The 51646-nt window shown below is 36.4% G+C and overlaps 6 protein-coding genes across 23 annotated transcripts; all 6 read left to right on the top strand.

The window, feature by feature from the left end:
* The first annotated feature begins 1991 nt into the window (after positions 1-1991).
* On the top strand, positions 1992-7244 carry LOC306865405 (arrestin-C-like). The gene is made up of 16 exons (XM_079409984.1): positions 1992-2061; positions 2927-2952; positions 3998-4028; positions 4155-4215; positions 4313-4357; positions 4518-4711; positions 4882-4941; positions 5028-5104; positions 5204-5339; positions 5424-5508; positions 5855-5927; positions 6025-6162; positions 6246-6329; positions 6459-6482; positions 6570-6619; positions 6730-7244. Exons 2-16 carry the CDS (start codon positions 2942-2944, stop codon positions 6732-6734), a joined length of 1074 nt encoding a protein of 357 aa, XP_079266110.1. The 5' UTR covers positions 1992-2061; positions 2927-2941; the 3' UTR covers positions 6735-7244.
* A 1549-nt stretch (positions 7245-8793) lies between these two features.
* On the top strand, positions 8794-13090 carry LOC306865840 (solute carrier family 35 member F4-like; the record flags this gene model as incomplete). The annotated part of the gene is made up of 7 exons (XM_079410669.1): positions 8794-8866; positions 8977-9289; positions 10564-10780; positions 10859-10984; positions 11270-11462; positions 11679-11768; positions 12843-13090. The coding sequence occupies 7 exons, from the start codon at positions 8794-8796 to the stop codon at positions 13088-13090; spliced, it is 1260 nt and encodes a 419-aa protein (XP_079266795.1).
* A 722-nt stretch (positions 13091-13812) lies between these two features.
* LOC306866227 (protein ZNRD2-like) lies at positions 13813-16591 on the top strand. 2 transcript variants are annotated; one of them, XM_079411330.1, is made up of 4 exons: positions 13813-13902; positions 14245-14396; positions 15376-15460; positions 15543-16591. In XM_079411330.1, the coding sequence occupies exons 1-4, from the start codon at positions 13887-13889 to the stop codon at positions 15992-15994; spliced, it is 705 nt and encodes a 234-aa protein (XP_079267456.1). In that variant the 5' UTR covers positions 13813-13886; the 3' UTR covers positions 15995-16591. The 2 variants fall into 2 exon arrangements, with proteins under 2 accessions (XP_079267456.1, XP_079267457.1); XM_079411331.1 differs by having other exon boundaries at positions 13847-14043; positions 15543-16548.
* Positions 16592-17010: 419 nt separating this feature from the next.
* On the top strand, positions 17011-19408 carry LOC306865690 (leucine repeat adapter protein 25-like). The gene is made up of 2 exons (XM_079410438.1): positions 17011-17781; positions 18600-19408. The coding sequence occupies exons 1-2, from the start codon at positions 17527-17529 to the stop codon at positions 18867-18869; spliced, it is 525 nt and encodes a 174-aa protein (XP_079266564.1). The 5' UTR covers positions 17011-17526; the 3' UTR covers positions 18870-19408.
* A 3266-nt stretch (positions 19409-22674) lies between these two features.
* Positions 22675-47319, top strand: LOC306865813 (EH domain-binding protein 1-like protein 1). Of its 16 annotated transcripts, none has more exons than XM_079410624.1 (23): positions 22732-23234; positions 27170-27227; positions 27581-27676; positions 27822-27875; positions 27984-28165; positions 28868-29007; positions 29428-29502; positions 33171-33494; positions 33896-33955; positions 34076-34199; positions 34690-35376; positions 35776-36180; positions 41996-42236; positions 42351-42523; positions 43087-43135; positions 43227-43784; positions 43871-43940; positions 44047-44096; positions 45050-45170; positions 45269-45368; positions 45447-45520; positions 45947-46061; positions 46159-47319. In XM_079410624.1, exons 1-23 carry the CDS (start codon positions 23131-23133, stop codon positions 46244-46246), a joined length of 3948 nt encoding a protein of 1315 aa, XP_079266750.1. In that variant the 5' UTR covers positions 22732-23130; the 3' UTR covers positions 46247-47319. The 16 variants fall into 16 exon arrangements, with proteins under 16 accessions (XP_079266760.1, XP_079266755.1, XP_079266754.1 ...); XM_079410631.1 differs by lacking the exon at positions 35776-36180 and adding an exon at positions 39977-41230 and having other exon boundaries at positions 22737-23234; positions 45059-45170; XM_079410623.1 differs by lacking the exon at positions 35776-36180 and adding an exon at positions 39977-41230 and having other exon boundaries at positions 22737-23234.
* A 331-nt stretch (positions 47320-47650) lies between these two features.
* Positions 47651-51215, top strand: LOC306865565 (ras-related protein Rab-1A-like). Of its 2 annotated transcripts, XR_013783879.1 has the most exons (8): positions 47651-47936; positions 48256-48328; positions 48418-48513; positions 48598-48693; positions 48819-48950; positions 49126-49200; positions 49342-49443; positions 49556-50250. XR_013783879.1 is itself a non-coding variant. In XM_079410254.1 (6 exons), the coding sequence occupies exons 1-6, from the start codon at positions 47923-47925 to the stop codon at positions 49748-49750; spliced, it is 606 nt and encodes a 201-aa protein (XP_079266380.1). In that variant the 5' UTR covers positions 47651-47922; the 3' UTR covers positions 49751-51215. The 2 variants fall into 2 exon arrangements, 1 of the variants encoding a protein (XP_079266380.1); XM_079410254.1 differs by lacking the exons at positions 49126-49200; positions 49342-49443 and having other exon boundaries at positions 49556-51215.
* The last annotated feature ends 431 nt before the right edge of the window (positions 51216-51646 follow it).

The raw sequence follows: 51646 nt of genomic DNA, 5'->3' as shown, positions 1-51646 counted from the left end.
ACTGAGGTCTTACCGACTTATTTTTTTTAAAACCTACTTATAATTATCAACCTCCACAATGTATCTAATGTAATTATTGATCTTAAATGTGTAATTTTGTGTTGTTTTTTCTTCAGTTGCATCAATAAAATATCCCCATATAAGAGAGGTTTGTGTGACAGTTTTAAGCTTTATTAAATCAGTTAACGTCTCGTCGAATGCATTGATAATTCGTCTGCATTTATTATCTCCTAAAAATAAAGACATATATTCTTATCTTAATGTTTTGACTCGACTGTAGCTATTTAAGTGAATTCTTAGCAATAAGTGGATTACGCTCAAGAAATGTTCTTAGGGTGCCAATTGTTGCACCAGTGAGACACGTGCCACCTGATTGCTTGAGCTTCTGGGATTGGTGGAGAGCCTTTAGATAAACATGATACCGTTGGACTGCCAGTACCTGATAGGAGGGAACAGATGGAAGTAAAGGCCATCTCAGTGAACACTGACTGACGCTAAGAGATTTACCTGTGTTGGGCAAAGGGGGATTTCAAGCTTACATACACCTTTTGTGCATGGAAGCACCTTTAATATGTAGGGATATAATTACATTTGTAATTAACTATTCGCTACACATTTTGCCACAGGTATGTTAAAAATAAATAAATTAATAAATAATTGGCACACAAATAAAATTTAGAAGTTAACAGCTCAAATTGATTAAACAAAAGTAAATCATTTGAAAAGATTTTTGTATCTTTTTGTTACATATTTGTCTTTAGGGGTATATGTTAAATAAAAATAAAATAATCATATCATTTAAAAAAAAGACTATAAGTGTATAATTAAAAGAAATTAAGAGTATATCATTTAAATAATAAAGAAAACTATTTAATGACCACCACTCAGCACAAAAACCTTTCATATAAGTCAAAGGTCAGGGGTCACTGGGATTCCTCGTCTGTTGCCCATCTGGTGCAGCAAGACTCCTTCTTTATCCCTCTTTTGGGATTTCCTTAATTAAGTGTACTTTAAGCAACAAGCTTTTTTGTTAGAAAAAGGACTTCTTATTAATAATGGAAATCCTACAATGTATACACACTGTTTTGTAACTAAAATTGTGTACAAACAATATGTACAGTGTTTTAATAAGGTACTGTACAGGGTTAATGGTCTATGTTTAGCCATGACATCACTGACGGTTGTTTTGAAGTTGAAGTATCCTGCTCACATTCCACCTGCAGACCAACCATTTCCATTTGTGTAGGGATACTTTATTTAAATGTATTTACATTTTATAAGGCCATGTTAAATAAAAAGATCTGCATTTTGAGTGGCTCAGTTAAAATTTTATAGGATTAACCTCATTTAATACAGTTTTTTATTTAACTGATTAACACAGAGACATCGATTTAGCTGACATAAGGCTTTTATTGTTCTGATCTTTATTCCACACAAAATACCACGTCTTAGACTATGAAGACTATTTGCACTATGTACCAAAATGTATTTAGATGCTTCATTACTTCTTGCACTTTGTATTTTATTGGCTCTCTCCTATTATAATGTTAAGTTGGTGGTTTGGTGAAGACTATTAGAGTAACATACAAATTACTCTTTCAAAGAACACGTCAATGTATCACACTGTACCTTCTTTAAATTCTGAAATGAGCTTATTGTTTTACTGTAATTAGGGGTATGACTAATAATTTTGATTTTTGATTCAATTGTAAATCAGACTATACTGAGATAAATAATCTTGTCCCAAGACATTACTCTGTCATAATTTTCCTTTACATGTTTTCATTTCCAAGAATAAAAACGTCATACATTTTATACTAAACCATTTCCCTGTAGTTCTTTGGTTTAATTCCCCATTTTTATTTATAAACATGTTGTAGCCCTGAATGGCAGGTTAAGTGTTTAATTGGATTGACAGAAAGACAGCAGCTTCTACAACAGAGCAGAGGTCTGAGTATAAAACCCTGTGCATCTGACTGTCATCTGCACTCTCTGACTTCAACAGACAGGCTGTGGATTACCAGAGGGAGCAGATCACCCTATCGCCCTACCAGTGAAAAGGTAAGAGCTCAGTGACTTTACATTATAGAACAGCACTGGTTCAGTTGGTTTTTGAGAAACAAAACAAATGGGGAGGGGGGAAATTTTTAAACCTTTTGACAGGTTTCCACATGGTTCTTTTCCTTTTTAATGCATTTATAAAAGCCTGTGTTTAAGATGCACTTAGTAATTGACAACCTCTTAATGTCTGTTTTTTACTTCATTTTGATCAGTTCTTCACTTTTTTGAAATGTAAATTGCACACACAACCTTTCTGATTTCTCCTCATGTTAGTTCTAGTCATAATATATTCCATCCATGTGATTTGCATGCAAAAATAACCTCAAAGCCTAGTTAACTTTGCATATTTAGAGAGGTTTACAGCAAAGTTCACTAGATGAGCAATGCCATACAGCTTTATCTTAAATTTGGTTGAGAGAGAAATAAAGTTGGACTGTAATCTCATTCTCAGAGATTATCTCTACATTCACACACATACAAACACATCATGGCTTCTTATACACACATAGTGATGTAGAGACAATAAAGAGTAGGGATAGATGCACACAATGTTATTTTAGTATCACTGAGGTGCTATTATCTTTTTAATTGTAGTTATTTTTTACAAATATGTCCATATAGTTTTTATTTTTATTCTAGTTTTAGTTATTTTAGTACAGCAAGTTACTCTAAATGAAAATGAGAAATATTGCCTTGGCAACTAGCTATATAATTTGTTATATATTTAATTTCAGTTGAATTTATTTAATATCAAATAACAGAATTTTGTATGCTTTCAGTTCACGCACTCACAGTCTTGTCACCTTGACAACAGGCCTGTTGTTTTTATCACTGTTCATAATATTCTCTTTTTCATTTATTTCAGGAAAATCCTTCTACGATGGTAGACAAGTAAGTTTTGTTTCCTTTTTGCTCTCACCTTTGAAAATTGACATTGTTCTCATACAGAAAACAGCCACCAAATAGTTTTTTCTAGTCATTTCACTTGTTGTACTTTTCAATGACCAAAACAATTTATTATACCTTTATAGAAAGTAAGGTCTAGGCAGCAGCGACCCTCTGGTGAACTACAATATTTTTCACCATAATATTTATCAAGTTCTTAGTTCTCAGTCCTTCTAATTTTTTAGATTTTAAAATTATATTTTTAATTTTGTATTCAATGCTTTTTTGTCACTTACTTAATTTTTGTTTTCTGAAAAATTCACGTTACAGTAGGCAATGAGAAAGGGTCAATCCAAAGTGCAAACTGCAAACATTGTTAATGTTTTGAATGATTTGAGAGATCAGAAATTAATGAACCACTTAATATAGCATATCTAAGTAGGATAGGATAGGATAGGATAGGATAGGATAGGATAGGATAGGATAGGATAGGATAGGATATCTGGTACGTTTATTAATCCCCAGAGGAAAATTCAACAGTAGAAGCAGCACATATTGAAAAACCCTTACATGTGTCAGTGAGGATGTTCTTGTTTAGAATAGAATAGAATAGAATAGAATAGAATAGAATAGAATAGATCTTATCAGTTGGGAACATTCACTGGAGTCCAACAAGAACGTGTCATAAGCTGGCAGTCGCAATCAATTACCAGGCATCTCCTTTGGAGTAAACACAAGCTGCCTCCTGGATTAGCAAAGGGTAGTAGTCCGGGACTTGGCTTTGAAGTGTCTTAAAATACTAAGCTTTAACAGCTTGATAAATGCTCAGGACGAGAAGGTCAAACCTGCAAACGCAAATACAGTGCTTAGGTAGAGGTGGCTGAAGAGGTTAATACCTGAGGTATAGGCTAATAGGACAGGTGACCCCATCTCACGTCTCTTTGCATCCCACCCTTTTACTAACTAAACTCTTTATCTTATTATATCAGTGTTTACTACACCACAAACCATATTTCTTACTGTTTCTTTCTTTTTTTGCATGTTCAAAAAGAGTTTTCAAAAAGACCAGTGGAAATGGCCAGGTATGACTGAACTCAGCTGACGAATTGCCACAGATGCATCTTGAATTTTCATATTACATTATATGTATAATATATTCATATTACATTTTGTCAATACATATATGTAATGCACTGTTTGTGTTTCAGCTCACTCTCTACTTGGGGAAGAGAGACTATGTTGACCACATTGACTCAGTTGATGCTGTTGGTGAGAAACTGTCTTCGTTTATTATTGAAACACAGAAAACTGGTAATATTGTAATATTCCAATAACTAAATTGGAATTGTTTCTTATTATTTAACAGAGGGTGTACTGAAAATCGATCCTGCAGACCTCGGAGACAGAAAAGGTATTGTCAGTATCAATCTGCCTCAATACAATAGAACAATATTTAATAGTAAATAATAGTTTGGTCAAAATGAGAGGTCAGAATGACTTTAGGATAATAGAAGAAAAATGAATGGATTAATGTAAAAAACAATGTTTGACCAGTTTCTTGCTTCATGCAGTTTGGATTCAGCTGGCCTGCGCTTTCCGCTATGGTCGCGATGACCTGGACGTGATCGGGCTTTCCTTTAGAAAAGACATCTGGATTCAGCACATACAGCTATATCCTGATGCAGGCCACAAACCCACCCTGACAGAGATGCACGACACTCTCCTGAAGAAAGCTGGAGAGCAGGGTCATCCCTTCACTTTTAATGTAAGGCATCTGCCAGATATTTAAATATATATTTTCTTTTGTTCTTTTGCCACTTTTTTATTATTTGTTACTTTTTATTATACTATTCATTTATCTATTTATTTATTATTTATTACCAAATAATTTACATAGAATTGAAAGAACTTAAATTAAAATGATCTGTCTTTCAGATTCCTACCAACCTTCCCTGCTCTGTTACACTTCAACCAGCCGCAGATGACAAAGGAAAGGTGAGATGAAAATAGGAATGAATGATATATATTATCTTCAAATAGAAATGCGCTGAATGGACTTGCTCATGGCTCTGTTCTTGCAGGCTTGTGGTGTTGACTTTGAGGTCAAGGCCTACTTGGCCCAATCAGCTGATGACCCCGATGAGAAGATCGACAAGAAGTAAGTGTTATTGGTTATTTTGTACATTCAATCAATGTTAAAACACTGATAATTCACTGAACTTTACTAATAATTTTTTTCTGTCCTCTCCCTCCACAGGGACACCTGCCGTCTTGTCATTCGTAAAATCCAGTTTGCTCCTGATAACACAGGATCTGGACAGAAAGCTGAGCTCTGCAAGAGCTTTATGATGTCCGATAAGCCAGTTTACCTGGAAGCCTCTCTGGACAAGGAAGTATGTAACCTCTGATGCACTTCAGGCTTTGATATTTACCAAATCAACAAGAAACTCATGTGTCTTTTTTTGTTCTGATAACAGATCTACTACCACGGCGATCCCATCCCAGTCTCTATTAAGATCAAGAATGAGACCAATAAAGTTGTGAAAAAAATCAAGGTTACAGGTGAGATTAAAAGAAATTTCAAATAAATCACAAGTTGTATATAACAAATAATGTAGCTTATCGTTAAGTGTTTGACTGTTTATTATCCAACTAATTACTTGACTACTTCCAAATAAGTTAATTATTGTTTAATATGCAAAAAGAATGAGACCATGGAGTGGTACAAGAAAAATAAAATGAGCAGATCTAGGAAATCGGGTGCCAGGGATAACAGTTAATTATATATTTTAGTAGTCATTATAATTTATTTAAAAAAAAAAAATAGCCACAGAATGCGGTCAGTGACCAATCAGAAATTAGTATTACACAATAAATATAACTGATTTTGCATCCATTATTCTCATAGTTGACCAAACCACAGACGTCGTTCTCTATTCAGCCGACAAATACACCAAGAATGTGCTGTGTGAAGAGTTTGGGTGAGTCTTTTTTTTTCCGACAGCCACAGTGAAGATCTCTTCACTGATTAGTCTTAAGTTCTCTAAATCGTCTATATGATTCAAATGCTCTCTGCAGGGAAACTGTAGAAGGAAATGCAAATTTTGAAAAAACCCTCGCAATCACTCCTCTGCTGGCGAGCAACAAGGAGAAACTTGGCCTGGCGCTGGATGGCAGGCTTAAAGATGAAGACACCAATTTGGCCTCAACCACTATGTGAGTGCAAAAATGAAGTAAACGTGCTCATAATCAAGTTTTTACAATACATTCACTTCATTGTTTTTTCCTATTTTCTTCAGAATAAGGGGAGGTGTGGACAAGGAGATGCTGGGAATCCTTGTGTCCTACAAGATTAAGGTTAACCTCATGGTATCAGGAGGAGGGTAAGGTTTTCTTTCTTTGACATATTTGTCCAGTTTGTGCTAAACTGACTGTTTATAAATAAACGACAATTATACATTTATTATTATTACTGTTTTTATTTATATATTTATTTCTCTATTTTTTTTCAGTCTGCTGGGAGGCTTGACAGCAAGGTAAATGAAAAATGAAATGCTGCTGAAATAGCATTATGAGAAATCAGGAACGCCCATTTATCTAACCTTTTGTTTTTCTCCATGCAGTGATGTGACAGTAGAGCTGCCTCTGACCCTGATGCACCCGAAACCCAAAGGTATACAAACTTAGCCATTGCCCATGGCAAGTTTTAAACGATGTCCAAACATTGTTCACCATAAATAATCTCACTCCCTTTCTTTGTGTTTCCCTCCCTGATTATAACAGACTGAATGCCCGCATCAGATTCCACATGACAGATGTTATCCTCGAGTACATTCCCTCAGCACTTTCACTGCAAGACAGAAGAAGCAAAGCCACATGGCTCCCTAATAAGCAAACACAATGTCAGGAGTACCTCACAACACAGAAAACACATCACTATCACTTAGAGCAAAGCCGTTAGGTCATACTGGTGGTGATAAAACGACACTTCAAAGCATAAATCCAATTTGGGGTGAATGGTTGCCTTGAGGTTCTCAGTCCAGGAATAACATTACTCTTCTTTGTGAAAGTGCTCCCTAATGGTCGTCATCTTAACTATAAATGAACCCATAGAATACAAAGTGTGTCTGAGCGATGCATTTCAATGTATGGAGTTTGATCACCTCATTATGTCTGCTTGTGTCTTGTGTAGAGTCTAGAGTTATTTAAACCAGCAACATTTGAATCACAGCAGCTCATGTGATTTTGTTTTGTCATGTGTGGAATTAAACCAAATAAAATACCTATAAAACGGTCATAGTCATTTGTTTTTATTGATTTCTATATATCAGAAAATATGAACAGAGTTTAAACTTTCGAGAAATTATAAACTGACTGACGCAATTTCAACAATTTGCTGTTGTTCAGTGATTTTCAGACACACTATTTGTTGGTCAGAACTCAGCTACTGGCACATGTTGTCACAAAAGATCATTGTAAGTTAAACAAGCTTTTTTTCTGGACAATAATTGTGTATAAATTGTATGCAATGACAGAAATCTTTATCTTCTCTTAATGACTTGACACTTTTTCAAACAGAAAAATAACATTCTAGCTAGAATAAATTAGGTTTGGGCGTCTAGTTACTAGTTTAGAGACTGAAGATTGAGATTAACTCTTGCTTTAATTAAATTCTAATTATAACCATCTCATCAGAATGTTTGATGCTCCAGTGTTGATGATCTGCCAAATCTGGATTACAAAATATCTCAGCTAATTAATTTAATTATGGGTTGAGCTATTCATTCCATCATATTTACAAACTGTAAAAAGTGCAATTGTTACCTTAAAGAGCTATTTCTGCCTATTTGACTGTTTGTTGGCATAAATATTATTGTTTGAAAAAAAAAACAATTACTTTAGACATTTTCAGGTTATCATTTGTTAAGTTCAGTATTAATAAATGTATATTATTATGCTAAACAATCAATGCAAACCTCATTTTACTTACATTTTGATTTAACCCTATTGTTCATTTGGGAGTCACATTTGTGTTGTTCACAGTCTAAACTGACCGGAGACCATAATCATGTAATAATTTTAATTTTGTGAAATAAATATACTATTTCATTTCAACAATATTTTTTATTTAATATTTTGCATTTTGAGTGTATTTCATGTTACTAATTAATATTCATATCTAAATGATGGACTATTTATGGTATAACATGTAACCAAAAACTATTTAAAAAAATTATTTTATATAATTGTTCAATTAATGCAGTATGTAAGTAAAAACAAATTGAGCAAAAGTATTAAAATCCATTAAATTGAGGCAGATTTGTTCCACCTTGTGGGAAAAAAAAATCAAGAAAGTCACTTGTAATACCATGGTGATGCCTGTATAGCCTATATTCAGTGCTGTGCATTCCTTAGTTACTGAGCAGTGTTTACAGGCTAAATTCTGTCACCGCTTCATTGCTGTGCACGTTTTTCTGCATTGTGGCTGATTTATAGATTGTACACACAAAAAATATCACATAGCGACTGCCATAAAAGTCTCCAAGTTCTGTACCATTCCAATGAAGTAGCGATTTTTAAACTTTCCAAACATTTTTTTTTTTCATTTATATCCACAACATGAGAGCAACCAACATCAGCACTAACTGTGATTTAGCATCATTTAGCAAGTGAGACTTTAAGCTGTTAAACCTGAGATTTTTAATCACAGGTAGAGCTGTAGTAATCTGCACTTAACATGTGTGTGTTTACTTAAAGCATATTGCTGGTATGAGAGTCCGAGCTCATAGAGAGGGGCTCAAACCCCTGACCCGAGGGTTAGGGTTGTTTAAGAGAGCACAGCGAGCAATGAACAAACTCTCAGCCAAGATCTCTCCGTCCTCTGGACCCCAACCTGTCACACTTCACCTGTCCAAACCAGGTAATGTTTTTTAGCTCTTTATATAGTGTATTGGTGCTTTCTTTTTGGTATGGAAATCTGTTATTTTAGTGGCATTTGTAATTCATTAAATGTCTTGTCTTTGTTCTTAGCTAGTGAGAAGGATCCTCAGGAGCAGACTTTAGTTCAGGATGAATCTGCTGCAGAAAGACCGTCTAAACGCTGCTGCACTCGATGTCCATTCCGAACTGTATGGAGGGTGACATGTGGGCTTATTTTAGGGGCTTGTGTGGCTGTTTCCTGGGCCTGGGGTACTAATAGTGCTAAGGAGACTCTGATAAGACATCCCGCTCCGTTCTTCATCATTTGGTTTTGTAGTATCTGGAACATTCTCTTTTTCCCACTCTACTATCTATGTCATCTTCTCACGGAGAAACAGAAGCAATTGCCAAACACTGAGTTCAGGTTAGAAGAATTTTTTTTTTAAATGAATGTTGTTTTATATACACTCATTAAAACAACGGTTCTTTATTGGATAGTTCCATGAAGAATCTTTAATATACATTGCATCCATTACATATATATTTTTTACTTTTATTTTTAAGGGTACATATGACTTGCTCATGTTAGGATGCATGTTTTGCAGTCCAAACTCCCTGCTGTACATCTTTCATGCAATATTAATTTGCTAGAGTGCAGAAGCAATTAAAGCAAGTTAAATCTAAATAATCATTAATGTATATAAATCTTATTTTAATTTAAGCTGTTTAGTGCAAGCTGCTTTCAGTCTCTAATCCTCTCAGCTTCTAGTACAGATAAACAACTGACAACTTTTCATTAATGAATCAATGCCTGGCCAGCAGCCCATTATAAGTGCAAAGTCATCACTGACACCTTAATATCAGTTGAAGTAGACTGCAGCTTTATTATAAATTATAGTGTGCATTCACAGAGTCCTGACTAAGCTGTATTTTTTCACATGGGGTTTAGAGTTTTCTATTTATAAGGTAGCCAACTAAAACTACATGCATTCATCTTTACCAGTTAAAGATCTGCGGATATTGCTTTCTGTTGCAGAACATTCACATGGAACAAAATAATTCCTTAAATTAACTCATAGGGTGAAAAGGGCAAGTTGTCACATCCTGTTTCACAACCCTATGTATATACAAATATGTTGCCCCAAAAGTTTAATGTGTCAGAAATTAACTGTTTTTTCATTGATCTGTTTCTGATAGCATATTGCTAATTTCATATCAATAATGCAAATAATAGAAACAGATAAGTATGTATATACTTATATTACATTTACTGTACGTGTTTTAGATTCATGTACATTGAACAGTCAAGGATAAAGTTTAAGACACATTTACCCTTTTATGACAACATGCCCCGATAAAGAGACATTATTTTGACAAATTAATATTTTACTTAATAGCCTCCATTTTAAAACATCAGAAATTCATTCTTTTAAAACATATTTGACACTTTGGCTCTGATTTAAGAGGTTTTTGAATTAGGTTTTCCAAACCCTGTCATAGAGAAAATACACATCTGTGTTATTGGACTTTTTACTCAAAAACTACTTGCTAAGATAAAGGTCTTGTGACAACTTGCCCCAGGCCAGTCTACCCTATTTCATTACTTTAAAAAAAAATATGTGATAGAAATTTGTTTGAAGCTTAACGGCATTTGGATGTGCCATGCTGTATATATTTTGATCCTCTTCGGACTTGCAGAAAGTGCAGCCAGTTCCTGGGTGAAGAGTTGACTGTAAGGATTGTTCTGAAAAGAGCCGCTCCATTCTCTGTGCTATGGATTTTATCTGGTTATTTGTACTTGTTGGCGCTTTGCCGCATCTCCAAAGTGGACGTAAGTGCCGTCCTCTGCTGCAGCCAGGCTTTTATTTTCCTCCTTTCATGGATTGGACTCAAGGACCGCTTCATGGGTGTCAGGGTGAGTCATCAAATAGGATATATAGTGTTGTAAGTGTGATTTTATTTTATTTATCGTATTTGTCTATTCTGTATTTAGATAGTAGCTGCAATCTTGTCCATAACTGGCATTGTTATGTTGGCCTATGGGGATGGTTTCCATAGTGACTCAATCACAGGAGTGGCACTGGGAGTTGGATCAGCTTCAGCTTCAGCTTTATTCAAGGTCAGCAATAGTGCTGAATATTTGAATTCATCCCAGTGACACTTTTGAATCAGTTCACTAAAAAGATTCATTCAGTATTGTACACTGATTCATTCAGTTTAACCAATAACCGTTTAACCAATATGTTATTAATTGTCTTTGCTTGAAATTTATGTCTACTAATCCACTGCAAACCTCCAGAATGATTGTAAACAGCTGATACGTAATATGTATTTGTATGTAATAAATATAATGATATGTAATTGTCTGCAGTTGTGTGGTAGTAGTTGATGTTTCTTGTCTCAGGTGCTGTTCAGAAAGCGTGCAGGAAATGTCCAGCCAGGTGCTGCCAGTGTGTTGCTGTCTTGTGTGGGTCTGTGTAGTTTTGTCCTCCACTCCTGGGTGTGTGTATTGCTTTATTTCACACACGTGGAATACTGGCCTCCCTCTCAGCACATCCCCTGGGATAAACTCTGTGTCATGGCCTCTCTACTGCTTGGTAATTTATGCTTTTGTTTTCCACTATGAATTATGAAATAATGATTACAAACAGTTAATGTTAAAAATGACTTACGTCTTATGTTCGATGGTAAACAATATTTAAATTATTTTTAATATTATAAACATTCAGTGGAAAAAAAATAGAGGTCAGATTTTTATTTGCTTTTATATGAGGTGCCTTTTATTTAATTTCCCGGTTCTGTTTTCTCCTAAGTTTTCAATGTGCTGGTAAATCTGGGAGGAATATTCACATACCCCCGTTTAATATCACTGGGAATTCTCTTGACCATCCCAGCGAGTGCAGGTATGTATTTGATTATAAATAAGCTGTCAAATAAACCTGAAGCCTCACAGACATGTGAAAAAGAGAGCTGCATTGATGTGTTTTTATAGGACAAAAACCCAATAGGATTTTTACTTTTGAATTATTGCAGAAAAGCTCTGTGACCAAAAACGCTTATGATTCTTACAAGTTTAATTCATCGTGATAAACATCACACATAAACACAACTTTTATGAATTTTGAAACCTAAATACAATCAGCAAAAGTAAAGAGCTAAATAATGTAGGCATGACATTAACAACTCTTTCAGTGTTTATTTAAAAACATTTTCCCTGAAAGTTTGCATTAGAATAGTTTGCAAGAGCCCAAATATAAACACTGTATGCTATAAAAGTGGACTAGTGCATAAATGAGGCTTCTTTTTTGGTGTGATGACATTTAATGTCCTTGACAACCTGTGTAGTCCCATTTAGCCACAGCCTGTAAATAGTAACCACCTTTTTCAAGATAATAAAAAGCTCTGTTTGGGGGATTCAATTCTCAAAATCTGGCAACCACAAACATGAACACATATGGAGGCTTGCTACCAATGCAAGATAACAAAAAATGCCAATATAAATAGAAAAATAGCCAGCGGGCAAATATCACAGATGATTAAGCAGAAATACATACAATTAATCATGTGGCCCTATCTGAACTGACTTGAGCTAAATATTGACACTATTGATTTGCTTTAGAGCTGCTTTACATGAGAATCTGAACTGTCTCTACGGTTGACTTTCCATAATTGATTCTGCTATGTTGCTGAAATAAAGGTGACTTAACTGACTTTACTTGAAAAATCATAAGCGGCTTTTGCTTATGTATTTTATGTTGTAGAATGAAACATGAAAAAAAACTCATTCAAGAAACCCACTAACGTCAGGAAGTGTTAAAATGCTAACTGATTTCTGGGTTTGGCCTACAAACATATGTCATCCCTGCAGCACTCTGTAGGCCTTGATGTGTAAATGTGATTAATGAGGATGTGTAGTGTTTCATTTTTGCACCTTGAGAATTGTCAAGTCTATTGCTCTCTTTTTTCTCACTCATAAGCTGCAGATGCATTTGTAACTGAAACTCTGCAAATGAGCCATGTGCGAGCAGCGGCAGCCGGCATCATCTCAGCTGGGTATCTCATGCTGCAGCTTCCAGAAAACTGGGACGACAGCACTTTGCGCTGGCTCAGCACACTGTGGCGTGGAAACTGGCGAGAGGACAGTATAGTTGGAGAGGAGACTGTAATGGACACTGCTGGGATTGCAAGAACAAAACCCAAACCAGCTGTAATGACACTCAATTGAGCCAATTATGAGCAGATTTTGATTCGAGTGTTGGTGTGATAATATGATCAAATCTTGTGTGTACAGTAAATGTAATTACTCATACTGTAGTTCTGCTTTGTGTCTTAATTACTGAACCATCAGATTCAACAATGATAAGAAAGATTATATTAAAGATAAAACGAAAGGCAAAAAATTTTAATTTTTAACAAAAATAACATTTATTTACATTCAGTGCCTATGTAACAGAAATATATGTAACAATTAAATTAAATTGTATATATTATATTTATTATATATATTATTTAATGTGTAAATATCCTAAACTTTTTTTTTACAAAAATGTCAAAGATGGTCATATCAGTGTTATTTTAGTAACATATTTTAAATTAGTTTTTATTTTTATATTTTCCATTGTCATTTTAAATTTAGTTAAAATTGCTGTCTTTTTGTTTTGTTTTTTTACAGTTAGCCTATATTAGTTTTTGAAAATGTCATTACATGTACTTATACTTTCATTCATTTTTATTTGAGTTATTTTATTACATCAAGTTAAACTAAATGAAAATGTTGTCTTGGCAACAAGCTGAAAGATAAAGTAAATATACATTTATAAAGTAACTTATAATAAATACATTATGTCATATTATATATATACATTATATATAATGTCATTTTCAATAAAAGTGCAAGCAAAACTGCAGGTCCTACATTCAGCTCGCTAGACGGCGCCAGCCAGATTTCACAGCACTTTGTCCATTTCACCGCTGAAGTTTCGAGCAGGAAGCGTAATCTGTGTTGTGAGGCGGAGGAAAGCATGGCCCTAAACGCAGGTAAAATGTGAATACATTACTTATTCTGCTCCTGAGTTCCTTATATTTATCTTTCATTCATCTTAATTTACTTCATTTACTTCCGTCGTGTTAAAGTAGTGCACTTGCAGCCGCGCTAAAATACCATCTTCAGGCTAGCAGGTTAGCGCTTCAGTGTCTGTCTGACCGCCTGTGTGGCTTTATTTCATTCATAATATCTAACTCTTCGCAGTGTATTTAGCTTTACTGACTATTGGTGACACCCTAAAGTCGTATAACTGTCTGAAGCACCATATACATAGATGTTATCTGTGTACATCAATAAGCGAGACACATGAGGAATCTGTGCTCTGATGAATCTAGATGATGAGGACTTTGAATGGGAGCCTCCCTCCGAGGCGGAGATGAAGGTGATTCAGGCTCGCCGGGAGCGACAGGACAAGATCAGCAAGCTGATGGGAGACTATCTGCTGAAGGGCTACAAGATGCTGGGGGACTGCTGTGGGCTGTGTGGGGTGAGAGAGAAACACGTGTTACATTCATTCATCTGTGACTTCATAAAATGAGTGTTTAATTAGTCAAAGACTTCCCTGCAAGAGCCTTTCAGTAAATTGTAATAACTAAATGTACAGTAAGATATCTGTAGATTGTAAATTACTGCCAATAATGATAGATAGATGGATCCTTACAGTGCCTTTTGTCTATTCATCAAAGAATCCTGAAAAAGTCACAGTTTCCACATAAATATTAAGCAGCACAATGTGTTTTCCATATTGATAATAAGATATTAATTATTCTGAGCACCAAATTGGCATATTCTAAATGATCATGTGACACTGATGATTGGAGTAATAATGCTAAGCATTACTTCACAGATATAAAGCATGTTTCAAAATATATTAAATAGAAAAAATAAAATATAAGTTTTTATATATTCATGTATGTATATACACGCATTTATTTAGTCATTTTTTAATTTTATGTGACAATGTATACTATAAATTCAACAGCTACAAAAACATCACAGTATTGTATTACAAAGTATGAAATACAAAAAAAAATGGGGTTAAGAGAAAACCGATCCTGCCAAAAATTCTGGGATTCTGGGAATTTTTATTTTCAAATAATTTAAAAAATGACAGGTCATATTTTCAATAAAAGTATGCAGATGTTGTCATTTCTAATGGAAAAAATGTTTATGGACACATTTAAGTATCTGCTTATACCAATTCCCCCCCAAAAATATGAAGAAAAATATCCCCCCCAAAAATCTGGGATTTAAACCTGGAGATAAACATTTTATTTTTATTTTTTTAATAATTAGAAAAGGTCATCTTTTCATTAAAATTGTGCAGATATTGTAACTTCTAATGGAAAAAGCAACAAAAAAGGATTTCCAGTTAATGGACCCCACTGGAATTATAGTAATTAGTCATTAATATTTATTATTGATTGAAGCGTGTATGAGTTAAGGAATGTCCTATATATTTGTAGACAATTCTGCTGCAAGATAAGCAGAAGAAAAATTACTGTGTTGCTTGTCAAGAGCTGGACTCCGATATTGACAAGGACAACCCAGGTATGTTTAAATGCAGTGTGTGAATTATTTATGAATATGCAGTCTTGTGTATCTCTGTTGACTTGTTAAATTTCACTTTCAGCTTTAAATGCCCAGGCAGCCTTGTCACAGGTACGAGAGCGTCAGTTTGCGGCTCAGCCTCTCCCTGAATCTAACGGAGCCTCATCCAGCGAACCCCCTCTCTCCATCACGGGCCAGCCCCGGCCAGAGCACTGCGAGGGGGCCGCGTCTGGACTGAGAGGTCCTCCTCCTGCCATACAGTCCACCCCTATTTCTGTCCCCACTGCCAGCACCAACTTCCTGCCACCAGCCACCCCTGCTCTCCAGACTGCACCTCCTTTAGGGTCTGTGAGCAACACCCTCCACCACCACCCAGCCTTGTCAAGCGCAGAGGAGGCAGTGCTACATAAACTCAGATGGGCCACACAGGAGCTCCAGCACTCGGTGTCCGTGGAGGCCAGCATCCAGCTCTGCAATCTGATCCGAGGCTGCGCCGAATCCCTGCGCAGCTTGAAAGAACTGCAGCTCTCATAAGACTGAAGCACAGGCGGAGCTGTAACAGCACTCACACACACACAAGGAAATATAAACAGCACTAATACATATATATATAGTAACATACTCAACAGAGTGTTTCGTTTGTGTTTGTTTGTTCTAATGCAGCTGAGTATGTGATTGTGTTGTGTGTTGAAATACATTGCTTGAGCTGCAAAGACTGGTTTCTTTTTCCTTGATTTGTTTGTGGTCGAGTTACAAGTTTTAACTCTTTTTCTGTTGCTTCATGAACTCATAATTGGTTGAAAATCCAACTTGTATGAAAGCACCAACTTAAGTGTTGTGACGATGTTAGATCAATTACAGTGGCAGAGTGAAGTGTTTCGAAGCTGCAACAGCTCCATTGTGGTGCTGTTAGTGTTTTGGTAACAAATAACAGCATTGTAAGTTTGGTACTGTTAGGGGCCATTCACACAGAATGCTTTTTGCATTCCACTGAACTGCTTTCCTATTGCTTTTCCAGCGATTATTGCATATGTGCCTTTTGCTGCATCTCACACTAGATGCTAAGTTTAAAAGTTCAACTTGAAAGTATTTCTAGACTTTGCATTTTTTATTACACTGGCTAACGTCTAGGATTTTTGTATTCCATTTCAGTTTTCCTTCGTTTTTGCAAATGGAATGCTTTTTCCTCGCATTCCAGTTCCCATGGATCACATTTTTAAATGCACAAATGTGTTCTCCTATCACAGAGAGCCTTTTTTGCATTGAAAAACCTTTGAGTTCCACGGCAGCGCCTTTTGTGGATGCACGTTTCCTTTACAGTGTGTCTGATTATGGAGACATACAAAATGTGCAGGGCAGGGCGTCCTCCAGGACAGGTTTTGGGAACCACTGGTTTTGATTATACTTTTTTTTTCTTTGAGGCTCAGATGAAGCAACCGATAAGTCCTTGAGACTCAAGAAACTAAAAAGGAAGACGACGATCAGTTTCTGTTGCAGTGAATGAGAAACAGCGCCTCGCTGCGGCAGAACGTCTCTCGGGGCGGAGAGATGCAGTGGGCGAGGTTTAGCTGTACAAGACAAAAGAAAACGTTAAACGAAAACAAAGCTGGGCTCCTTGATCTCCTGTCCAGTTTTGCTTATATCTAAGGGTAGGAATTTGGTTTTATCTGCAGCATTAGATTTATCCGCTGTTTTACGACGAAATGCAAATAAGGAAGAGCGTAAAATCAAACACCTGAAAGAACAGATTGTCAAAGAGTTTAATTATTTTATGTTACCTTGTAAATGAGCTACTAGTTACAGTCAGTGTAAACCAGCGATTATATATGGAGAATCGCGCACAGAGTATCACTTCTCTGGACATTAGTTTTTGGACGTGAGAGTTGGTTGCAGTTTAAGGTCATTCGTGCGCGCTCACCTTTCGTGACATTAGAAAGACAGTCTATTTAATCTCAGTTTGATATTTTTCATGGTGGTAAAAAATAAATGAACAAAATAACAACACCGGGCATAGGAAAGATTAAAACCAGGTTTTAATTTTAAAAGCGAAAACAGTGGAATCGGAAATGAACGGGTTTCAGTCCGGTCCAGCGGATTGTCCGGCTGGAAGCGTCTGTTCTATTGAAGGCTTGCCTCCGTTACCTAAAGGACTGAGCGGTATCCTGAACTCGAGCGGAGGATCCTGGAGGGACATTGAGAAGGTCTACAGCAAGAGGACGCGCATCCAGGCGGACATCAGCAAGTCCAGAGTGAGCGACTGTCTTGGCCGCAGTAAACCAGCGAGCCTTGACGCAGCGCTGGCCGTGCTGCGCAAAGAGATGGTGAGTCCGAGACCACGCCTGACTCAGTGCCACTCTGGTCCAAGCTCAATATGTGCAAAATGGGCAGCTGTGTATGGATCAATGACAACTACAAGTCAGAAATTATAAAAAAAAAAAAAAAAAGTAAATTTAAAATATGTGCCAAGGTCTGCTTTGTATTTGCGTACATTTTTGAAAAAAAAACATTTCAAAGTAAATAGCCTATTGTTTATGAATGTCAAGTTTTTAGTTTGACCTAAATAAAACATGATAAAAAAAAAGACGTAATGACACTGACCTTGATATATATATATATATATATATATATAATGTATTTAAACAAGAAAAATCTACTTAAAAAAAGACATAATAATAGTACAAATAGTAATAATAGAAAATAATAATTTAAAAAGAAATCAAGAATTTCAGCCTTTTGTTTTTGGTCCGTTACACCATAGGCGTTTTGACTTGAGCTCAAGAAATTTTTTTTATTAAAATTTCTTAAAAATTAAAATCAAAGCATGTTAAATAATCTTTTGTATGAAAACATTTCTGTACAGTCATTTTGGTTTGGATTGCATTTTAACTGCATTTTGAATACGTTAATACATTAAAACAATTTGATTTATATATTCACTAACAATACATTGACAGTTTTATTTAAAAATAAATAAATAAAAATAAAACATTCAGTTTAAAAAAATAAACAGAGTGTATCGCTTTCCCTACAAAATGTTTAATTTCTATTATGCAAACTCAGTTTTTTTTTCAATATACATTTTTGTACTTTAATGGTGATTATTAAATCCATATAGCTTATGTTCTTGTGTCTTTCGCAGGTTGGACTTCGACAGTTAGACATGTCCCTGCTGTGCCAGTTGTGGTCTCTATATGAGTCCATACAGGAATACAAAGGAGCTTTCCAGGACATCTCTTCCTCTCTGTGCGAGAGCTCCTTCAACACCGAAAATGGTTATTCTGAAGATGAAGAGGAGGAAGATGAAGATGAACATGAAAGAGAGAGTGGGGAGACACTGTTGTCCCTTCCTCAGCCCACTCAGAACTCTCGAGACCAGTGGATCAAAGACTCCTTCCACATCCCCATTTAACTGAAGCATGTGCTCTCTCAGCTACAGAATGGATCTGATCTCCCATGATCCTCATCACTATAAGCCGTGACAAACATGACCCCATTGTTTGAAGGATTCCGTAAGCATCAAAATGAAACAAGGCCTTTATTTTTGTGGGATATTATTACAATGGTGATTCTAAGGTTGTTTCAAGGGAACTAAGAAAAACTGGCTTTTCACTGCCTGTGAAGTCATAAGACCGGATGAGGATTGACAGGAAGAGGATGTTGAAGCCAGAAACAGATGTTTTTCTACATATGGTAAAGGGTGTATACATAAAAAAAAAGACATGCCAAACATACTATTCTCTTTTGTGGTGACTGTCATTATATTATGTAGATTTGTATATTATCACTTCTCACTCTATTTTCTCTATCACATACCAGCATTTGCGATACTGCTTATTTTATTATACAGTATTATTTTTTCCACATCTGTCTTTCATTAGTAAGTTAAACACAATGCAGAATGTGCTTTTCTGTACAAAATAAATAAAACAATTCAAATTTTGCTGTCTCAAAATAATTGCTCAATATGTTCAAAACAGCTGCCCAGTGCAGATATGATCAAATCAGCCATTAGGTGGCACTCACTTCCTTTCTAAAGTTTCTAAACGGATGTTTTTTGAGTCATGACGCCTGGAGTATAGAAGTAAACAAAATAACTGTTTTGGGAAACATCTGCCTCATCATTGTCTAAGTACAGTTTAGCGCAAAAGAAGATTGCTAGAGTCTTCTCCTTTAATGTTTATCTTTGAGTCATACCAGATGCATGCCATCTGATTAAAACAATTATTCTAAATTTGTATGTTTGGACTGGGGCTTGTTCAGATATTTCTGAGTCACTCTCTCATTACTCCACAAGTATAAACAAATGGTTCTAGCTAACTTGTACTTATTAGGCAATACTGAACTTCTTTTGAATTTGGGAGAGGGGGGAGGAACAAGCTCAGACACAGGCCAGGCATTACTAAAAACTCTTCCCTTCACTACTATAATTACAGTAACAGTGACTGCATGGCCTGTCATTACACTGTGCTTTGGGTTTGATGAAGTCTATAAGTCTAGAGCAATTAATATATAGCAACAGTATATGGACATTTTAACATGAACTACAGCCATTTAAAGTTTAATTCAGTTTAATATACTAATAATTATTCTATCAAGTCTGTATGTATGTATCAATTTACTAATTGTTTAACTCTATGCCATATACTGTATAAACTTGGTTGAAAATCTGACATTTATTATTGAAGTTGAGCAGGTGGATGAACCACAATGTCTAAACTCTGCCATTCGGTGAGGTCAGGATCTCCATGCAGCTGCTGTCAGATTGTGTCCTCCAAAGAAAAGCAGACGGTTATTAAACGTTTCCTTCTGGTGCTCTTGACTAAATGGTCTTCTGTTTGAGTCTATGCAGGTAGACAAAGCTCTGTGCAGTTGTTCAGCGCTGAGCATTTGTCATTATGCCACAAGCACCATGTGACAGAACCTTGCTCTTGACTTATTGAAACACTCCCATTGTACTTTCCACATTGTATACTGTTTCTTCAGTGAGACCATCTTTCTTACACTGTGATAAAGTGCACATATTTGGTATGACGGAGTGATTAAGTGGTGAAGGATGTGGAATTCCTCTTGAAAGCTCTCCCATGCCTCTATAAATACAGCACAGATGTACAAGATATTGTTGGATACGCGGTATGTCTATTAAAAGTAAACTCAAACTAAAGGTCATGTATCTTTTCAATCACATATATATAATACAAAATATGCATTTTGTGCCCTTTGATAAATATTCTGGCAGAAATTAGACTTTTTATATTCTGTTTTTAAGTAAACATTTTTAAAAGCCATTCCTATCTTTCTAAAGTTATTTTTTTTTCAGGGTTTGGATAACGTTTAGCCTGTTTTGGATTCAAAAGTAAGATTTATTTATTTTTTTCAGAAAGAAGTCTCTTATGCTCACCAAGGCTGCATTAATTTGATTAAAAATACAGTTTAAACAGTAATATTGTAAAATATTATTCCAATTTTAAATAACTTTTTTATTTTACTCTATTTAAAAAGAGAGCAAAGCTGAATTTTCAGCATCATCACTCCACTCTTCAGCATCACATGATCCTTCAGAAATCATTCTAATATGCTGATTTGGTGCTCAAGAAACATTTGTTATTGTTGTTGAAATCATTTGTGCTGCTGACTATTTTTGTAAACTGTGATAGATTTTTTCAGCAATCTTTGATGAATAGAGCGTTGAGTATTTTTCAGAAACTTCAGTAGCATTATAAATGTCTTTACTCACACTTTTTATCAATTTAATGTGTTCTTGCTGAATAAAACTTTTCATTTCTTTCAAATTCCAAACTTTTGAACAGCAGGCCTATAGTGTATGTGGTTGTAGTTGAGCAGTATTTTATCATCATGTTTTTCAGTAATAAATGAGGCTCTTGTTTTTATGCCTTGTGTAACATACGGTGGTATTTTTTTATAAGGATGAGGCATTTCTTGATCCACCTAGTGAGTAAGCATATATTACGAGTGAGCTCATGTCTTACCCGGATACAAACTCAGCTTGTGATGTCCAGTGAAGGGAGGGGCCTGATTTGGAAACTCATAGTCATAACCACAAATCACTGTTTCCCAGTTGAGTTAAGTCTGTTTGTAAGTTTTACATGAGCTAGCTTATATTTGCGCACCTGAAATTAGTCTACAAACTGCGTTCAACACATCTCGAAACAAACCACTGCTAGTTAGTTCCACACATCAATAAACACCTGTGCTCAGCTTTTCTGAAATGCCCTGTAAGTAAATAAATAACATCAAAGGGTTTTTCTACTTCTAAAAATATTTTATATTTAATATTTGTTATATAATGTTTTTATAAATATATAATTAAAATGGGGTTAGAAGTGAGTGGCAACACCAGACAGGAAGAGGTTAGTGTCACACAGAAATATGACTAAGGGGGTCACTGATTTGGATTCTAGGTCATCAGCTGAGCTAAACGTTTGTACCCCCCCCCCCCCCCCCCCCCCCCAACCCACACAAGTGGCACCACTCCATCCATCCATCCCTCCAGCTGCTTCTGTCCATTTATCCCTCGCTCTCAGCCATCTAAAATAGATCCTGTGTAACTTGAAAAATCCCCTTGCCAGTGTCCGCTCACTAAAAATACCCACTGTGATCAAGGACTGGATGGCTCCGCATTACTGCTCCAGATCATTATGTTGAAAAATGCACCGAACATAGGGCCCAAGCACTGAAGGTGTATAATGTTTTTGTTTGCAGCATTTTTCCTATTGCGCGGAAGTCTATGGTTGCCCTTAGAACCACATGTTAAAAGGTTGTGTTTATCAGGTAGCCACTGTAACCTTAGTATAAATATATACATATAAGAAAAATATGCTCAAACCTTAGGATAAATTTGTTCTAGAGTCACATTGACCAATTTTACTCATTTTTATTGAGCACATTACAAGTCCACCATTTAGATTTTACATACTTTTGCAAATTAATTTCATAGGGCCACCTACTGATGTACAGTATTGCAAAAAATTCCCGAATAACTAAGCTCGTTTTAAGCTGCTTTTCCCAAAATCTTACTTTTTATCTCCATCTGTAATTTTGCAACCAAAATATGATAAGTATTTTGATGCATAATTATACAGTACATCCTTTTTTGACCCCTGCTGACTGGATATAACCTCTGACCTGTCATGTCAACAGTACCTTTAGTACTGTACTGAATACAATAAGGGAGGTTTTGCATACTGCTGCACCATAGGCTTGTTTGCATAACCCTTCCCACCTACTCTTGCACTTCTACATCCACTTTCATCAGTTCACTGTCAGACAGCTGCTTTTTAGAAGCATTTCGAATCCTGTGAAGCTCCATGACATAAAATCTCTAGATACTTTTCGCACAAATGTTGTTGTTGTCGTTGTTTTTTTTGCACCAAGGTAACTAATTGCAATGCACAGAGATTCTCTCACTCTGGTGTGTAACGTGATGCAGTAGTTTCCGTAAATGGTCTTTACTCGATAGCGACAGTTCGATGGTAGCCTACTGAGCCGCATGAGGTCCAGCTCGTGCTCCTGAGCAGGAACATTTCACTCCACGAGCCACTTGACAGCCATCTATTTGAGGAGTTTTTACTTTTTGTTCACTGGCGGGACTGTAAAAATAGAATTTCCATGCGCCTGACTTCATTCGCGGATACTGCATTTTCTACAGAAAAATGACTTCAGTGTGGAAAAGATTACAAAGAGTTGGTAAAAAGGCCACTAAATTTCAGTTCGTGGCTTCGTATCAAGAACTTGTTCTGGAATGTACAAAGAAATGGTAAGTTATGATTTCTTTTCCGTTATAGCGGTGTGCTTCCTAAATACGCAGTGCTGAAGGGCGGTTCTTTTCTGACTGAAACAGCACCATGCGCACACACTGTATCTTATTTTATTGTAGCGCTGTTTTTGTAAATGATTGTGAATAGAACAATTAACACAGCAGTCGATTTTAGGAATGTATTTGAAATGTAGTGGAGAACGTTGACAGTCACACACCCCCACTTCCGCCTCCATCACTCGTGCTGTCAACACTGAAGATATTATGAACATCCATCATACTCACCTAAGCAGAATTAAGTGCTGCTTTTATTTACCTGACTCCTATAAACTGTCTATTGTGTTGACAGCATCTATATATTGTTTCAGTGTTTTAAACTGGGTGGTGTTGCTTTTCCTTTCTGTTTAGGTGTTGTCATGTTTTATTCATGTATTATTTTGTGAGAGCTTTAAAGAGCATTGCTCATGACTTCACCCCCTTAAATAGCCAGTAACATGAAATACTTCATAAAATACTTTATTGCTGTTTTTTAAACACATTACAACTTAAATTCTATGTTGTTATGCAATATATTTCATTTATTTTAATTTGAGTTCAATTTCATTCCCCCCTCCCTAAAAGTTCATATTTTCCATGTAAACACAGCGTTGAGGTGAGAATTAAATAACTGCTGTCTCTGTAAAGTCTTGATCAAGAGACAGCTGTTGACACTGACAGGGAGTGTTTCTTTCCTAACATTCATGAATGATATGTGTCTTTATATATCTATCCTTATCTATGATCAAAACCGTGAGATCAGAAGAAATTCAGTCTGATTGGATTTGAGAAGCATGTTGTTTTTCAATCACAAGTATACAGCAAACACAAAAAGGTGTGCCTTTAAATCAGATCAATGATCAGATCAAATCGAATCACTATGGTTAGTAAATGGTCAGTATGGTTAGGGACACAAGTGCTACAGTGAATGGAAGTTTTGGTTGCATCGGTCACCAATATTGAGACAATATAAGAAACAGAATAGCCACTATACACAATATACACACAATATACACAATATACACACAATATACACAATGACATTTTTCACAGTGCACAAGCGCGCTTCCATTAAACTGAAGGTTTACTTCATTTTGGTGATATTAACTATTGGCATTATTCTCTGAACAAGTTGTGGCCTGGTAAATGAAGCAACGCTCCGTTATGCAATGGCTTGTCATCTGCCTGCAGGAGAAACTGAAACACTCATTGTAATTTCTGCCTATAAGTGTTAATCTGAGATTTATCTCCATCATAGATAGCCTGCATCATTTTACTGGTGATGTAAACGATCTCTATTTCACTGATTCTAAATTCTATATACTATGCATTCTTTATTATTTAATACTAATACATATTTAACCTTTCAACATTGTTATTGGAAAGAAGGGTTAGGTTAATAGTAAACCTGAGCAGTTGTAATTGTTGTTATCACCTAATGAGCTTTCAGCTGATGTGGAAAGTCCAAGATTGTCTTGCAACACTATGAGGAAATAACGTCCTGTATCTTTGCCACAGCTTTACGGTTTCTTTTGCTGACCTAAACATGTGTATTGTAGTACGAATTTTTAAAAGCAATAGAGCAGTTAGAGTGTTTCAAAAGGAGAAATGTGCATTTCTGTAAACACGTCAGATCTTGTGCGAATCATCATATGAGATGATTTGCAGTATATCTGTGATTTTCATGTACTGCCAGTGGGTCAAAGTCTGTTGATGTTACGCCACAGCTGAGAAGGGTGTGAGCTGGAGATATTAGACAGCTGAAAGATGACACAGCGGTTGAGTTTCTGATGGGGTAATATAACTTGAACTGTGTGTTGAGCATGTGTGTGTTTATCTCTGACATTTGTTTCACGTGTCAAAGTGACATGAAATATAAGGACTGCATTTTAGAAAGAAAATTAAAGAAAAAAGACTAATTTACCAACCAGGTTGGCAGTCTATTTTTACACCCATCCACGCTCTACCCACTGCCCTTTCTTCTCCTCCTAATTTATCCTTTTAGACTGTTCGGCCCTGTTGCTATTACTAGCTGTAACCTGAGTAAGAGCTCAGTCTTGCTTCTCTTTGTGTAGCGGTTCATGCTGCTGCTGACACACATATTAAGTTTACCTTTGCAAACATCAGGGTGAACATCACTGGAGGACTATGACATTTACATATGGGTCACGTTCATTAAGAAACATTTTGATGTGTTTAAAGTGATACTATTTATTGTTCCCTGGTAAGCCTGTTTGACTTTCTTTTATGAAACGATAGAAATCTGTATTCATGTGATGGCCATGACTTTCCATGCAATTAGAATGAACAGGGACTTTAAAAAGGAAGCAAAAGCACCATAAAAGTATCATAAAAGTGGTTTATGTGATTCATATGCTATATTCCAAATGTTCTGAAGCTATGTCGTAGCTTTGTGCGATGAACAGAGTGAAACATAGTTTTGTGTTTCATGTAGAAAATTATACAAGAACATCATGAGAGTAAATACACCACTGTTTGAAAGTCAGTGCAATTAATTATTATTATTATTATTTCATTTTATTTTTTGAAAGACATGAATACTTTTATTGAGCAAGGATGCATTAAACTGTTCAAAAATGACACTAAAGATGTTTATAATGTTACAAAAGATTTTTATTTCAAATAAATGCTGTTTTTGAAATCCTTAAATAATTATCATGGTTTCCACAAAAAATTTGAAGCTGTTTTCCTCTGTGAATATAATAAGAAATGTTTCTTGAGCATCAAATCAGCATATTAAATTTTTTTTATTGCAATAATATTTAGCAATATTTTATTTAATGCAGCTTTGGTTAGCATAAGAGACTTCTTTCAAAAACATTTTGAAAATCCTACCAACCCCCAAACCTTTATATATAATGGCAAAATGTGTTTTTTGTTCCCTTCAGTGTTTGCGTAAGCTTAATGACAGCTTTCATATCACAAAATAATAAGCTGCCATTATTAAATGTGAACAGCTGTTTGTAAACACAGTGAGACTTAGTGGTTTGGAGATCAGAGACCAACACCCCTTGCGCTGTGAGCCAAACTCAGCTTGGTCATGTGACCTTGCTGAGTTTCCTCCAATTCTTAATGCAGTGAGCATGACACTGACTGAACAGCTCTGAAGTGTACAATGGGCTCACTTAAGAACAATTCACTATTAAAGGGCAAGTTTATTTTGGAACCAAATGCATACATGTAAAGTGCAAACCTGGAAAAGGTGATTTCCATTTATTTGTTTTAAGCTGCACATTGATTTGCATTTTTGCTGCCAATACTGTATGTCATCATAATGTTCTGGATATCAGATATAAGGTCTTATCTAGGTCTACATGGTGCTGTGCCCTCAATAAACAGACAGGAACTCTTTAAAAACTTTGTTTATTTAATGTTTTTACATAGCATAGGTAGCAATGCAGGGCAGTAAAAGTAATTGATTCCACATGTTCCAGTAGACACTAAATTAAAATTGGTTATCTAGCAAGACAGAAAGTTTCTCAATCGATTATTTGTTCTTGTGTGCTTGTTTGTGAACAAGACATTTCTCTAGTTTGGATGAATCTTGTATGCAAGGCCTTGCATCATGTGCTCTTGTTTTGTGTGGGGTTTGAAACAGTTGGCAGCATTTTTGATTCCTTTCTGCCTTGAGGTAACACTGGGAGACAAGATCACAAGATCCGTTACACTGCCTGTAGCTTTTTGGAGACACACACACCAGAAATGCCACAGTGTCTGTTTCTAGATCAATTTGTATAGGCTTTATATTTATTTCCAGATATTTTAAGCACACACAGAAAGAGTCACTGTAGACGTCTTCATCAATAGTAATTAAAGGACCAAGCCTATCATTGAACTTGTAAGCTCCCGTTCAACTCTGTTTTTAAATTATTTTATAGGCAACCAGACAAACTGAGAGTGGTGTGGACACGGAGGAACAGGCGCATTTGTTCGAAGGTAATTGTCAAATAAAATATTTTAAGTAATATTATTTTAGATTAATTCATGTTTTAATTGACAAACATATTTAGTAATATTTTTAAAAAAATGTTGAAATAATATTTACCATAAATCTGGATTCAGATTTTTTTAAAAATTCCAGATTATTTGCAAGTATTTGAAAGCTAGTGTAATTTAGTTTATGACTATGTCCAGGAATCCCAAAGTTTTCAGACAGAACAGTGTGCTGACATTTTAAATGATCATGTATAACAATGTGTTTTTTAAAAGTGATTTACAAGTGCTTAAAATGATTACAACTACTATACAATATGGATTATTACTGACATTATCTTTTATTTTCTCACCAGCTTCATTCATGGCAGCCAGGCATTAAAAACCCCTACAGGGGAATGGTTGTGTGGCCTGTACCTGAGAATGTGGACATTACGGTCACACTCTACAGGGTAGGAGACCTATCACACTTTATTATTAGCTATACAATATATAGAGTATATTGCATTCATTAAATATATATATGCAATACATAGCTTGTTAAGGATACTAACTGATAGCTTGTCAGTAAATTTTAATCATGGTTTTGTTTGACAGGACCCACATGCAGATGAATTTGAAGACAAAGAGTGGACATTTGTCATTGAAAATGTGAGTTTATTCAAATCAAGGTCAAATTTCTGTGAATGTTTTTATTATTTTTGTTTATTTATTGTTTTTATAAAAGCTAGTTGTTTTATTATCTCCGATGTTCTACAGGAGACAGCAAAGGGCAGTCGGAAAGTTCTGGCGTCTGTGGACTTGAACATGAAGAAGTTTGCCAGCGCCACACACTCACAGACAGACCTGATGCTCAAAATGAAACCTCTGTCGGTTAAGGTGGTGGAGGCCACGCTGAAGCTCTCCTTATCCTGTGTGTTCCTCAAAGAGGGGAAAGCTACGTGAGTCATCCACATGGCGCTCTTTTTAAGAAATTATAGTAATTAAGAAATTATACTTTTCATGTGGTGTTTAATTATCTAGATTTAATCATTTGTTAAAGTTGTAAAGTTTAATTTTGTGACTGCACTGAAACTTGATTTCGGTTACCAATACTTGGAGTGCATTTTGAATCTAAAAAGAGAAGTGGCTGCCTGCCCAGTCAGGGGTTTGCACTGGGGAGTGCTTCTTCCTTGACATGTGCAGGTCAAGAAGCAGAGCAGAATTTTCCGAAACAATACAGCGAGCTCTTAAATCACAGCCTGAGCATCTAAAATAATGCCATTTGAGCTTTGAGCATAATTGTAGAGATGCTGCATTAGGATAAAGTAATGCAATAGAATTTTGTTCATAATTTCCACTAGAACATCTATCAAATAACCTGTTCATGAGCTTCTAAACATGTATTGATTTCATTAAAACAAACAGCCCATAATGGTTGATACAATACCACATATCATTCAGAAATAGATACAGAGGCTTAAAAGAAGTCTCAATCTCAGACGTTTATGTGTCACCTGGGCATGAAAATGAAAAGCATATCACAGTCTGGCAAGCAATAAAATGGCTGACTGACTGGGAATGAAGACACATACATTACTCACACAGTAAAGTTTTCACAACATTTTCAATGAACTCATGTACCTGTACTTCTTTCTCCACAGGGACGAGGACATGCAAAGTCTTGCCAGTCTGATGAGTGTAAAGCCAACAGATATTGGGAACCTAGATGACTTTAATGAGAGTGATGAAGAAGAGGACAAAAGATCTAGTACCGGTGTTAATCTCAGTACTGCAGCTCCAGGTATTAAAAAAAACAATCCACTCATGTTGTTTACAAGACAATCTGAGATTCAACGACTAATTTATACTTGGAAATAAAGTTTTAGGATTCTGAGAAATCCAGAACATTAATGAAGAATTAATATTTCGATTCTGCACTATTGTCATGCTAATCATTTGGAATGTAAACTTGAAGCGTTAAAAATTTTATAGCATTATACAAATGCTAAATAGTGTAAATGCATATTCACTAGTGGTCTCAGATTTTATGAGCCCACTGTATAGATAAAACACATTACTGTATTCTTTATCTTACATCCCTATTCCTCTGTCCACTTACTCAGGACTTGCATGAATCACTAATGATGCATTATAGTAACTATAGTAACCCTTACTTCCTCACATGCTACAACTTCTCCTTCTCTCTTTCTCTCACTGTCAGCACCCCATCTTCCTCTTCGACCAACACACTCCCAAGAAAAGAGATCTGCATCTCTAAAGAGCCCCACTGCAATAGGTAACAGCAACATTTGCCTGTGTTCTTTGCATATTCCTTCTTTACAGTCTTTTCATTTTAATCACATCACTGATCATTTTCATATCTTTTCTCATATGAATCCACATCCAATTAATTATTTCCATTAAATGAAATCTTAATAAAATGGTTCAGGATTATGAATTTTCATTGATGTGGTTTTGTTGCGTATGATTATCACATCCATCCTTTTTTCCTGCATTGCTTTGACTTGCATTTCATCATGAATTTCATTGAACTATTTAATCATTTAAAAGGAGTAGCTCACCCCTCCAAAAATCATTATTTCTCACCCTTATGGTATTTTTACAAACCACTTGTCTTTTTTTTTCCTGGAACACAAAAGGAATTTTAAAACATTTTCATGTAACTCTTAACAAAACATAGTAGCCAGTAGGGGTGTAAACAGTTCAGTTGTGACAACAATTCAGTTAGGATAATGTAATGTATGTTTGTAATGAAATTGGGTTTCGATTTGATTAGATTATTTTGGAACAATGCATAATTATTAGTAAAAATGACACAAATTGCATGTAACTGGAAAGACGATTTGCATTACTTAAATAGTGTCAAAATAATACTTCAGGCTTAAAGAAATTAATGTACAACTACCTGGTAAACTTTTTAAAAAGAAATTAATAAGGGTGCATTCAATTCAATTCTATAAAAAACATCACCACTTTTTTGACTGTTTTCCCCTTTAGTGTTACACAGAAAAATAACTGCATACAAGTTTGGAATAACATGATTTTTTGAGGGGGTGAAATAAACCTTTAAATGTCTTTTATGAAGCTGCAACCTCATCCTTCATGATACATTCCTAACCTTTCTCTCTCGTCTGTCTTTCTCTTTTGCTTCATCCCTTTCCCTCTACTCTTTCTTTCTTTTTCTGTCCTTCTCCCACCATTTTTCACCATCTTAACCTCAGTCAGTGGTAAGGACAGGCCTGCTGGTGTTGTCCTCTCACGCCCAGTGCCTGGCACTGTTCATAACCCTGACCTGACATCACGTCCACCTTTACCCACCCCACCCAGTCCAACCCCTCGCACCATGCCCTCACCCGCCCACTCCAGACCACCACGTCCACCACCCGTTTCCCAGCCACAGGCCCCACCTGACTCACACACAGAGCAAAATGCTTCTGGTTTGCTCCCTCCAGCATTGCCCAAAGTCTTTCAGCCATCCCCTGGCTCAGGTATTACAAATAGACTTAAATTAAACCACTGGAAGTCAGTAAGTCACTGTACCATTGGTATCTACTTGGCATTCCTATTTGACTACAGTTATTTGTATGAACGGTTATACTGCTTCTATGGCAACAGTGTGCACAGCCTTCAAAAATAGAGACTTAAGTTCCTCTTTTCTAATAAAACTACAATCTCAGCTACACTACCATTAAAAAGTTTAAGGTCAGTGAGATTTTTTTCAAAGAAATTAATTATTTTATTCAGCAAGATGCATTAAATTGCTCAAAAGGGATAGTAAAGACTTGTATAATGTTACAAAATATTTCTGTTTCAAATAAATGCTTTATTTTCTATTCATCAAAGAAATCTGTATCACAGTTTCTTCAAAGATATTAGCACCACAGCTGTTTTCAATATTCATGAGTAATGTTTCTTGAGCAACAAATCAGTAAAATAGAATGCTTTGCCATCACAGAAATAAATTACATTTTATTCAAAATATGCAAATACAAAACAGTTATTTTAAATTGTTACAATATTTCAGAATTTTTACTGTATTTTGATCAAATAAATGCAGCATTGGTGCAGCAAATGCAGCAAAAAAAAAAATTCTTATTGGCCCCAAACTTTTGAGAGGTAGTGTTTTTTAATGACTTTAGCATGTTGTTAGTCTTAATTTTCTTCAAAGCCCTACCCAAATGGTAATTTTTTCACTTGAAAAGTGATGTCACTTGATGGAAGTGACATCATTTCCACATTTACCGGTGCTAGTCTGTGATTTTATCTGTATTTTTCTTTTGCCAGCCAGTAGCAAATTTCTGGCTAAATGACCTACTGTTTTTTTGACAAACGCAAGGGATGTGGTTTTGATTTCATTCCCATCTGAGTCATTACCTCTATGTTTACATGGAGGAATTGGCCAAAATGTCGTTTTGAAAATCTGTTTGATCATGTGAAGTGCTGTAGGGCTGTCATGTGGGTATGTGGCGTAAAAGAAATTCTTTCAGAAAATTGAGAACTGAAAATCACTGTGGCCACATACACATTGCAAAGTTTGAAGAGTGACAACCGCATTTAAGAAGACCAAAGATAAGTGACAGTCATATTTAGCTGCAGTTTGAATTCATTGCCATCCACATGGATGAGTTTTATCACAGAAGGCCCATACATATATTATTTCACAAACGTCACCCAGACAAACAATTAACATTGTAAAAGTGCTTATGCATCTGTGTATTTCTCAACAAAGCCTGGATGTCTTGTATAGTTTCTCTGTCTATTTTTCCTTCTGTGGTTGTGTCCAGCTCCTGTGTCGTTTCAAAGAAGACTGTCTGGCTCCGAGGCCCCACTGGAGGGTCCCGTGACCTCTGACTATCCTCTGCTCAAACTCCCTCGGGCTTCTCCTTCCTCTCCTTCCGATCCCTTCCTCTCTCACTCTCCCTCTCCTCCCACTGTGCTCCTGAAAGGTACAGACTCATGATTCCTAAACATTTAAAGATTACATGCAATTCAAAGTACAGTATGTTTCTTATAATTCTAATAGGAACAGTATGTTAGCCTGATTTGACTCTTTAAGATTGCTTTTACAGAAGTCAGATTCATTTCCTCTTAGCCACTGTCTCTCTTGTTCTCACTTTTCCTGCATCTCTGACTAATCTTCTTCTTTCACGTGGTCTGCGTCCTTTTTTGTGTCATTGCACTTCTGTCTCAGATTCTTTTGGAGCACCTCGCACCAATGTTTTTAAGCCCAAGATTGTCCCCGGTGCTCGCCCTGTATCCCCCACTCCTGTCCCCCTCTTCGAGCCCAAAACTTCTTCCCTCTCTCTCTCTGACACGCTTAAGCATCCATCTGCTGGCACTGTGCCAGGTATTGAGAAATCTTCCAGATTGCACGTAAACAGTAGAAGCAGCAGCACTAATGCAAGATATTAATAAAATATCTTGAACATTATTTGTTCAAATTTAATATTACTAAGATAAATCTAATATATTTAATCCTGCTTTCTAAAGACTGGTAAGAAATGACAGCATAATTTTTTTTTAAGATTAAGAAAAAACAAATCTGCTAAAAATTATTAAAAACTAAAAACAATTTGCTTTAGTGCGACATAATAGAAATTCCAATTGTTCGATTTTTAAAACAATCATTTCATTTAGTATTTTTACAGTTTTGTCTGGTTAATGTCACATAATATCATATATTAATATTTTTCTTAAATAGTATAAGGCTGCCTTTATATTTTAGGAAGGGTCCCTCGCTAGGGGATCATCATATTTGGTTGTTTTTGAAATTGTTGGAAACCCCCTGCTCTGATGTTAAAATCAATATTTGCTTCAAATAAATATTTCAAGCTGAACCTCTAACACTTGATCAAGTAATGACTCATACTTTATCTCAAATTCTAAAACGTCCTGCCTGTTTTACTTCTTATATATATATTTTTTTTAATCTTTTCCTCACAGTATCTACACAGCTAAATGAACAGATGATGGAGGTTTCTACATCTCCCTTCTTCAGTGTCCCTCTAAATGAATCTGTGACCCCTGTTCCTTTGCTGAGCAGACCAGATCTCGAAGCTCTGTGCGAAACATCTTGCACTTCTAATCAACTCCCCAAGCCACCTCTACTTCCCTCTGTCCCTGTCTCTTACCTCATTAGCAAACCCCTAGCTGCCTCTTTTACCCAAGCAGCTGTCTCTTCCTCTTCCCCTGCTCTTGCACTGTCTACCACTGATGCCCACACAACTGCTCCCTGCTGTTCAACTCAATCTTCTTCTACTCGCTCAGGTACTAGACTGCCTGTTGCTTGCATTAAAAGATGCAGTAATTAGTAGTAATTTCTAGTGTGATTGGTGATAGGTCTAACAGTTTTGATGTATTAGGAGATATATACAACTGTCGCAACTAGTGACCACTATGTTAGACTATGTATTAGACTATATTTTGTTATTTGCTTTTATTAATATGGTCATGATGTGCTGGATAGTCCCACCCACAGGGAACTCTCAGTGGTCCAGAATCTCTCTCCAGAGACTGCTGCTTATTTGCATAAAACTCTATGACAACCTCATGTAATTTCAAATTAAAAATTGTCTTTAAAAATTAATTTAATAATCAAAACTGAATAAAACTCATCTTACGTTATTAAAATAGTATTTAAAATGATTGTATATCAACTGTTTACCCAGAGATACCCAGGGAGCTCAACACACTTACAGAGGAGGATCAAACAAACCCATTTCTACAAGGTGAATAAGTATTCTTCATTTGTGTGATTAATGAAGTAAATGAAAATGACTGAAAATAAAATAGATTAAGACTGATTAGCTTTTACTCATTTTAATTCAGTTTGCTGTTATGCTCAACAGAAATACTTGCTGAAGAACTAAAGAACTCAGAGCCCAAACCAGAGCAGCATCGCTCTTCTCGGACTGTCTGCAGCATTAGCATTGCTAATCAACAATCTCCTTCCTCTGCCATGGCTGTGAAAAGGTGAGCACTTAAACATCAATCTTAACTATATCATTACATTTTTAAAATGTAATATCACCTTTGCAGACACAGTCTGATTTGCAGAGGTGTATTCAGCATTTACTACTTCGTGTGTTTCTGTAGGAATGTGATTTGGACTTTATATGGACACAAATCCAAATATAAATATAATTTTAATGACAAAGCGGTTCCTTAAAAACAATAGGGAAATGCATGACCTTGTGATAATCCTATTTTAAACAGACCATGCCATTTGCCTACAGCAGCTGTCAGTTTACGTTGTGCAAATGTTTGAACTCTCCATTGCTTTCCCTCACCACTTCAAACCTGCGTCTATCCTTTTTGTCCTGTTTTCTCGCCACTAACATCTCTGTGGCACAAAGTGCTCTCTCTAAGGAAAAGCTGCATCTAATCTTGCCAAATTCTGCCATGCTTTGGCCTCTCACCCCATTTTTTGCCACCTTTGACAACAAGTATCTTTGTCCCCCAGTCCTGAGCCTGTTGGCAAGTCATCTGCAGTACAGCCTGTGGAAGCTTCCAGATCTGAGGAACTGGACATTGGGAATGTCCCTCCTCCACACCCATTCTCAGCTCCAGCAACAACAGTGGTTTCCACTCATATGAAGAAAAATCAGGTTTTTATTGCAGAGAAACCACCACTGGCTGAGGAAGAGCCGGATTTTAAAGTGGCCGATTTCGATAAAGTGATCATAACCGCTCAAGATGTTACTGTTGGCAAACGCCCTGACAAAGAACCACTCAAAATTGACATTGAACAGCCAGTGCAGTCTAGTCTGGTTCAAACCTTTTCAATAACCGATGATGACTTACTAAAGCAACCAAAAAACACAAAAATTGAATCAGCAGGGGAAGTTTCTCCAAAAGAGGAACCGAATATACAGAACGCGAAGGGTGCTTTGTTTTGTGCCGACCTCAACAAGTCGGATGAGGACAAGATAATCAAGAAATTTGCCTCAACTGTGGTTACCCCTACAGAACATAATATCCCCAATATTTTATCCAGCTCATCACCTCTAAAGCAAGAACCTATAGATCTTCCCAGGGAAAAAAGCCAAGTGTGGGTGGAAGAAGTCCTTGCATCTAAGTCCAACAGTAGTTTGAGAGAGAAACAGTCCCATACGGATCATCTGGACAAGAGTTTAACTATTGAGGAAAGGTCAGTGTGCTCGCATGGCACTATTACACTCCCAAACTGTGGCAAACTGGAACTTTCCTCTTTTGGGTCACTTCCTGTTTCAGTAAACCCTTATCTGTCTTCTAATGGTGTTCATTTGAATACTTAGGCACATAAAACTCACTTTGGCGACATGAACAGTTCTAGATAACACATTTTTACAGATAACACATTTTAAATATACTAACTCGCCTCAGTATGAATAGATAGGTTATATCTTCTTTCCCAACCACAAAATTGCACTTCTGTAGAATTACATCATCGACATCATTCTCTAGATGAACTTCCTAAAGTTTTTACTAAATGCTAAATTATCTTCATTTCTTTATTTGTAACAATTTTCTTCCTGTCTCATTCTTCTCTTCTCTGTCATTCTCTCAGTCAAAATGAAATGGCCTTCACTCCACTTGAAAGGCCTAGCGTTAGCCTCAAAGCGGCTGCCCCTCAAATATCAGATCTGCCCAAAGAGCTTCCTCCCATTCATCCCCAACCCCTGGAGCCCAAAGTCCTTAAATGCATGTTAGAACAAACTCCAGCAGTCAGTCAACCAGCAAAACCAGAGCTGATTGTGAAGGAGTCAGACGACACAGTGTTAACACAGAAGAGTGTGGAGATCCATTCACTTGCCCAAGCAGAAGTGCCAATCTGGTGTTCTCTGGAAGAGAAAGTAAAAGATCAGGAGGATAAAGCGAGGGATGAAGAAATAAATAAGCACAAAACAACTGACAAGATGCCAAAAGAAGAAAATAAAGCTGAAATGTCCTCAAAAAAATCTTTAGAAGCAGGGTAAGAGCCAGTTGGTCTCAAATGTTCAGCCATGGTCAAGTGCTTGCATGCTTCCACATCTCATACAATTAAGCGTGTTAAAATGGTCTTTTGGGGGTTTTGTTCACTCTCATGTGTCAATAAGAGAGAGAGAGTTTCAACAAGTCATACTTTGATGATTTGAATATAAACTTGTGCTAAAATTGGCTTCATATTCATACCAGCATTATAGCAGGTTTGTTAATGCATGTTTGATCAAAACAAGGTAAGTAAAATGTGACAAGCCCTATTCCTTACCTCACAGCGAAGAAAAAGCCGTGATCCAAGTCAAGGATGCTGAAAATCTCAGTTTAAATGAACCAGATTCCCAACAGCCGATACCCTCCATTGTCCTTAAACCACAACAAGCTGAGACTATCAAGGAGAAGAAAAAAGAAGCAGTTAAAGTCAGTATACCGGTCCGTATGAAGCCTCCACTTCCTGTGATCTCCCCTGCTGTTGCTGTAACGGAAAAGGACAAAAGACCTTCAATGCATCTGGAGGAAATTTGCCCTCTGACACCCAGCCTGTCTTTGGATACAGAGTCTGATGGAAGTGATTTAAAGAAAAAGGTCACATTTGAGGAAGAGCGTGTGTTGTGGGCTGCGGTAGAGGAGAACACAAAAGAAAAAATTGATGAAGGTGTTAGTTTGGGCAAGCTGATACCAGAAAAAGAGCTTGTGGATAGGGGGTAAGTGCATGAGGTTTGTTAACCTCACTGCATGGAGTTTTGTGTGGACTTCAGACTATCTGGGCTTGCATGTTTTGTCCATATCTACACCACTGTTCCAAAATTTGGGGTCTGTAAGATTTTTTGTTTTATTTTTTGAAAGAAAGAAATGCTTTAATTCAGCAAGGAGGCATTAAATTGATCAAAAGAGACAGTAAAGACATCTATGATGTTACAAAAAATATATATTTCAAATAAATGCTGTTCCTTTGAACTTTCTAGTCATCAAAAAATCCTGAAAAAATAATGATTTCCACAAAATATTAAGCAGCACAACTGTTTTCAACATTGATGACAAAAAGAAATGTTTATAAAGCACCACATCAGCAGATTAGAGTGATTTCTGAAGGATTCCACGATGTTTTTACTGTATTTGATCAAATAAATGCAGCCTTGGTGAACATAAGAGATTTCTTTCAAAACGATTTTTAAAAAATCTTACCAACCCCAGACGTTTGATCTATTGTGTTTATTGATATTTTTAATACTTCAACATTCCAACATTTTTTTTTCTCTCTGCCTGAGTTTCTAATGCATCTCTATTAGAACTTAAAGTAAACATCTGTTTTACTTGCTGGGAATTGAGATGTTAACGAGAGAACATTGATCTTCAAAGAATATTTTTGTCACTTACACTTTTTGGTCCATGGCAGCCAACATGGACAAGAAACATCAGAAACTAAGCCTAAGGAACAAGAGGATTCCTTTACCTTGTCCCATTTCCACCACAAACTAGATAAATATGCCAACAGAGAAAGCCAGAGAGAAGACGGTACAAAGAAGACCACTAAAGAGGAAGATTCAGATGATAAGATGCTCCAAACTGGCAAACAGACTATTTGGACAACTGAAGCTGGACTTAAAGAAGATCTGAAGACTGTCAGTATCTCTTCAGGAGCTGACCTTGGCCATGAGCTTGATGTAGGAACAGACAGAAATGTGGAAACCTGCATACAGGAACATGACTCAGTTTCTGACCAGGAAGAAGTATCTGTAGGCTTCATACGGGGGATTTTCGGTGTTCTGTATAAAGGGTAAGTGTGGGACGATTCTGAGGCTTGCACAGAGCTTCTCTTGCCACGGCATCTGCATGGCTATAATTTTGTTTTCCTGAAAAACTGAAAGGTTGATATTAGGTGTGATTGTGCATTTGCAAGGAAGCTTTTGCATCCACATTTATGGTGTCCTGTACTGATGAGAAGCTTAGCTTAAGGAGGAGCTTGCCAGTTGGATTGAAAACTGGGTGGTTATTCAAAAAAAACCGTTTCATGAATGGAGGTCATATCAAAAAGAGCCCTTGTGCGAATGGAAAGAATTTGTTTTATCATGATTTAATGTAATCATATTTAAATGTCCTCATCCTTTAGTTATGAGACCATGACATCAATACTACAGCAGCCAAGCACAACTGAAACAGATGTTCAAGACAGCACAATTTTGGATGATCATGATGGATCTGTGGTTGAAATTCTCCCTCCCGAGGCCTTCTCTGACACCAAAATTGAGCATCCAACTGACGATGAGCCTCAGGAATCAATAATCCACGATTTGTTACCTTCTGGCGAGTTACAGATAGATATTCAGACCTCCGAGCCTGTAGCCATGAGCCTGGTGGAGTGTTTGAAACTGGCAGCCAGAGAAAATCAAAGCGGATCTATGACTTTCAAGACCCAGGATAAAGGAAGTCCTTCTAAACAGAAAGCAGCAAATGAGCAAACCCAAATGCTGATGCCAATAAGAAATGAAAAATGCATGATGGTGGAATTGAAGTCTGAGGGTGTGCTATCAAATGAAGAGAAGAATGAAGAGGCGTGCTTACCTCTGGAGGAAGAAGAAGACATAAATGCTAAAAAAGAGGTGCAAAACCTCAGCTCTGTGGAAACAGATGGTCTGGTGACTGAGGTAGAGTTTGAGGAAATAAAAATGCACGAAAGTCCAAAAAGAAATGGACATGAAGAACTGCCTGGCACGATAACAGCAGCAGATTTAAGGCCTATGGCGGAGTCGGAGGGTTCACAGGAGGAGCTGGAATTTGAACTGGGTCAGGAAGACTTAGGAACAGTGTGGTCTGCTGAGCTATATATGGATGGAGGGTAAGTGCATGGGACATCACCTCTGCCTGCACTGCTTCACATTTTTATGACCCTCTTTACACGAACGGCACGATTTTGGCAATGTTCCGTCTGGCTGACATCCGAGCATTCTAGCCGATGCATTATGTTATTTGTATGTCTGTGACAAAGGCCGATGGAGTCTGCATTTGACATCAAGCAGTGCATTTAATGTCCTGTTTCCTATGGCCACCCTGTTGAAAGACAACCAGCATATTGTTTTTTTCAACAGGGCTAGACTTCTAAGTGATGGTACCTTTCAAAAGTTTGGTGTCAGGCAATACAATTAGTACTTATTTGTACTTTTAATCAGCAAGGATGCATTAAATTGATAAAGAAAGGGTCAAGGTATTTATGATATTAGAAACGAAATGTATCTTGATCACCAAATCAGCATATGTGACTGATTTTTGAAGGCTCATGTGGCACTGAAGACTGGAGTAATCATGCTTAAAATTTCCATCTCAGTAATAAATTGCATTTAAATGTATATTTAAGGTATTTTTAATTGTAATAATTGTAATAATTTTTGATCAAATAAATGCAGCCTTGTGACCATAAGTGACAAAAATGTTGAAAAATCTTACCTAGCCCAAATATTTGAAAGGTGGTGAGTGTATATACTATGAGCATGAATCAAATTGTGTTGGTTCCCATTGAATTGATTCTGGGCTCTCTGTGGTTTTTCAAAAAGGACTAAACAGCAACTTCGCCGCTTGTTTGTATATTTTGCAACTGCTGCTGCAAGCTTGCAAAACTTGTTAGCACAAAACATGGTGACTGTGGGCTAATGCTGCTGTTTGTATCCCCGTGCTGGAACTGATTGTGCCATTTTCACTTGATTATATTTTTACTGAAAAACCTTTGCACGCTATAATAAACAAGTTGGTATGGTACAACATTTTGATCTCATATTCTGGTGTCCCATTTCTCACAGACCAGAGGAATCCTCAATACCACCAATATCACCAAGAGATTTCACAGCCATACAAAAACTGGAATCACCTCAGACTGCCTTTCCTCCAGAATCTGGGTCTATATTAAAAGACACTACACCAACGGAAACTATTTCCCAACCTGCAAGCAAAGTTCTCCCTCCCTGTCAAGACAAGAATATGCAGTCACCACCCCCAGTGCCTTTACAGGAAGTCGGCCCTGATGCCATCAATCAAAATAGTAGCTCTGCAGCTGCTAAAAGGCATGTGGTTCCACAATGTGATGAACAAGGAACCACTCCTTCACATGTAACTATAGAGACAGCAGATGTAAAGACTGTTGAGATATGCAAAGATTGTGCAAAAGAGACAAGTGAGAATACATTGTCACCACTAGAGGGAGACAATACCAAAACCATGTGTATAAACAACACTTCAGAAGCTGAGATGGAAAAAGAGAGCAGCCCAGTCATCACCAAGGCATCAGAAATTATTATTGTAGCAGCCACGGAAAGACCGAAAGATATAAACGTTGATGTGAACGTTGTTTCTGGAAAGGACATTTCTCCAAGGAGCTCAGTGGTCCCGTGGCCAATTCCTTCTCCAAAACTCGAAAGTCAACGTGAGCCCTCAAAAAGTACAGAAAGTTGCAGTCTAAAGGAAGATGACCTCTCAGAGGAGAGTGTTCTTTTAGCAAAGATTCGTCAGATGGCCGAAGAAGAGACGACACAGCCATCAGCTCTTGCTCCACGCACTAAAAAACGTCTGATCCCCTGCGAGTCTGATTTTGAACTTCCTCCATCTCCTCCCATGCAACTAAAATCTAGCATGAAACTGCCCGTGGATGAGATGAGGCCAAATTTAGATCAGACTGAGTTTACAAAAACACTCGGACCTCCACCATCAGTGATTTCTCCAAATAAGATAGATGAGAAGATTGATATCAGTCAGTCTCAGACTCCCACTGTGCCACTGGAGAGCTTGAAGTTAGATGATAGCCGCAGAGAAGTCAATGCTAGAAATGCTGTTTTAGATGATAAAGTCCAGTTAAACAAGCAAGAACAAAATATTCAGCTGGAATGTATGGGAGCTGAAAGGGAGTGCCAGGATACACCAGCTGTTAAGCCCACAAACCAGACGGAGAGCACAGAAACAGAAGCTGAAACTGAGAACAAGAAAGAACCAGAACTAAGTATTGATAGTGAAGAGGCACAAATAGAGCAAGATAGACCACCATCTCCAGTGCCTGATGAATTGTAAGTCTGTCTGAGTGGAGTGTAAAGTCTAAAATTCAATTGTATTTTGCCATATTATATTGTTTGACTTAAAGTCTGGAACGTCATCTACAGCTTTAAAGTTTGATGCCTAAAATTTTACACCTCGGTTTAAAATTTACACTACGGTTCAAAAGTTTGGGGTTGGTAAGATTCTTTAATGTTTTTGAAAGACGTCAATTCACAGCTGAATTTGTTTGATTTTAAAATGTAATTTATTCCTGTGCTGGCAAAGCTGATTTTTTAGCATTACTCCTTTATCTTTCTAATATGCTGATTTGGTGCTCAAGAAACATTTCTTATTATTATCAATGCTAAAAACATTTGTGCTGCTGGAAACTGTGGTATGTTTTTTTCTTTCAGGATTCTTTGATGAATAGAAAGTAAAAAAAAAAAAAAAAAAAAAAGCCTCCTAATGCTGAATAAAAGTATTAATTTCTTTAAAATCTTACATATCTATATGTATATGTAACATCTTACAACTTCTGAGCAGTAGTGTAATAACACTGTGTATAATAATATTTGCATGTCTTTTCATTAACCACAAATCAACCCAAAATGTTCTAAGCATTGAAGAAAGGGAAGCCCTAGCAGAACAATTTCATTTTCACTTTAACACTGAATTTGAAATTTAAATTCAAAACCATGTGAAACAAAATTAATGATTTGTGAATTGTGTATTTATAATAACAGGGCAAAACTTGTAAGTCATGTCGGTATGTCTAACAGTTTCTGTCCTTTTAATAGGTCTGCTCATCCTCAGGAAAAGGAGTCCTCTGATGTAACCCCAGAGGCTAAAGAGAGTGAGATGCCATCTAGGAGCCCAGGCAGCATGAAGGTCAACGGCCAGACCACTGCAGACTCATCCCATGTGATTGTGCCTCCAATGCGCAGTAAAAAGAAAATAATTCCACCACCAATGGACCTTGCAATAGTAAAAACAATGGATGAATCCATTAAAGAGGGTTCAGCAGTGCCTGGATGGGATGTATGTGGAATTTGTCTTATATGTAAAGTACCTGTTAAAATATAGACTGTTTATCACTTTTTCTAAATGCTGTCTAACACTGTTTTGTTTGTCTTTCCATTTGTCACTATACAGTTTGCCAGTCCACTGCCCAGTCCTGGTTTGGTGACCTCCAGTCAGTCCTTGCTGGAGTGGTGTCAAAAGATCTCTAAAAACTATAAGGGTGTAAAAATCACAAACTTCAGCACCTCTTGGCGTAACGGCCTGGCATTCTGTGCCATCTTACATCACTTCCACCCTGAGATAATGTCAGTTTCTGATTTATTTAATTCATTACTAGCTCAAAGCAAACTCATTATTTCTTAGTATGATTCAATTTATGTGCACAAGCCTAAAAAATATGATTTGTTTCAAGTACAAAAAAAATCAGCGATACACCTTTATCTGTACCATATCATTTAATGACTAATATTTTCATTTACAGAAATCAGTTGATATTAGATATTTAATTGTGCATGTTAATTTGCGAATTTTTTGTTTAATTTACCTTTGCCTTAATAATATTTTAATTATACTGTTAAATGTAATATTTAGCAAAAATGTAAAAAAAAATTATATTATTGTTCATACTTTACAATATAATGTTGTGATACCTAAATAAACTTAAAATAATTGATTTCAGCATTATTTTCATATACATATTATTTAGACATCATTTAGATGTAGAATTAGAATTTCAGTATTGTACATTTATAGCTTATTATTGTTCATAATATGAGAATGATTACAGAAATAATTGGAGTCAGTCATTTAATCAAATAATTACTTTTTAGATTTGTTATTGTGTATTGACTTAGTTGTTGTTTTCCAGTGACTTTGATGCACTGGAGCCTCACAACATAAAGCAAAACAACAAAGCTGTAAGTCTGGTTTAAGCAGATGTTCCACATAAATATATATTTTTTAACTATAAACCCAAATTTATAAACCCCATTTTTGCATCTCTTTTAGGCTTTTGATGGTTTTGCATCACTGGGAATCTCTCGTCTGCTGGAACCCTCAGACATGGTGCTTCTCTCTGTGCCAGATCGTTTGATTGTCATGACGTACTTGTGCCAAATCCGTGCACACTTCACTGGGCAGGAGCTGAGTGTGTTACAGATAGAGCAGAACAACAGTCAGTCCAGCTATGCAGTAGCCAGGCCAAATCAAGGGCCGGATGTACAAGCAGCAGCCAAATTCTGTGCAGAGAGACTCCAAGCTGGAGCTCTGTCAGGAGACAGTAACAGCAAGGACTCACTTGGAGAGGAGGGAAGTGACAGTGTGGCTAAGCCAAACGGAGCTCTTGTTGCTCCACCTCGGACTAAACGCGCAGGAAAGGTGGAAGAGAAGGGCAGTAAGGAGACAGAGGGAGGAGCGCAGAGTCCTCTGGCCCCGCCACGATCAAACTCAGTGGCTTCCAGATCGGGTTTTGGGCACGTACGTGATGCGGATCTGGTGAAGAAACGGCGGTCGCGACTGAAGAGCGAATCCATGGATGAGACTGATTCAAAGGAGCAGCCGAAGGAGGTAAAAGACATCAAATTTACCCTTTCCTTGCATTTGTGTGTGTTAATATTTGATCTAATTGTCTTTTCTCTACTAACCTCTGACAGTCAAATAAAGGTGAACTGACAGCTGAAGGAACTAACGGCTCAACAGCTGCCAGAGAAAGTGCTGAAACTGGTAACCTTCCTAAACTGCTTCCCAATATCTAAAAATTATTGAATTTGGAAAGATTTGGTATTTTACACTCAGATTTGCACTTTTTTGCCATTTAATGTGTTTGCAGAACCTCAGGAAGCAAACCGAGATGTTAAATCAGCAGATAATGAGACAATGGTCAGTATGCCCTCAGTATTTGAGACAAGTGGAGTTTTTCCATCTTTCATCAAGTGTAATTTTTGGTTAAACTTCAAAGCCTTTGGTTTTAAAATAACATTTGCTAATTTGCACGTTAAATATTTAGAAAATATCTTTCTGAGTTTAACATAATCATCATAATTCTCCAGTTCTGGGGCCAGATTCATGAAACATTCTTAAGAAGAAGAATTGTCTTTTTCCTTGTTTTCTAACTTAAGAATAAGGTTATGAATGTTTTGTTAAGAAAACAATTTTGTTAAGAAACATTTCGTAACATTTCATAGAAATTGTTCTTATCTTTTTTTTTTTTGATTGTTCTAAAGATGAAGGACATTAAATAATTAGAATTCCTTGAAAAGAATGTTTTGAAAAATCTGTGTAAATTAGTTCCTAAAGTTAGGATAACCTCCAACTTGTCTTAAATCCCCAGTGATGAGATGTTTACATTTATTTAGTGGGTTATTTTAAATATTAAACAGTACAACATTATTATGAATATTATGATCATTGCAGTACTCTGCAGTCAATTTAAAAAGACAGAGACTTTGCCCGTTTTCTGCTTAAGACGAAAAAAAGAAAATAGAGAAGAAATTTTTTTTCCAGAATTGCAAGAATATTCTTACGAACTACTTCATTCTTAAGAAGAATTTTCAGAATCTGGCCCCTGACTCGCAAGCTCTTACCATCCCATGTTTAATTTCCTTGTTTTATCAATCTTTTAGTTAAATCAAGCATGTCCTTTCCTCTCCATTATCTTTGTGCGTCATTGTCTGTTTCTGTCTTATCAATGTTGGTATTTTATCTTTCTGTATCTGGCTCTATCCATCTCTCTTTCACTCAATCTTCATTCCTTTTCGCTGTCTTTTCCTTTCTTTGTCTGTATTGCTCTTGTCTGGTTTTATGTATGTCTCCCTGTGGTACTTCCTGGCCAGTGTCTGCAGGACACCAATCAATATGTACTGAGTGAACTTCAGGCCCTGGAAACCGAACAGAAGCACATAGACAGCAGAGCTGCAGTCGTGGAGAAAAGTCTCAGAAAGCTCATGGAGACGGGTAAGAAAATCACTCATATAGAGGGAAAGAGAGAATGAAGTTGATTTCAAATTAACTCTTGAAATACAGCATGATATTCCACATTATCTGTGTAACAGGAAGTGATAAAGATGAAGAAGAGAAGCTGATTCAGGAATGGTTCAATCTGGTCAACAAGAAGAATGCTCTGATCAGGAGACAAGACAATCTGGAGCTGCTGTATGTATTGATTTGTAAGACGCAATCAGTGCACACTGTCAGCCACATCAATAAATAATCATGATTTTATCCTTGCAGGCAAGAAGAGCAGGATTTAGAAAGAAGATTTGAGCTGCTAACTCGAGAGCTCAGAGCCATGATGGCTATTGAAGGTAAGCAGTTTTATCTGTTACCTGTTATTAAAGTAGTGTTTTTAAAGCATAACTTGAGCAGCCAAGGTAATATAAATGTAAAAATAATAAACATAGTTAATTATTCAGTTATTTAATATCAGCCAGTATGCGACCAATATATTGTGCATCTGTATTCTACAGATTCCATATTTCCATTTGTCATGTAAATGCAGAGTGTAATACTAAAACCAACAAAAAAGTGAAAAGTTTGCAGGTTCCAATTTTAATTAATACCAAAGTTCATTTGGATTGTGCCAAAGTGGTAGAAAGAACATCAGCTTGGCCCATATATTGGTCTATTAATGCTTTTAACTTTTACCTACCTATTTCCATGGCTGAAGCTGTAGTTATCAGTATTGCATCACTGTACAATAATATCACTAACATCCATATTTCATCCATCAGAGTGGCAGAAAACTCAGGCCCAACAGCACAGAGAACAGCTACTGCTACAGGAACTGGTGTCACTGGTCAACAAGCGGGACGAGCTGGTCAGAGACATGGATGCAAAAGAGAAAGGGTGCAAAAGAGAGTCTAGTCACAGTGTGTTTTGTTGCACTGGAAATTAAACTTTACATTACTTTACTTCACGGACTGATTGTATTTTGTATGTGCAGGGCTTTGGAGGAGGATGAGAGACTGGAGAGAGGTCTGGAGGCAAGACGTAGAAAATACAGCAATAAGGAAAAGTGTGTTCTTCAATAAAGAAACTTGAACTCTTTTGAAAGCTGTGGCTCACTGCACAAGAGACGATCCTAAATGACTTGGACTACACCAGGACATTAGTGTGCCTTGTTTTAACTTTCAAAGACATTTGGCTTAAACGTGAAGCCCTTTCTCAAAACATCTTAAAGATCTCAGAGACATTTCAGTGGCATATAAATCATGTCCAGTCTAGATCAGATAAGTTGTTCATTGAAAGTTTGCACAACGTTTTGAAAGTTTTCCTAGGTTTCACTGGTCAAGAGTTTAGGTATTTTAAGCAATATTACTTTAAATCGTAAATTCTGAAAGAAGGCCTTTATTGTTTTATTGGACAATAAACAAACAGCCTTGACTGAACCCCTGAATGGTTGCAGACAGTTGAACTGAACACAAGAAATAATAAGAAAAGGGAAGAATCCTGCACACTGCTGTAGGCTGCAAGAAATCCAGCATTTATTGAGACTTCAGTCCCACAACCTTAAGTCATTTTTTTCCTGAACCAAATAAAACTGCTCAAGAAATAAAAGATTTCTTAAAGTCTGAGCAGGCAAGCAGGGTTTTCTCTCCTTTGCAATGTTTGTAATGTTTTTTTTTGGAAATGTTATGTAATGTTTAAGATTGAGACTATTTGACTGTCGAACAGACAAAGAGACTTGCGCCAAAGTTTGCTGTTTTTACATTATTTATTTAAGTGTGTTGTTTCCTGGTATGCCAAATGTCTCTGTTGGGCTGTTGTCTTGTATTATCTGCAAATTATATTATCTGATGTTTCATCGGACAATATGTCTCCAAATGAATGTATTCATAAACTTTTTTTTTGCATTGCAGTGCCTTTAGAGGTTTAATACCTTTTGAAAAGGGGCTTTTTTTTATAAAATGAAGCCATTCTGTAATTTTCTGTTTTAAACATTAAAAGCTAATTCAAAATGAAAAAACATTTAAGGATTGTTTTATAGATACACAAAAAGTATTTTGTCCGTCTGTACTCTTTTTGATATTTAAATGTGTTATTCATTCCTATTTTAAGATTTAGGGTGTTTTATTCAATAAAGTTTGATGCTGTTTGAATTTCTATTTAATCTATATTTTTTTTCTCTGCCTAAAACATGAGAACACACACACACACACACACAATTAGCACAATTTTTTAAATGTATTGTATAATATTATAAACCTCTAGAAACCACATATAAACCAATGTCAGTTTGTTTATATGTGGCAAAACAACACACAGCCAGACGTTTTATCTGTGTATATATCAGCTCATCTACAAAATTAATATATTTTATAATCTCAAAGCACAAGCAAACTTTACATTACAGTTTACATGTTTTCTGAAGTCTGGCAACATATGCGCAAAATTACATATGCATGGATCCCACCACTAGGCGGCGAAAGCGGGTCAGAGTAGCGGCGCATCTTCATCCGTCACTGCCGCACCTGCGCGGCTTGTAAAACCAGAGCGGAGAGGAGGCGTGAAGTCAGGCTGGGTTGATTATACAAGGAGGTCTGGAAACGGTCCACAAAGGCTTATCCAAACTCAGAGATCCTCTTTTTATTGCTACTATTCCAGGCTAAATACTGGCTCAGAGTTTGCGGTCAGCCGGTGAACAGTAGGCGGCCCAGAGCGCTTCTTCCAGCTGGACAAACAATAGCAATCCCTTTGCTGTCACATCATGAACCCTGAATAGTAAGTCGTGAGAACTATGAACATTTATGACCTCTCATAATTTCCTTTAACCTTTCGTTGGCAGGTCAACCAAATTTCTTATGCAAATTTCCTACGGTCGGCACTAACAACATGGTTGCAGACTACTATGGTTGCTCTGTAAATAGAAGTATGATGTGTGTTTATTTATATATATATATATATATATATATATATTTGTTATTATATTAACATTATCAAATAATTATAAATATAATTATAGTATTTAATATTAGTATTCTATATTTTATATATAAAATGATCATCTCAGAACTGTATTTATTTTGGCTTTTTTCCACAGTGACTACTTATTCAAGCTTCTTCTGATTGGAGATTCTGGTGTTGGAAAATCTTGCATTCTATTGCGGTTTGCAGTAAGTGTTTGTTTTTTTGAACAGCATCTTTAGATATGAATGATCTCTGACTGTGTGTGCTTGAAATATGATTGATTTTCCTTTTCCAGGACGACACCTACACAGAGAGTTTCATCAGCACGATCGGAGTGGATTTCAAGATCCGAACTATTGAGTTGGATGGAAAAACTATTAAACTGCAGATAGTGAGTTTATAGACTTTAGAATTCAGCTTAAGTGTGCCTTTTAATGTGAATCAGCAGTTAAATGAGTCATGTAAACGTTTACAGTGGGACACCGCTGGACAGGAGCGTTTCCGCACGATTACATCTAGCTACTACAGAGGAGCTCATGGGATCATTGTTGTGTATGACGTCACGGATCAGGTTTGTAAAAAAATTCACATCTGTATTTGAAACATGTATGGCTACTGCTTAAAATAAAGGTTTACCTCTCAAATGTAATCAAAACGGCACACATTCTTAAAAGTTTAATGCTGGTGTTTTTTCAGGAATCCTACAACAATGTGAAACAGTGGCTGAAAGAAATCGATCGCTATGCAAGTGAGAATGTCAACAAACTACTTGTAGGAAATAAGTGTGACCTCACTACAAAAAAAGTTGTGGACTACACTACAGCTAAGGTTGGTTGTTAAGGAAATAATGAACTTCCCTTTAAACTAGTTAAAGGAGTAGTTCACTAAAAAAGAAAATTAGCTGAAAATGAACTAACCCTCAGGCCATCCAAGATGTAGATAAGTTTGCTTCTTCATTGGAACAGATTTGGAGAAGTTTAATGTTATATCACTTGCTCAACAGTGAATCCTCTGCTGTGAATGGGTGCCGTCAGAATGAGAGTCCAAACAGTTGATCAAACATCACAATAATCCACAAGTAATCCACATTACTCCGATCCACCAGTTAATGTCTTCTGAAGTGAAAAACTGTTTGTTTGTGAGAAAGATATTTATCAAGATGTTTTAACTTGCTTCTCGACAAAATACCACTTAATAAGCCTTAATAATGCTTCCCCAGGGAAAAAGTCATCTTGTCTGGATAACTTGTGGATTATTGTGATGTTTTTATCAAACTCTCATTCTGGCGGCACCCATTCACTGCAGAGGATCTATTGGGGAGGTAAGCTATGTCATTTTGCCACCAAACACTTTATAGTTATACATTAACTTACATTAACACTATTCTCTACAGGAAGACTATTCTTCTTTCTCCCACACTTTTTTTTTTTCAGGAGTTCGCTGACTCTCTTGGCATCCCTTTCCTTGAGACGAGTGCCAAAAATGCCACAAACGTGGAGCAGGCCTTCATGACCATGGCAGAGGAGATAAAGAAGCGTATGAGACCAGGGGCTTCAGGGGGCTCAGAGAAACCTGATCTTAAAATCGAAAGCACTCCGGTGCAACAGTCAGGCAGCGGGTGCTGTTAGATCACTGTTATGTTTTCTCCGGGGGAGTGATGAGCAGGACTGGACACTGAGGAGTATTGTGTAGAGGTGGCCAATGTGGGTATTAACGACAGACTATATCCTACATGGTGCTCAATAAAGTCTGAAATCATTACTGTTGTTTAAAAAAGCATTCATGGCTCTTCCCACATTTTTGTTGTGTTTGAAAATAAGATTAAAGCACAGGCACACACTGATTCAGGTACTTGCCTGAAAAATTAAGGTGAAAATGTCCAGATCACTGTGTTAATAGCTGTTAACTTTCACATTTGACCCAATCATATGAAAATCCATACACAATGAACTGGGATTTGCAACTCGTTAAAGTGGTGCCTTTTCTTGTTCATGCTTTTAATAAGATCAAGTGGTTGTGTGGTCATTGCTGACATTTAAACATCAGCATGTTAAAGCAGGGACTTGCCAACATTCTCATTTGGAGTTTTACTGTGGTTCTGTGAGAATAAACAATGTTGTTTTGTGTGTATTTATTTGCTTCTACTTTCATTTTGTGTGTGCCTGTGACTGCTGTATTAATGTATATAAAGGGAGCTTAAAAGGATAGTTTATCTGGAAATTAAACTCATTGATGTCATATCGTGTTGCTCCAAATCTGTATGAAATCTTACTTTCGTCATGCAGAATGCAACATATTTTGAAGATGTTTTTATCTCAAATCACTGCTATCCTAAAAAAAAACACTAGATCCCATTGTACAGTCAAAAAAATTTTTTTTTCAAAATATCAGTGAATATTGCATTTCAGAGGCTGTAATTATTACTGAGTCGGTGGGACTGCTAGATAGCTTTTTATGATTAAGTATGATGTGTTAAGAAGGATAACCACCAATTATTTTTCATAGCGTTGCTCATTAAAAAAGTTATAATAAATAATCATTTAAACCTAAATATAATTGTGTGTATAAACATTATTTACTATTCAGTCATTTAAAATTAATTTATTTAAAATTTATTTAGCCAGCCACTTGAAAGACCACCAAAAACTTCACATTGGAGAGAAACCTTACAAGTGTTCACATTGTGGAAAGAGTTTCTCGCAGTTAGGATCTATGAAAAAAACATGAGAGAATTCATACAGGAGTGAAGCCATACATTTGTCCTTCATGTAGGAGAGCCTTCTGTCAGTCACTGCTGAATCATATAAAAAAGCATTGCCCAAAGTTGTCACAGTGAGAAGAATAAATAATGCACAAAAAAAGAAGAAAAAAGAGCAGTTTCACCTAAGTGGACCATACAATAGTGAAGTTTGTGCTTCAAAAAAAGTGGTCAAACAAAGTATTCCTTCAAACTTGTAGTGAAATGCTATAATTTTCTAGCTTTTTTTTTTTGGAGTAGCAAGAACACTAGAACACACTCGTTCAGTATGATTGAAATTAACAACCTTGTGTATCTATATATCACTGTTAAATAAAATACTATTTTGATCTGTTCATGTTTATTTCTTTATTATTATTTTAACAAGACCATACATGGTGCATTCAGTGAAAAATAAGAAATTACAGATCTTCTCAATATAAACCCATTCAAAACCCTCCCACCCCAAAAAACATTTGAATACGAATCTAAGAGAAAAAAAATTAAAAAGGATAAATAAGGAACTAAATAACAGAAAAAATAAGTAAACAAAGATAAATAAATACATAAAAATAAATGAACTAGTGCTATCAAATGATTAACCGTGATGAATCACATCCAAAATAAGCATTTTTGTTTATATAATGTATGTGTGTACTGTGTATATTTATTATGTATATATAAATGCATACACATAGGCTATATGGCCAAAAATTTTGGGACCCTTGGTAAATATGATCAAAGAAGTCTGTGAAAATGAATCTGCATTGTTAATCCTTTTGATCTT

Source organism: Barbus barbus (genome assembly GCF_936440315.1).
Source record: "Barbus barbus genome assembly, chromosome: 47".
In the NCBI taxonomy this organism is placed as follows: domain Eukaryota; kingdom Metazoa; phylum Chordata; class Actinopteri; order Cypriniformes; family Cyprinidae; genus Barbus; species Barbus barbus.
This window is presented reverse-complemented; position numbering and strand designations above follow the sequence as displayed.

Coding starts and splice junctions, on each gene's coding strand:
- LOC306865405 (XM_079409984.1), top strand. Junction 5,105..5,203: donor GATGAGAAGATCGACAAGAA/GTAAGTGTTATT, acceptor CTCCCTCCACAG/GGACACCTGCCGTCTTGTCA. Junction 6,330..6,458: donor CTCATGGTATCAGGAGGAGG/GTAAGGTTTTCT, acceptor ATTTTTTTTCAG/TCTGCTGGGAGGCTTGACAG.
- LOC306866227 (XM_079411330.1), top strand. Junction 14,397..15,375: donor ACTGCTGTGGGCTGTGTGGG/GTGAGAGAGAAA, acceptor ATATATTTGTAG/ACAATTCTGCTGCAAGATAA. Junction 15,461..15,542: donor TATTGACAAGGACAACCCAG/GTATGTTTAAAT, acceptor TTTCACTTTCAG/CTTTAAATGCCCAGGCAGCC.
- LOC306865690 (XM_079410438.1), top strand. CDS start 17,527: ATGAACGGGTTTCAGTCCGGTCCAGCGGATTGTCCGGCTGGAAGCGTC. Junction 17,782..18,599: donor CCGTGCTGCGCAAAGAGATG/GTGAGTCCGAGA, acceptor TGTCTTTCGCAG/GTTGGACTTCGACAGTTAGA.
- LOC306865813 (XM_079410623.1), top strand. CDS start 23,131: ATGACTTCAGTGTGGAAAAGATTACAAAGAGTTGGTAAAAAGGCCACT. Junction 27,228..27,580: donor ACAGGCGCATTTGTTCGAAG/GTAATTGTCAAA, acceptor TTTTCTCACCAG/CTTCATTCATGGCAGCCAGG. Junction 45,369..45,446: donor CAAGACAATCTGGAGCTGCT/GTATGTATTGAT, acceptor TTATCCTTGCAG/GCAAGAAGAGCAGGATTTAG.
- LOC306865565 (XM_079410254.1), top strand. Junction 48,694..48,818: donor TGTATGACGTCACGGATCAG/GTTTGTAAAAAA, acceptor GTGTTTTTTCAG/GAATCCTACAACAATGTGAA. Junction 48,951..49,555: donor TGGACTACACTACAGCTAAG/GTTGGTTGTTAA, acceptor TTTTTTTTTCAG/GAGTTCGCTGACTCTCTTGG.